Source organism: Trichechus manatus, unplaced genomic scaffold (assembly GCF_000243295.1).
Source record: "Trichechus manatus latirostris isolate Lorelei unplaced genomic scaffold, TriManLat1.0 scaffold00130, whole genome shotgun sequence".
Lineage (NCBI taxonomy): Eukaryota > Metazoa > Chordata > Mammalia > Sirenia > Trichechidae > Trichechus > Trichechus manatus.
The window spans coordinates 1,601,478-1,673,566 of NW_004444066.1; the positions used below are offsets into that span (position 1 = coordinate 1,601,478).

A 72,089-nucleotide genomic window follows, 5' to 3' on the forward strand; every position below is an offset into this window, starting at 1 on the left:
CCTAATGTACCCAGAAAATCCCTTCTTCGCTGGTGCAGCCTCTGCATATGCCCACACACATTCCAGAACTGTGACTTGATCACACTCCCTCCCAGGGCCCAGCCAAGAGTCTCCTGGGAGCCCTGCCACCCCACTGACAAATCCAGAGCTCCCCCTGGAGAGCGCCCAGGGGTTCACCGCTGAGACAACTCAGCTCCCAGCATGGAGGAATCATAGATGGCTGCTGAGCTATGGTGTCTCCTGACACCACCTCTAGGAGGTAGTTCTCTACTACCCCTGCAACCACACAGCAGACAGGTAACCTTCACCTGGGTGGCCCACTCCCATGAACAGGCCTGGATGGGGGTACAGGTAAGATTGGCCAGAAGCTGTATGTACACCCTGGCTAATCGGCTGTGACCTGCCATCCAGGGTATGGTGACCCCAAGATGCGACCACTTCTTTATGTACTAATGAGTGGTCCTGGCTGGAGCCCTGGGAACACCACAGAGCCTTTAATACCCACCCCTGCCAGGGACTCTGGAAGGTCCACTCACCTCCTCTGGCTGCCTTCTGGGTGCCCTTCACTCCACCCCAGCCTGATCTCCTCTTCCACCCCTGCCTTTTCTTTGCTTCCTTTCCCTCCCAGATCACAGCCTCTGGGCATCCCCCATTCCTCTGGCAATGTGGGCTCCAAGACTGGCATCTAAGAGGGTAGTCTCCAGCCCCATGGAGCTGGGCTTGGGGCCCTGGCCAGGAAGCTGGAGGGCACATAGCCTCTCTGTCCGTTCACATCTACAAGACTCCATTCCGGGTTCCCCTTCTTGTCCTGGGCCTCCAGGACAGTCACCGGCTGGCCTGCCTGCAGACTCACTTCATGGCTGCTTCTGGCCACAAAGGGGTACACTGCCACCACCTGAAACACAAGGGGAACAACACTGAGATGGCCAGGCCAGCAGACAGACAAACCCAACCTGGAGATGTTTGTCCCATTCCCCCTACCTGACTCTGGTCCCCACTGCTGGCCATGCATCGCCTCCCAAGTTCATCCACTGTGCTACAGACAAGGACTACTTCTGCTACTGCTGTGGCTCATACTGACTATGTGGCAGGACTGTTCTAGCACTTGACCTGGTTTGGGTTTTTACAACAATGCTGTAATTCTACTTGCCCCATTTTTTCATATAAAGGAATTGAGACTCAGAGAAGTCAAGGAACTGACCCAAAATCACACAGCAGAACTAGAACGTGAACCTAGGCCTGTCTGACCTCAGGATGAGGGCCCCTGATCCTTTGGTGCCATCTCAGTGAGCAGAGAACTCACACCCTTTCCCTCCGCAGATCTAAGGATTCCACTTGCCCAGGCCAGTTTCTCAGCTTGGAGGAGAGATGGGGGTTGGGTGACTTGGTTACTATTTAGGGAAAGGCATTGAACTGGAGAAAAAAATAGGAACCGGGACATTTATTAGGCTAATATAGAACCTCTCTGGGCCTCAGTTTCATCATCTGCAAAATGGAAGCAATGATATTCTCCCTCCGGCTAGTTGTAGGAATTGAATGAATGAATGAAAGCATGTGGAGGGCTTCACATAGTGCCTGGTACATAGTAAGGGCTCAGTAAATGCAGGCTGCTTTTATTATTTTTATTATTTACCATTATTACTACTAGCGAAGCCTCAGGAACAATAAGGATCGAGGAGGAGTTAGGAAGGCCCCATGAACAAAGAGGAGGCAGCTGTTGTGTTTGGGTAAATGGACAGCTGTGCCAAGGTGAGAGGAGAAGGCACAGGAGTTTCTGCCACACCCCCGGGTGATGCTGCAGCTCACGGGACCCCAGGGCACTGCACCACTGTCTGAAGGCGGGCCCCAGCTCTCTCCCTTAGTTCTGTATCTTCCCTGCTCCCGCTGATGGGCAAAGGCAGGACAGAGCAGCATGTACACCAGCCCCCACAGCACCCAGAGCGGGCAGCAGAGAGGCGACCTGGCTCTTCCTTCCCATGTGAGCCCCTGATGGGGGCTCCCAGAGACACCCCCACATTGGCTGGCGCTGGGTGGCAGGGGCAACCTAATTCCCTTCCCCAGAGAGGCTGGGGCTAGGGCTAGGGCTGGGGCTGGGTGAGGTGGCCATGACTTCTGGGGGAATCTTGTGTGTCTCTGCCGAAAGGGTGGGAATGACCAGCAGGACACTGCCCTGAGAACCTTTCAGGGGTGTGGCACATGCTGGCCAGGGCTTCTGCTGGCATCCATGCAGACCCCAATGGCAGCACGTTCCAGGCTTCTCAGCTACCCGGCCTGAGGCATCCCACAGCAGCCAGTCCTCACCGCCTCTGGCTCCCTATCTGGGTCATTTCTATTGCTCATCCATCACCTCTGAAGCTCCTCCTTTACTGCTGTTCATATGATGGCAGTCTCCATTTATTGAGGTTTACAATATGTCCAGCCCGGCTCTAATATCTCATCCAAGCCCCACACTCTCCACTGAGTGTCTTCCCCGCTCAAGGACCCCATTCCTGCAATGCCAAACCCTTAATGGCTTCCCATCCCTTTTTTTTTAACTGAGATATAATTCACAGACGAAGAAATTCACCCTTTATACAATTCAGTGGTTTTTAGTATGTTCACAAGGTTGTGCAACTATCACTACTATTTAGTTCCAGACCGTTTTCATCATCCCAAAAGGAAACCCCATACCCATTAATAGTCGCTCCCCATTCCCTCCTCCCCCAGACCCTGGCAACCACTAATCTCCTTTCTGTTTCAATGCATTTGTCCACTCGAGACATTCCATATAAATGGTTTGTGACTGGCTTTTTTCACTTAACATAATGTTGTCAAGTTTCATCCATGTTGTAGCATTTATCAGTACTTCATCCCTTTTAATGGCCAAATAATATTACATCCAAGTCCCAGGGTGGTGCAAACCGTTAACATGCTTAGCTGCTAACTGAAGGGCTAGAGGTTCAAGTTCACCCAAAGGTTCCTTGGAAGAAAATCCTGGCAATCTACTTCCAAAAAATCAGCCATTGAAAATCCTACAGAGCACAGTTCTGTTCTGACATACATGGGATCACCATGAGTCAGGGTCAACTTGATGGCAACTGGTTTTTCAATATTCCATTGTGTAGATAAACCAGATTTTGTTGATCCGTTCACTTGTTGATGGACATTTTGGTTGTTTCCACTTTGGGGCTATTATGAATAGCGCTGCTATGAACAATGTGTACAAGTTTCCCTTGTGGGCCTGGCCTCGCCTCCTCTCCAGCAGCATCCTGCTCCACGCTGCCCCTTGCCCTTCCCCAGCCAAACCAGCTTCCGTCAGTTCCTCACACAGCCCTTGTCTTTCCTGCCACTGGGCCTTCACATGTGCTGTGCATACTCTCTGGAAAACTCTTCCCGTCTTTATACCAGCACAGCGCCTTCACCAAATTAATTCCTATGCACTGGTTGTATCTGAGAAACAGAAATATTCTTCTTAGAAAAACCACTCATGAACCTCTCCTACACTTGGGCTGTAGCACTTATTATTGCTATGACTTGACAATTATTCATGTGATTATTTGATTAATCACTGTGTTCCCCCATGCCCAGAATTAAAAATTTGAGGAAGGCAAGGACTATGATTTACTTTTTCTCATCATTATGTCACTCAAAGCACACTGCCTGGCCAATACTGAATGAATGAATAAACAAAGGAATCCCACTTGCCCTGCTGGTTAGGGGAGGCTGCTCGAGGGCCTAGCTCTTTACTGTTGGTGCAACAGGGGAAACTACATTGAAATCTACACCAAGATCCATTTCTCTTGGTCTCACCCCTGGTCAAGGAGCCCTGGTAGTGCAATGGTTAAGCACTCAGCTGCTAACCAAAAAGTCAGCAGTTCGAACCTACCAGCACCCCCACAGAAGAAAAGATCTGGCAATTTGCTTCTATAAAGACTGTTGTTGCTATGTGCTGCCAAGTTGGTTCTGACTCATAGCGACCGTACAGGACAGAGTAGAACTGCCCTATAGCATTCCAGGGAGTGGCTGGTGGATTCGAACTGCCAATCTTTTGGTTAGCAGCCCAGCTCTTAACCACTGCACCACCAGGGCTCCCTCATAAAGATTACAGCCTTGGAAACCCTATGGCGCAGTTCTACTCCACTCTGTAGGGTCGCTATGAGTCGGAATCGACTCGATGGCACACACCACCACCACCACTCCCCTGGTCAGGACACTGGTCCTCCAGATAGGAGGACGGTCCACCTGACAGAGGAAGAAAACCAAAGCCCCAGTACAAGGAGCCATGGGAGTCACACTCCACCCCCTGCCAGACTCACCTGGGTCATGTTTGGGACAGAGGCAACTGGGGTCAGGGTAGGCTCTGGCGTTAGATGTCGGGAATCCTTGCATGGCCCTGCCTGCCTCCTGAGCTCCTCTCCACTGGGGGCGACATGGTACAGCTCCAGTTTCCCGGCCGGAACGTACCCCCGATGTCCTAAGGGACATGCAGAACGTCATTCTGTTGTAAGCCATCTTCTCCATCCCTTTTAGTGGTAGAGGCAGTTAATGGATGCACATATCACCAACACAGCTTCTCAGTACTAAAGAGGAGCAGGAAAGGTCCTCTAGGAACCTCACAAACCATCCCCCTTCCCAGCACTTACTGTTTCTGGTTTCTGCTTGTGCACCCCCAGTGACAGGGGGCTCGTTCCCCACAAAGGCAGTCCGCTCCATTCTGAACAGTTCTGACAGAGACAGACGGCTCTTGCTTAGACTAATGTGAAATCTGCTTTCCTGGTGCTGGCGCCACTGGCCTCCACGCTCCTCTAGTGGTCACTCAGAGCAAGGCCTTTCCTCTCCCTGGGACAACCTTGCTCTTCTCCTAGTGCCCCCCGATTCTATTGCAGCAACTACTAGTGTTGTTCTGGTTGCTATCCTTATGAATCGTTATCTGAGAGCTTGCTAGGTGCAGGGACCGGCATTTAAGTATCTAGTCTTCATATCAACTCTTGAGGGTAGTATTGTTATCTCCATTTTATGGTTAAGCCAAGAGGTGAGAGAGGCCCCGAACCTTCCTCAAGATCGTGCAGTTAGTACAGCTATAGGACTGGGATTCAAACCCAGTCTCTTGACCCCAGAGGCCTAGCCTTGAATCCCCATTCCACTATTTCCCCAACTTGACTCATGAGCATTCCCTTTGTGATTTCTGACTGATTTGTACTGTTTAATTTTTAATGGGCCCACTTCTAAAAATTTAGTCCTGTACTATTCAATCATATGAATAAAATTATGGGTTTGTGGACTGGTTATGTATTTTTTCTAAAACACATTAAGATACCTAAGTAACAATTGTAATAAAAATTGTCTATAGGGGGGAAATGAGTCCCTGAGTAGTGCAAAGGAGCCCCTGAGTGGCACAGTTAAGCCCTGGGCTACTACCAAAAGGTTGACGGTTCAAACCCACTCTCCTCTAGAAACACCTTAGAAGAAAGGCCTGGCAATCTGCTTCTGAAAGGTCACAGCCAGGAAAACCCTATGGAGGGCAGTTCTGCTCTGAAACACATAGGGTCACCATGAGTCAGAAACGACTCAGTAACAACTGGTTTGGTTTTTGGTTTGGGTGGTGCAAATGGTTAACATGCTTGCTGCTAACCAAAAGGTCAGAGGTTAGAGTCCACCCAAAGGTACCTCAGAAGAAAGGTCTAGTGATCTACTTCCAAAAAATCAGTCATTGAAAACTCTATGGAGCACAGTTCTACTCTGATTCACATGGGGTCACCACAAATCGGAGCTGACAACAGAAAGTGGCTTGGTTTTTGGTTTATAGGAGGAAAAACTGTCTATGGATCCTCTAACAATAATCCTGTGTAACACTCATTTTGTGGGTCACATGCCCCACTTTGGAAAACATTCCGCTAGGCCTCACAACCATCTCCTCCTGGGGTTCATGGTGCCCCCTTGCCTCCAGGTCTGCCACACTGGTGTACCCACACCTGAGCAGCAGCACACTCCAAGAGCATGACCAGTGTACAAGGGCAGGATAATCACCTCCCTCATTCTGGATATCAGACTTCTATTAATGTAGCCACCACCCAAAACTCCCTTCTCTGTACATATCTCCTCCATCTTTCAGGGTGATGTTGAATTTCTCTCCTTCTATGTCTCTTCATAACAGTCTGTGAGGTCTCCAAAGCAGGGTGCTCATCTTACTTGCACAGAGCCCAACACACAGTAGGTGCTTGATAATGAATGCTGCAGTAAAAGACTGAGTCCTCCCCATGTCCTCCCACTGGCTTCTGTTGGGTGGTTTCCCAGAGCGAAAGGAAGGGCCCACCAGGTCCCACACGTACCCCCAGTGTCCACCAGCCAGCGGCAGCTGTTGCCTTTAGTGTCCTTGTTTTGAAGGAGGGCCACAATTTGGCCCCGAGGCAGTGTCAGGTCCAGAGTCCCAGCCCCGCTGATGCTGCTTGTGACCTGGAACAGCCTCCTGGGGCCATACTTGCTAAGGAGGGCCTGCACCTGGTGTTCAGCCCCTGGAAGTAGTGGCTGGGGAGGGGAAGGAGAGAGACAGACACAAATGCTCAGGTTAGCATGTCAAAGCCAGCACCGATGTTTGCCCACATACTGAGAACTAGGAGTCCTGGGCCCAGTCCTACCTCTGCAGTTGATGGGCTGTGTGACCCCGAGCAAGGGCCCATCCTGACTAGAGCAACAGTTCCCTCGCTAGTAGATGGTTAGATCAGATGAGAAATACATGCTCTTAGTATCTGTTATAAGTAGCCCTGGTGGTGCAATGGTTAAGCACTCAGCTGCTAACTGAAAGGTTGGTGGTTTGAACCCACCAGCCACTCTGCAGGAGAAAAGACCTGGTGATCTGCTCCCATAAAGATTACAGCCTAGGAAACCCTATGGGGCAGTTCTATTCTGTCCTATAGGGTCGCTATGAGTCGGAATAGACTCAACAGCATGCACCAAAAGGTGTGCATCATGGTTGTATCCTTTCGCCATCCTTATTCAATCTGTATGCTGAACAAATACTCCAAGAAGCTGGACTATATGAAGAAGAACGTGGCATCAGGATTGGAGGATGAGTCATTAACAACCTGCGATATGCAAATGATACAACCTTGCTTGCTGAAAGCAAACAGGATTTGAAGCACTTACTGATGAAGATCTAAGGCTACGGCCTTCAGTATGGATTACACCTCAACATAAAGAAAACAAAAATTCTCACAACCGGATCAATAAACTGGCAACAACGGGCTCAAACACAGCAACAATTGAGAGGACAGTGCAGGACCAGGTCGTGTTTCGTTCTGTTGTACACAGGGTTGCTATGAGGTGGAGCCAACTTGACTGCTCCTAACAACAAGGTGTTGAATGTGGGGTGTTAGGCAAAGGTGGCCTTCAGGGACATCCGGGCAGGGACTCTGAAATTTCCCCCATCCCAAGGTGGACACCAAGGCAGGATCAAGAACCAAGAGAGATTGATGTCTCTAAATAGGCCCTTAAACAGAAGCGCAGAGACTGTTGGGGAAGGTTTTGTTCAGAACTGTGGTGTTAGCCTGAGTATAAAGGCCAGTGGAGAACAAACATTTGCCTTTTTTCTCAAGTCTGGCAGGCCCCTACCTGTGCAGAGAACAGCAGTGCCCCCTGGAGGAACCCCAGAGGAAGCATGTGAAGATATCATCAGGGCTGCTCCTGTCCTGAGTGGCCACCTCACTTCTGCTGGGTTCTGCGTTGTTGTTATTGTGAGGTGCCATCGAGTCTATTTCAACTCCTAGTGACTCCATATGACAGAGTACAACTGCCCCATAGGGTTTCCTTGGCTGTAATCTTCACGAGAGCAGACTGCCAGGTCTTTTCTCCCATGAAGCCACTGAGTGCGTTCAAACTGCCAACTTTCAGTTAGTAGCTGGGAGCTTAACCATTAGCGCCACCAGGGTTCTGTACGCATAGCCAGATCGGTCAGGAATTTAGAGGAGGTGTGTGGTGTGGGGGAAGGGGTTAGCAGCAGTGGGGTGTACGTCTCTTCCCACCAATTTTCAACCCACCTGCAAAACACACTGGCATTATGGATGATGTCATTTGTTTCTTCTTGTTTCTCTGTTTTCTAATTGTCTATAATAAGCATAGATTCCTTTTAAAATGAGATGTTACTTTGGTTTGTTTAAGAAAGAGAAAGAAGGTTCTCGGGCTGCATTTGAGTGGCTGTGCTGTTCTTTATTTTCTGCACCCTCCTCTTTCCCCAAATCGCAGGGCACATGACACACCTCTGATAAGACCTCTGCTAGGCAACAGTGATCACTGTGGGGTGGGAGGCGGGTACAACTGTGGACCAAAAAGGAGTCAGCCTCTCCTGCTTGGAGTGGACACTGGTCCCTGATAGTCTTTGACGATCTCAGCACTCTGGCCAGGTGCGAGGGCCACCTTTCTCCTTGTGTCTCGTCTCTCCTTCCCTTTCACCCTTTTGGGGAATCTTGGGCTGTCTCCTGACCCTTCACTTCACACATGTGGGTCATATCTCCCAGATTCCTCAAATCCAGGTTATAGCATACTCTGGAAACCCCTTCTCTCTACAGCTACTTCAGTTACTTTTAAAACATATACTACCTTGGTGCACTCTTCAAGTGGACTGAAGATACTTTTTTCTCATATTTTAGAGAAAAATACTAAAAAATAGTATTTGGCCAGCTAAAGCTTTTTAAACCACAATACAGTTGAAATACTGTCCTTTGCAATTTAAAAATACTGTAGCAAAAAAAAAAAAGACTTCTTTTTCAATCTTTTTATTTATCTTAAATGCTGATATCTGAAGCAGGCTCAGTTAGAAGATGGTGAGGAAAGAGGATAAAAATTGATGAAAAACTGGTGAAGTTCCAGGTTGGGGATGTTAACGTCACCTGCCCTTTATTACAATGTTGCTTGATATAAAAATGTTTGTTTTTTCTTATTCTTGACACAAGAGCTCTGTTCTATTCTTACACTTACTGGCTATGAAGAGTATATATGTATGAGGGTATGGATCCCCAACCACCCCTCCATACTCCCAGCTCATAGTGAGAAATGAGAGAAGGAAAGAGAAAAATAAATATTTCCATGGTGTTATAGACTGAATTGTGTACTCTCCCCCCCAAAATATATGTTGGAATCCTAATCTCTGTACTGTGGATGTAATCCTATTTGGGAATAGGGTTTTCTTTGTTATGTTAATGAGGCCATTATCAGTGTAGGGCGTGTGTTAAGCCAATCACTTCTGAGATATAAAAGAGCAGGTTAGGCACAGAAGCAAGCAAGTACAGATGGGGGAAGACAGATGCCATGCCACATGAAGATCACCAAGGAACCCAGGAAAAGAAGATGAAAGGAGATTAGGACCTTCCCCAAGAGCCCACAGAGAAAGAAAGCCTTCCTCTACAGCTGGTGCCCTGAATTTAGACTTCTAGGCTCCTAAACTGTGAGAAAATAAAATTTCTGTTCATTACAGCCATTTGTGGTATTTCTGTTACAGCAGCACTAGGAAACTAAGACAAATGGCTAACAGGAAACGTTGGAAAAAGAAAGGGGAAAGCGAAGAAGGGATTGAGCCTCACCCCGCTGGCAGTAAAGGATTGAGCAGCCTTTTGGGGGCAGACACTTACTTGTATGGTGGGAGGTGGCAGCACTTTCTGGAAGTTGTCTTTGAAGGAGTGAAGCTGGTTACCGGTCTGGTTTAGCACGTCTTCCACAAGCTTCCTGAAGTCGGGCTCAGAGACATGGCGGTGGGGCAGCTGGGTGGGGGACAGACGTTGTCAACAGAGTATTCTTTGGGAGGGAGGCGATGAAAACCCTGGCAGCACACATACTAGCCCCAAGTGTGTTAAAAAGCCCTTTGTTGTCATGGTCACCTATTGTTTTTGCCTGCCTACTGCCCCACTTTCCTTCAAGAAACTGTCCCTTGACTCCGACAGATACTTGTACATGAATATTCATCACAGCATTATTTGCAACAGCCAAAAAGTGGAAACAACTTAAATGTCCATCAACAGATGAATGGACAAACAAAATGTGGCGTATACATACAATGGACTATTCCTCAGCCATGAAGAGAAAAGTCCTGATACAAGCTATACCATAGATGAACCTTGAAAACATTACGCTGAGTGAATTAAGTCAGTCACAAAAGGACAAATATTGTATGATCCTTCTTACGTGAAATATCTAGAATAGACAAGTGTTGTTACAGATTGAATAGTGTCTTCTCAAAATGTCTGTCAGCTTGGTTAGGCCATGATTTCCAGTATTGGGTGATTGTCCACCATTTTGTGATCTGATGTGATTTTCCTGTGTTGTAAATCCTAATCGCTGCCTGTGGTTGATGAGGCAATATTAGGTTATGTTAAAGAGGATTAGGGTGGGATGCAACCCCCTTACTCAGGTCACAGCCCTGATCTGATGTAATGGGAGTTACCCTGGGGGTGTGGCCTGCATCACCTTTTATCTTACAAGAGATAAAAAGAGAGAGAAGGGAGCAGAGAGATAGGGACCTCCTACCACCAAGGATGAAGAGACAAAAGCAGAGCGTGTCCTTTGGACCCAGGATCCCTGTGCTGAGAAGCTCCTAGACGAGGGTAAGATTGACGACAAAGACCTTTCCGTAGAGCCAACAGAGAAAGAAGTCTTCCCCTGGAGCTGGCACCCTGAATTCAGACTCCTCGCCTTCTAGACTGTGAGAGAATATATTTCTTTTTGCTAAAGCCATCCACCTGTGATATTTCTGTTATATAGTGGCACTAGATAACTAAGACAAGTGTATAGAGATCAAAGTTGATTAGTGGTTACCAGGGACAGGAGGGAGGGAGAAAGGGAGAGTCATTGTCTAGGAAGTAGTATCAGTCAATGGTGATGGAAAATCTAGCAATGAATATGGGTAATGGTTGCTCATCATTATCAATGTAATTAATGTCACTGAACTGTACATGAAAAAATGTTGAATTGGCAGATTTTAGGTTATATATATTTTTACTACCACAATTTTTAAAAAAAAGAAAAGAAAGTGCCCTCTGTGGGGACCTACGGGGGTCCTCTATGGTGGTGTCCCGCAGGAGCTCTAGCCACAGGACAGTGGTCATGGAATCCCTTCCTCCTGTCCACAGTGGTTGGTCCAGGCATAGACAACGGACCCGAGCAAGGCCAGTCGGAATCCTCCCATCAGATTTAGTATATAAAGGCTGAGAACGAGAGGGTCACTCTTCCTTTGGATGATGAGTCGTGAAGGTAAGTGCTTGGAGCTGTCAGTAGCCATCTCTCCCACCATGTGGGAAGAAAGCCTGCCTGAGAATAAAGTGAACCCAGAGAGGCAGACAGAGCCAGGAGACGGAGTGGAAGTCCGAGCCCTGACAACATGTACTGAATGTAGCTGTGCTGGAGGCTTGATCCCCTCTGGGTCTCCCAGTCAATAAATTCTTCATGCTTAAGCTGCTGTGGTTTGGGTTTCTGTTACCTGTAACCCACAGAGTTCTGACTAATGCTCCGTCCTGAGACCCTGACTCTGTTAATCTCCTGCATTCTCATCAGGCAACCTAGGTGCAAGCAAGACCCCACAGCTAACAGAGACGTGTCCTCTGCTTGTTACCAAATTCATTGGTTTGTCACCAGACTCAAAAGCTCGGGTTGTGACATCTAGCCTTTCTACCCCCAGTATGCAGACAGGTTGGGTTTTCTACCATGGAGACCCTTCCCAGGCTCCATGGAGACTTGCACAGGTGAATGGACATGGGACACAGATGAGGCAGGCTGGCATCAATCCCTGACAGGCCCCAACGTCCAAACAGAGAATGGCGTCTGAATTCCCTCATTTTCTGCTTTTGTAAAGCTGACTTCCCCCTACTGGCATCCCATAACACCCCTCAAGCCCTACACATCCCAGCCTAAATACAAGCAGTCTGGCAGCCCTAGAGAGAAAACTAGAGGACCGAAGGACAGTGAAAAGATCATCTAATTAGATTTACCCTCCTACCTTCCAGAAAGATGCTGTCAGCTGCTGTCAAGTCGATTCCAACTTATGGCAACCCCATGTGTGCAGAGTAGAACTGCTCCGTAGGGCTTTCAAGGCTGTGAACTTTTGGAAGCAGATCACCAGGTCTGTCTTCCAAAGCACCTTGCATTGGGTTCAAATGGCCAACCTTTTAGCTAGTAGCTGAGTGCTTAACCGTTTGTACCACCCAGGGACTCCTCGGCAAAGATAAATGCTCCTTTTTGCAGGATGGTTCAGGTCTAATTCAATTCAAAGAGTGTCTGAGACAGAACTCTGTACTAAGTGCTGTTGAAGGCCAAGAAGAGGAAAGGCCACAGTGCCAGCCCTCCTCAAGGAGCAGAAACTCCTTCATCAGTCAGCCGAGCAGAAGGCAGGCTCTGGTAAGTGCTTAGAAGGATATTGTAAGGGCTGCTGTATTGAAGACAGGCAGATGGACTCGCCCTTTGGGGAGGGGAATTCTGAGGGCCTCATGGAGACTCAGTCATCTATCAGATACTTGGAGAGCTCCTGCTCTGCACTAGGCACTGTGAAAGGCGGGGGTAGGGGGGGACGCTGGAGAGGGACGTTCCAAGCAGAGGGAGGACCTGTGTGAAGGGAACGTGGGTACACTCAGACTGATTGTGCTGCAGGGAAGGGGCTGCAGCCTAGAGTGGGACTCCAGGGTGGGAAGATAGGGGATAAACTTTAGAGGAACGTTCATGCAAAAACTGGACAGGGAAGCTGAGACAGTTAAGAGGCAGCATGAAGCACAGGAAATAGATACAGGTGCCCTCTGGGGTGCGGTATGAAGAGTATTTAAATTGTTCCTAAGATCAGACCCGTAGGTCACTCAGCTCTGATGGTGGAATCAGAGCAAGAGAGGGAGAGAGAAAGATCTGGAAGCAGTCGGGTAGTCTTTCCTAGCTCAACCTCCATCCTCCGAATTCCAGAATCAAAGTTTGTGCTTGGAGGTTTGTCCAAGCCTCTGCAACCTACCATGCTTTCAGTCGGCAGCTCCCCTTAGAGCCACGGGCTGTGAGCACTGTGATTTGGAGTCCACACCCTGGAGTTGAACCGCCAGGGCTCAAATCTTACTATTAGCTGTGTGGCCTTGGGCAAGCTACTTAACCTCTCTGTGCCCTGGCTTCTGTATTGTTGAAATGAAGATAATAATAATAATGCCTACTTTGCAAGCCTGTGCTGAGGATTAAATGAGATAATGCATGGAAGGTACTCCAAACAGGTACAGAGGAAGCACTCACGAGGGGCTGGCTGTTAAAGTAGGAACAGTAGCAGGCTGTGACATTCCTGACTGTGTACAAGGGACCTTCTGTCTCCGTTACCAACTTCTATACACCCCAGAGATTGGCCCCAGGTCTGCTATTGTCCCACCTTCTCTGCTTCTGGGAACAGTCTGGAGCCCCAGTGCTATCCTTGCTTTATGGTCTGACTCCATTAATGAAGGGAGAATATGCATGAGAGAGATCCAGAAGGTCCCCGCTCCCTCCTTCTCAGCACCTGACGGCCTGTTGGAAGGCCTGAACTTGCTCCACTGCAGCCCCTGCAAACAGCTGGCAGAAGAGGCTGCAAGGTCTTGACTGACCATCAGCCAAAGGCGCCCCAGTACAAGAGGCCTTACCTGGGCCAAGCTGCACTCTGCCCTCTGCAGCACTTGCTTTGCAAAGTCCTGCTGTAGAGCCACGAACGTGCGCAGGATCTGGCCCAGCCACCGCAGTGTTAGCTGGTTAAACTGTGGGAGCTCAGCCACTAGCAGGGAGTTGAGCGCCTGGTATGTGTGCCGGGCCGCCTCCTCCTCGTAAGACACACTGCCCACTTCCAACAGCTTCTCTTCCACCCTCTCAAAGTCCAGCAGTTTGTCCAAACGTTTCTTGATCAGGTTCCGAGGGCCAGCAAGTACTCTGGCCAGGCTGCACAGTGGCCGCCATACCAGGCCTTCCAGCCGCTGCTTCTGTGGGGAGACGTGAGCTTGGGAGCCTTGAAAGGAGTAGGCAGGAGGTGGGGGCTGGGAGAAAGGGCTATGGAGGCAGGCAGGACCGGGTTCCAGTTCCACCCTCACCAACTAACTCTGACCTTTAGCATGTTATCTAACCTCTCTATGCCTCTTATCTTTGCCTCTGAAAAATGAGAACAATGCACATAAAATAAGCTTAGTAGAGTGCCTGGCACAGAGTGGGCATTCAATACATGCCAATTCTTAGTGTCATTATTGTGCAAAGAGTATAGAATGGTGGTCAACAGCATAGTCTTTGGGGCTCAGATCCCAGCATGCCATTGACCATCAGTATAGTCTGGGAGGTGACCCCCTCTGGGCCTCAAGCCTTCATCTGAGGAATGGGGCTATTAATAGTGTCTACCCCACAAGTCATGTTGTGAGGACTAAATGAGCTAAAGAGTATAAAGGGCTTAGCACAGTGTCTAGCAGACAGTGAGACTCAATAAAGGTTAAAACGAGCGGCCATCGAGTCGATTCTGACTCATGGTGACCCTTTATGTGTCAGAGTAGAACTGTGCTCCATAGGGTTTTCAATGGCTGATTTTTCAGAAGTAGATCGCCAGGCCTTTCTTCCAAGGCTCCTCTGGGTGGACTCGAACCTCAATCTTTTGGTTAGCAACCAAGTTCGTTAACCATTTGCGCCACCCAGGGACTCCCAATAAACGTTAGCTGGGGTTATTTTGATCAGCAAAATGCAATAGTAATAATCTCTGCCCTGCCAACTATCCAGGGCAGTTATGGATGTGATAATCAAGTAAGGTACATGCCTTCTAAGTATTATTCCTGTAGGCTCTGCCACCTGCCTAACAAAGAAAGGGGAATAGACATTCCACTTACAAACTCCAGGAAGGCCACAAACTGAAGCTCTCTTTCCAAGTGGCAGTACTGTGCCACAGGCCCGTCGGGGATGTCCAGATTGTATTCGTGCGGCCTGAAGCGGAGGAAAGTCTGGTCTCCGGCAAACGAGAGACATTCAATCACAGCCTGTCGTTACCCATGAATCTCCCCACACCATTCCATCCAAGTGGTTGCCCTGTCTCTCTGTACACCTACAGGGATGCATACGGCCAATTCTATCCTTGCACAACTTGGAAGATTGGAAAGCTCTTCCTTAGACTGAGCCAAAATCTTTCTCCCTATTCCAGACTTCACACATTTGCCTACCACCTTTTTGGTTTCTGATATATCCATATCCCATGTGTTCTATTACTATTTCTCTTTAAATCAACTAACTGTTCCTATTTAAATTTAAAAAATCCCTTTATATATATATGTGTGTGTGTGTTTGTGTGTGTGTGTTTTTGTTATGTGCCATTGAGTCAATTCCAACTCATAGTGACTCTATATGACAGAGTAGAACTGCCCCGTAGAGTTTCCTAGGCTTATGGGAATAGATCACCAGGTCTTTTCTCCCAAGGAGCCAATGGGTGGGTTCAAACCACTGACTTTTCTCTCTCTCTCCCTTCTTCCCTCCCCTCCCCCTCTCTCTCTATATTGTTCAGCCATAAAAAGGAATGAAGTTCTAATACCATAACATGATGTATAAACCTCGCAAACATATGCTAAGTGGAAGAAAAAAAAAGCAAATACAAACTCACTGCCATCGAGTTGATTCCGACTCATAGTGACCCTATAGGACAGAGCAGAACTGCCCCATAGGGTCTCCAAGGCTGTAAATCTTTACGGAAGCAGACTGCCACATCTTTCTCCCATGGAGTGGCTGGTGGGTTTGAACAACCGACTTTTTGGTTAGCAGCCAAGTGCTTTAACCACTGTACCACCAGGGCTCCTTAAGTGAAAGAAGCCAGACACAAAACGACAAATATTGTATAATCCCAAGTATATGAAATATCTAGAACAGGCAAATGCATACAGGCAGAAGTTTATTAGCGGTTACCATGGGCTGCAGAGGGAAGGGCGATGGGGATTTACTGCTTAATGGATACACAGCTTCTGTTTGGGGCGATGAAAAAGTTTTAGAAACAAATAGTGATGACGGTTGCACATCGTGACTATAATTAGTGCCACTGAATTGTACACTTAAAAATGGTTAAAATGGCAAACTTTATGTTACGTATATTTTACCACAATAAAAAATAAAAGGAAATAAGGAATGGAAGTTCTAATGGGGTGGGGGGGCGCACCTTTACGATGACACCACAAAGGGAAAACCAATAATAATCGCCATAAATAAATGTGTAGAAATAATTGCCATAAAAACAAAACAGTGTTATTAAATTCTGCCTGGATATCTTGCCTGCTGAAGACTCCTAGCCTCAGGCAAGACATAGCAGCAAAACAGGCTTTCACTTGACTGGGGCCGAGGATTAAAAAGAGAATAGTCGTCCAAATAGTCGTCCTATCCTGCAAAGCCAGACTTATCACTCTGGCCCTTTTGGTTTAATCTCCCAAAGCCCAATACTGGCACGCCCTGCCATTCTCTTTCATGACCTGGCTCTGAGCACTCCCCTTCTGCTCACGCGCCATAACGGTATCCCAGCTGTCCAGATCCTTCCTCTGGGGGCCCAGGAGGGAGCATGATCAAGCAGGGGGATCTCATCCACATGGAGGAGGGTGGAACGACGACCTCCCTCCTTCTGCACACTCCCATGAATGCCACCCGTTTCCCAAAGATGCCATTGTGGTCTCTGACCAAGCCAGTTTGCACAAATGTACATAGCTGAGAACAAAATCACATAAAGGGAACAGAGTGTTTGGAATGAGTCAGCATCAGTGACAGGAATGAAGGGGAGATTTTGGCACAAGGAAAGTGATGTGCTAGACGGACATGCAAACTGGTGGCTGACTTCAGTCTGTAGAGGTATGTTTCCTTGAGCCTGTATGATATTTAAATTTTAATTTAATTAGTTGTTCATATTTACATATCAGGAGGTTTCACCTAAAAGTCTGGATTTCCAGGTTGTATTTTTTTTTCCTTAACTTTAGAAGAGCCAGCCATACCAGGCCCACATTCCCACAGAGCAACAACTCACCAGAATGCAGTAGTGTCTGCCCCTTTAGATTTATTCATTTGTTCATTCATTCAAATTTCAAATATTATTACGTGTTTAATTCTACTGGAAAAGTCTCATAAGCAGCCTATTGTCTCATACACCTGCACACTTGACTCAATAATATCATCTGCCTGGCCTCTAGGGACCCGAGTTTGTGCCCCGTGCTCTAAGTGCTGGTCTGGCAGGGTCCCTCTGGAGGGATCTGACCACAGTGAATGTCGACACTGTGCAGTTGGAATCTTGACCCCTGAGAGCTCAGTGGTCTAATGTTCTATGGACAAAGGAGCAGTTGCCAGCAGATGACCTCATCTGACTGAATGACCTCATCCATTTGGTTCCTGTAGCTGCTGCCTTTGTCAGTTGGTCTGATGGGCCCCACATGCCTCCTGTCCGGGGAACCCAGACCCCAGACCCCACCCATCATTAACTCTGCAGGTCCTCACCTCCAGGTTACCCAGGTAGGCAGCCACGTTGTTCTTCAGCTCGGTCACACACAGCGACACCCAGTGGAACCTTTCTTCCAAGTCATCAAATTCCTTGTCTTCCGTCTGCAGATGGTCAGTTACACACGTGAGGGTGGAGAAGATCCACAAGAGGGCAGTGTATACCTGACGCCCACATTCTAAGTCTTCACTGGAGACCACCTTTCCACAGACACGCCCACCAGAGCCCCCTCCTTCAGTTAAGAGGCAGGATTTAAAAAAAAAGAAACTGCCATTGAGTTGATTCCAATTCACAGCGACCCTGTAGCAACCCTGTAGGACAGGGTAGAACTGCCCTGTGGGGTTTCCTAGGCTGTAATTTTTACAGAAGCAGACTGCCACGTCTTTCTCCCATGGAATGGCTGGTGGGTTTGAACCACTGACATTTTCGTTGGCAGCTGAGTGCTTTACCACTGTGCCACAAGGCTCCTAGAGGCAGGACAGCTTAGTAGTTTTGCATTCAGACACCTACACATATGGGTCCTGGTTCATTCACTTCCTAGCTGTGTGACCTTGGGCAAGTGTCTTACCCTCTCTAAGCCTCTATTTTCTCAGCTGCAAAATGGGGCTGATAAGAACACCTACTTCATTGTAAGGCTAATAAGAACAACTACTTCATTGTCTGGCTCAGAGTAAGCACTCAATCAACTTGAAATGTTACAGGTAGCTACTGGAGGACAGTTCCTTGCCTAGACCCAGAGACCAGCTCTCCTAGTCTATAAAGAAGCCCCAGAGAAAGAGTAGCACAAGACACAAGGGAGACGCCCTACCTTGGTTCTTCTGAAGCAGGCTGGAGTCCCAGCTCTGCCTCTTCCTGGCTGTGCGAAGTTAGGAAGTCACCTTACTCCCTAAGCCTCAATTTCCACATTTCAAAAGGAGTTTACACCCCCTGCCCTGGTGGTGCAAAGGTTAAGCACTTGGCTGCTAACCAAAAAGTCAGTGGTTTGAACCCACCAGCCGCTCTGTGGGAGAAAGATGTGGCAGTCTGCTTCCGTAAAGATCGCAGCCTTGGAAACCCTATGGGGCAGTTCTACTCTGTCCTACACGGTCGCTTTGAGTCGGAATCGACTCAATGGCAATGGGTTTTTGGACATCCCCCCTGCACAGGGCCCCAAGCCTATACTCACTCTGGGCACGAGCCCCGCCTCCTGCTTCAGCAGCTGGCTCAGCCGGGTGGTCTTCTTGGAGAGAGTGTGTGTGTTGATGCAGGCCAGTCGCTCCCGCAGGGTCCGCTGCTCCACCCTTGTGTACTTGGAGGCTGTGCAACAGAGAAGGAGGAGAGCATGGTGCCCAAAGCCCACCCAGGACAGCAAGCATCCCTGACAAGCTGCCCATGTACCTGCTCCAGCCCTCTGCTCCATCGTGATCACAGCCAATTAGAATGGGAGTACCATAGTAAAAGTAGAGGGCCCGGAGTCCTCAGACCAAGTCTGAGTCCTGGCTGAAGTCCTTCTTGTCTGCTTCACTTTGGCAAGGCACTACATCCTGGGGTTCAGTTTCCTCATCTGTAAAACGAAGCTAGCAACTTTGCAGGGTTGCTGGGAGGATCACACAAGATGATGGGTCTGAATGTACTTTCTGACAGGGGTCCAAGTGAGAGGTGATTTGCCTGAGGTCCCTCAGCCAATGTTAGCCTGGCCAGGCTGGGAACTTTACTTCCCAACTCCTAGCTCAGTGCTTTCAACTCATCTGTCAACCTGGATGGAGAAGCAAGTGGAGGAAATCCAAAGCTACCAGATGTAGTATGGAGTAGTGGTGAAGACCCCAGGCCTGAGTTTGAAACCTGGCTGTCACTTAGCAGCCCTATGGCGTGGAACAAATGATTTAAGCTCTTATTTTACCTGCCTTTGAAATGGGGCTACAGTGTCAACCTCAGAGGGCTGCTGCAAGGAACAAACAAGATAATGAATGAAAAAAACATAGCATAATTAGCCCTTAATAAATGCTAGCTAAATTATCTTTATATATTGTCTGAGTTGTGCAAAAGAGGTTTTCTCTACTTGGGACTGCTTCATTTTCCAAACCATTCTGTTTTAACCTGAGAGGCAGGGTTTCTCCTCTAGAGTGAAGCAGCCTTGTGATTTGGATGGACTTGATCTCACTTGGCTTAAGGCGTGGTTGCTGACTGATGCAAACAAATCCATATAATCCCATTCCCCTGGCCACAATGATTGGTTCAAAGAAGGGCACACAACTCAGGCCTAAGCCAATCAACACATGCATGACATTTTCCTAACCATGGTGACTGGAGAGGATGAACGTATGACTCAAGTATATAGCCCTATCAGAGTGAAGTTCAGACTTAATTCTGATGACTAAGGGGAGAGGGTGTGGTGTGCAGATGTGTCTTGGAACAGAAATAGCTATTTATTATGATGAAGGACGTCAGCTGAAGATGAAGCTGACGCACAGAAAAGATCAGAGCCAAGCGAATTATAGGGAATTACAGGGAAATGGAGTCAGCACTCTGATCAATCCCTACCGAAAGCCCACATTACCTGTGGACTTGTGGTTATACAAGCCACTACATTCCCTTTGTTGGTGAAGCCAGTTTGAGACGAGCTTCTGTAATTGGAAGTATTATCACGGAGGTAGTCCCTAAATGTCCACGTCCTTACCCACTTCCTTGCGCATCTTGTACTCATTGATGTTGGCGTTCACGTCCTGAAGGGCAGAGGTAGCCCTCTGAAGGAGAGGGTAGGCATTGGCCTCAGGGGGTGTGTTCTCCAGGATTTTCTGCAGCAGCAATGGGTACTTGGTGATCCTCTGCAGAGGGGTTACCAGTACGAAATCAAGACCTGAAGATCCGGCTTGCGGCCTGAGGGAGAAGGCTGGTGTTAGCAGGTAAAGCCCACCCTTCGAGGTACAAGGAGCTCTACCATTTAACTCACTGTGTGATCTCAGGCAAGTCACCCTCCCTCTGTGGTCCTCAGTTTCCTCATCTGTAATTTGAGAGAGCTAAATGTCAGATGGAGCCATGGTGGGGCAGTGGTTAAAGAGCTCAGGCTGCTAACCAAAGGGCTGGCAGTTCAAATCCACCAGCTGCTCCTTGGAAACCCTATGGGACAGTTCTACTCTGTCCTGTAGGGTCACTATGAGTTGGAATCGACTCAGTGGCAACTGTTTTTTTTTTTTTTTTTTAATGTTAGATGACTACCTGGGTGGTATAAACATTAAGTGCTCAACCACTAACTGAAAGGTTGGAGGTTCAAGTCCACTGAGAGATACTTCAGAAAGGTCACAGCCATTGAAAACCCTATGGAGCACAGTTCTACTCTGACATACATGATGTTGCTATGAGTCGAAATCAACTCAGTGGCAACTGGTTTTTGTTTCTGTGTTAAGATGTTAGATGGGGGGACACTGGTGGTTCCGTGGTAGAAGTCTTGCTTTCCATGCCGATTCAGGTTTGATTTCTGGCCAGTACACCTCACGTGCAGCCACCACCTCTCTGTCCGTGGAGACTTGTGTGTTGCTATGATGCCGAACAGGTTTCAGTGGAGCTTCAAGGCTAAGGTGGACTAGGAAGAAAAGCCAGGCAATCTACTTCCGATAATCAGCCAATGTAGGTCCAGTGGATCACAGTGTTAACCATTACACTGTGCATGGGGTCACCATGAGTCAGGGGCTGACTGGATAACAGTAACAAAAGATGTGAGATGGATACTGTCAGTTCTCACCTTACCCCTTGTCTGGGCCTTGGTTCCCCATCTATACCAAATCCAGTGGTCGGTTCCTGCCCTCGGTTTATTCAACATCTCAGCAGCAGACACAGCTGACCGCTCTTCTTTCTTGAAACACTTTCTTCTCTTGGCTCCTGAGACACCCTCCATCCTGTTTCCCCTCACACTCTCTAAGCCACTCTCTCAGCTCTCTCTGCTGGCCTCTCTCCAAGGCTGGAGCACCTGGGGCCTCCTCTCCTCCTGTCCCCTTACTCTCCTAGTGACCTCATTTAGTCTCAGGCTTTAAACACATCCTGAACCCAGACTCCACCCTCGGCTTCTGCCCAGAGCTTCAGACTCACATATTCAACTGTGTACTGGCATTTCCACTTGGATACATCCCCCACACAACTCTACACATTGGGCACCCATGCAACATTTCATTTAAACAAGTGGTTCTGATGACTTAAAGAAAAAAAAAAGAAGTTTAAAAAATCACAGAAACTTAATTTTTAGAGATGCATTTAAAGTATTTGGGGACAAAATGTTGTAATATTGGTAATTTCCTTTAAATAGTTTAGCCTAAAAATAGATGAAGCAAACATAACAAAATGCTGAGAGTTGTTACTTTTAGGTGATGAGTATGTGAGTGTTCATTATTCTATTTTTCCATAGGCTTAACATTTTTTATTAAAAAGAGTTAAAAAAAAAAAATCTAATGGTGGTGAGGTCCCTTCCAGGTGCACCATTTGATGCATTGATAACTATTTCTAGTGGCCTTCTTGATGACGCCTGGAATTTGCAGAGCGTTCCCCAAGTCAATGGCATCAGGGAAAAGGCTTCACTAGTCTGTCCTTGATGATGACTAGGAACCCTCAGGTTGGCCTTCCAAGAATCCCACAAGGGTCTGTCAAATGCCCAAGTATGCCTTCTCCAAGAAGACTCACAAATGCTGCTCCAGACCATTCTCTGGCCCCTCTCCTTTAGCCTCTTACTCTTCTTCCTAAGGAAAAATCTCCAGACCAAATGTCCAGGAAAGATCAGCCACGAGGCCAAGAAGAGACATAGCAGGTGGAGCCCCCTCAGGGCTGCAGGGGGTGGGAAGGAAAGGTGAGCAGCAGGATTACCTGGCAAGACCTGACTATGCTGACTCCAACTCATGGTGACCCCATGTGTGTCAGAGTACAGCCATGCCCCACAGGGTTTTCAGTGGCTGATTTTTCAGAAATAGATTGCCAGGTGGTTCTTCCAAGTTCCTCAGGATGGACTCGAACTTCTAACCTTTCGGTTAGCAGCCAAGTGTGCTAACCATTTACACCACCCGGGGGCTCCCCTTAAAAAACTAATGCTCAAGCTCGTGCGCGAACACTCTCTGTCTGTCTATAAACATATAGAAGAACATTTGGAAGGAAAATGTTAACTACTGAAGGAGGGATGGGGAAATAGGAAGTCGAGGGGGGCAGACTTTTTACTTTAATACTTGTGTATTGTTTGGATTTTCTGTTTTTCAGTGAGCATGTATCAATTTTATATTTAAAACAAACAAAAATAGCCATTGAACTGTAAACTTTCACCTAAAACACAATTTAAAAAAAAAAAAAAAAGGCCAGTGAAGAAGAACAGGTTATTTGCCTTCTCCAAACACTGCGGCCTCTGCAGTCATTCTGGAATTGCAGGTGCTTTGCGCAGGATTGATCTGCTTCTGCAGGCGGCCTCTTCTACGTGTTATACCATTGGGGCTGTCCTTCCTAAGGCAGAGTTCCTGCTGGGCGGGGTGCCAAGGCCAAGCCTTTTATCCTTGGCCCTCTGGTGGGTTGCGTTGCCTAAGGGACAAGATAAAGGGAACACTCCACCCACTCACCACCCAAATAAAGGTTGGGAGCAGCATGCACTTTGGAATCACAAAGAATCTAATTGAATGGTGTCTTTTCTCCTAACCTTCAGTCAGCCAAACCCCAAGATCATAAGCACACAAAAGCCAAGATTACTGTTTCAAGAGGGAGGAGCTCAAAAACCAGGCTGACAGGAAGTGTGTCGTTTCTGGAGCAGAGTTAGACCTGAGGTTCCCACCGGGGGGGTTCTGGAAATGCATAGACTAGGAGATGCTACAGGCATCCAGTGGCTAGGAGCCAGGGGTGCTGCGGGTCCTGTGAAGACAGTCCTGCACTATGGAGAACCGTTCCCTGGCTCATGAACCTTTGAATATTCAGAGACTGAACGAATGCCTTAAGATGTGCTGCAATTTCAAGCACCGAGATGTGTTTTTCAGACACGTGAACTCCATCCAGTCACACGTCATGAAGCTGGGAATTATGACCTCATACTCATAAATAAGACCCAGGCCATCTACAAGAATATCACACTTAGCCTCCAGAATGTAATGTTATCCCTACTTCAGTTATGTTATTTCCTTCTTTCTCTTATCACATACAACAAAGTCAGGTTTGTATCATTTTTAAAAAACTCTGTTGCCTTCGAGTCGGTTTCGACTCCTAGCAACCCTATAGGACAGAGCAGAACTGCCCCATTGGGTTTCCAAGGAGTGGCTGATGCATTCAAACTGCCGACCTTTTTGGTGAGCAGCCAAACTCTTAACCACTATGCCACTGGGGCTCCTTGTTATCATTACTAGATGTCATTCTAGGTTACACACATTCTCTGCTTTTTCATTGTTCTGTACTTCTTGTACAGAATGGCTTCTGATTCTTCTTTCCTTGAATTCAAACTTATTCATTGTAAGTAGATGCAAGCATCCGACTGCTTCATGACATCTTCTAGTGCAGTTGTGCCCAAGCACTTGCACACTATAAACTACACTCCTTTTATTTTTCCTTTATAAAAGAATTGGACCATTATATTGATTTTTTTCAGTTATGTACATAAGGTTTGGAAATCCTGGTGGTGTAGTGGTTAAGAGTTTGGCTGCTAACCAAAAGGTCGGCAGTTCGAATCCACCAGGCGCTCCTTGGAAGCCTCATGGGGCAGTTCTACTCTTTCCTGTAGGGTCACTATGAGTCAGAATCAACTCGACAGCAAAGGGTTTGGTTTTTATATAAGGTTTTACATATATACACATATATGTACGTAAGTACATATGTGTGTATTTATACACGTACATACAGATTGAGATCGATCTCAGAATAATACATGTATTTAATATTTGTTATAAAAAGGGGCCATTAAGACCAATAAAGAGTCCCTGGGTGGTGCAAAGGTTAACACACTTGGCTGCTAACAAAAACACTGGTGGTTCGAGTCCACCATAAGGTGCCTCAGAAGAAAGGCCTGGTGATGGGGGGGGACTCAGCCATTGAAAATGCTATGGGATACAGTTCTACTCTGATACACATTGGGTCATCATGAGTCAGGATGGGCTCAAAGGCAGCTGCTTTGTGTTTCGGATTTTAGAGTTCAGAACTGACAAAGCTGAATTTTACCCTTGCTTTTGTTAAAGAATGAGCCCTGGTGGTGCAGTGGTTAAAAGCTTGGCTGCTAAGCAGTTCGAATCCACCAGCTGCTCCTTGGAAACCCTATGGGGCAGTTCCACGCTGTCCTATAGGGTCACTATGAGTCAGAATCATCTCTACAGTAATGGGTTGTTTTTGATTTGTTAAAGAAAATTCCTCACTCTTGAGTGTTCTGGAGCAGGTTTACTGTAACAAATGACTGCTGTTGTTGTTAGGTGTCGAGTTGGTTCTGACTCGTAGCGACCTTGTGCAGAACAGAACAAAACACTGCCTGGTCCTGTGCCATGCCCACAATCATTGCTATGCTTGAGCCCACTGTTGCAGCCACTGTGTCAATCCATCTCATTGAAGGTCTTGTCTTTTTTGCTGACCTTGTATTTTAACAAGCGTGATGTCCTCCAGGGACTGATCCCTCCTGACAACAAGTCCAAAGTATGTAAGACGTAGTCTTGCCATCCTTGCCTCTAAGGAGCATTCTGGTTGTACTTCTTCCAAGACAGATGTGTTCGTTCTTTTGGCGGTCCATGGTATATTCAATATTCTCCGCCAACACCACAACTCAAAGGTATCAACTCTTCTTCGGTCTTCCTTATTCATTGTCCAGTTTTCAAAGGCATATGATGTGATTGAAAACACCATGGCTTGGGTCAGGTGGACCTTAATCTCAAGGTGTCGTCTTTGCTTTTCAACCCTTCAAAGAGGTCTTTTGCAGCAGATTTGCCCCATGCAATGCATCTTTTAATTTCTTGACTGCTGCTTCCATGGGTGTTGACTGCAGAACCAAGTAAAATGAAATCCTTGACAACTTCAATCTTTTCTCCATTTGTCATGAAGTTGCTTATTGGTCCAGTTGTGAGGATTTTTGGTTTCTTTATGTTGAGGTGTAATCCACACGGAAGGCTGTGGTCTTTGATCTTCATCACTAAGTGCCTCAAGTCCTCTTTACTTTCAGCAAGAAAAGTCGTGTTATCTACATAACGGAGGTTATTAATGACTCTTCCTCCAATCCTGATGCCCTGATTTTCTTCATATAGTCCAGCTTCTTGAATTATTTGTTCAGCATACAGATTGAAGAAGTATGGTGAAAGGATACAATCCTGACACATATCTTTCCTGACTTTAAACCATGCAGTATCCCCTTGTTCTGTCCAAACAACGGCCTCTTGATCCATGTACAGGTTCCTCATGAGCACAATTAAGTGTTCTGGAATCCCCATTATTCGTCGTGTTATCCATAGTCTGTTATGATCCACACGGTCAAATGCCTTTGCAGAGTCAATAAAACGCAAGTAAATATCTTTCTGGTATTCTCTGTTTTCAGCCAGGATCCATCCGACATCAGCAATGATATCCCTCATTCCACATCCTCTTCTGAATCCAGCTTGAATTTCTGGCAGTTCCCTGTTGATATACTGCTGCAGCCACTTTTCAATGATCTTCAGCAAAATTTTACTTGCATGTGATATTAATGATATTGTTCGATAATTTCTGCATTTGGTTGGATCATCTTTCTTGGAAATAGGCATAAATATGGATCTCTTCCAGTCAGTTGGCCAGGTAGCTGTCTTCCAAATTTCTTGCCATAGACGAGTGAGCACTTCCAGCGCTGCATCTGTTTGCTGAAACATCTCAACTGATACTCCGTCAGTTCCTGGAGCCTTGTTTTTCGCCAATGCCTTCAGTGCAGCTTGGACTTCTTCTGTCAGTACCATTGGTTCCTGATCATATGCTACCTCTTGAAATGGTTGAACGTCCACCAATTCTTTTTGGTATAATGACTCTGTGTATTCCTTCCATCTTCTTTTGATGCTTCCTGTGTCATTTAATATTTTCCCCATAGAATCCTTCACTGTTGCAATTTGAGGGTTGAATTTTTCTTCAGTTCTTTCAGCTTGGTTTTGTATTTCCAGCTCTTTGCACATGTCATTATAATACTTTACTCTGTCTTCTCTAGTCTCCCTTCGAAATCTTCTGTTCAGTTCTTTTCTTCTTTTTGCTTTAGCTACTCGACGTTCAACAGCAAGTTTCAGAGTCTCTTCTGACGTCCATTTTGGTCTTTTCTTTCTTTCCTGTCTTTTTAATGACCTCTTGCTTTCTTCATGTATGATGATCTACTTAATGATCTACTCTGTTTAAATAACTTTAGAACAGGTGTTTCCCTTCCTTATCTCCTCAACCTTCCTTACTCAGTCCAAGCCTTGTCTCCCTCTCCCCACACCCCTCAGCACCCACCTCTAGTCTCCACCCGCCCTCAGGATTCACGTGGCCTAAGAAAGGAAACATTCTGAACAGAAAAGCACTGATCACAACCTTAGTGGATCACTGGTCCATCCCGGTGTCAATCCCCTTAACTTTCCTTTAAAACCTCCTCCATCTCTGCTTTGGTACAGCTGGACCTCGGACTTAGTTCTGCTAGCCCCCTCCCCCATTACACTGCTCCTTCCCCTTTTCCCTTCCCTTCCCTTCCCACTTCTTTTTGAATAAAAGTCCTCCTTGCCTGTTTTAACATTATCTGGTAAAATTTTCTTCTTTGATGGAACCACCGTGTGTCTCGGAAAATGTAATCCCCGTCTAGCCAAGATAATTCCAATTCCTGGGATTTATTGTCACTTGTGTGCAATGAGTTTATGCCCCCATCAGGTGCCATCATTACTCCCACTTTACACGTAAGGACAGTAGGTGCTGAGATGTGAAACAGCTCTCCCAAGGTGAGTGAGGGGCAGAGCTGGATCCAGAGCCCACAGAAGGCCTGGGCTAGCTGGGAAAGACCAGAGTGCAGAGGACATGACAGACAGCAGCTTCTGTGCCAGCAGCGTCCACAGACACAGTTTCTAAAAAGTCTAAACTAGATGCCAACATATACAAGTTTTCTGGCTTCTCTTGAAAAACCAGAGGATCTGGCCACGCAGACCAGCAATCCCACACGGCAACTGAGGCAGATGGTTTGTAAAAAAGGGCTGCAATGATTCCCCTCCCTGTATCCACATCCTTTTGAATGTGACTTTGGAGGTCCTTCCACCAAAAGGTGAAGTCAATTTCTTCACCCCTTGAGTCTGAGCTGGAGTCCTGGTGACGCAGTGGTTAAGAGCTCAGCTGCTAATCAGAACATCAGCAGTTCGAATCCACCAGCCACTCCTTGGAAACCCTATGGGGCAGTTCTACTCTGTCCTATAGACTGGCTATGAGTTGGAAGCAACTCAGCGGCAATGGGTTTTGGATCTGGGCTGGCTTTACGAGTTGATTTGAGTGACAGCATGCCAGTTCCCAGCTGAGGTCCCCAAAGGTCTTGGCATGCTTCCTCTCTCTCAACCCTTTGACCACCATTGGAACAAGCTATCCTGATGGAAAATGAGAGACCATGTGGCCAGAGCTGAGTCAGTTTATGTGTCCCAGATACATGAGAATCTAGCCAAGATCAGCAAAAGTGATCTGTAGTTGATCTCAGTCACATGAGGGAGCCTAGCCAGGACCAGAAGAATTATTTGGTTGAGCCCAGCTAAATTACTAACATGAAGAAATGTGAGCAAAATAAATGCTTGTTTTAAACCACTATGTTTTGGAGTGGTCTGTTATGCAGCAAAAGCTACTTGATATAGCAACAATCAGCTGAGGGTGGACTGCACGTGCACTCTTCACATAGGATCTGTGCTCTGTGGTTTGCCACAGTCTCCATCAGCCCCTATTGCCCCACATTTGGCACCATGCCTTCCTCATTTCTGTTACTTGTCTGATTCCTGTAGAAATGGGTATAGCGACCCTTGCAAAAGCCTACTATAGTAAGATCCATTAAGGGATGAACCAAAAGGAGAAATGAGTATTTTCTTTGGAGGCAGGACAGGGCACTGGGCTAGGACATGGGTACTCGAAAAAGAGGCTCAGGGGAAAGGAGGAGGATTGAGCGGTAAATAAAGGGTAAGGAAGAGGAAGAGGGGAATTAGTAGGAGGTGCCACGTGGTAGAATCTCATTTTCAAAGACCTAAGTCTACACTGTCTTTCTCTTGGGTGTAAAGGGAATGTACAAGTAAGACAAAAACCACAACCTCTGGTCTTCTTACATTACTATGATTTCTAGAAAATGATCATCTCTCTCCCTTTAGTGGGCTTGTTCTGGGGAAGATATAACTCCTTTTAGAACCAAAAAGCAGCAGAACAAGTCACAGAAGAGGAAACACGAATAACCCTTAAACATACAAAAAGATGCTCAACTTCAATCATAATAAGATAGATGCAAAATGAAACCATTTGGAGACACAATTTTGACCTATTCTAGTGACAAATATCCTAAAGTTTGATAGCTCACTCTGCTGGTGCGGCTATGGGGAAAGAGACACTGTCAAACGTTGCTGGTAGGGATGTAAATTGTTACAACCTTTACAGAGGGAAAGTTTTCAATGTTTATCAAAATAACCAATGCATATTTCCTTTGGCCTAGCAATTCCATTTCTGGAAGCTTACCTTACAGATAATACTTGTACCTGGGTGAAACGGCATATGTTCATAAATAATCACTGTAGCACTATATGTATTAACAAAAGAGTAGAAACAAACCAAATGTCCATTAATGGGGACTAGTTAAATAACCTGTGGAACAGTCACATGGTGGCATAGCATGCAGCTGTTAAAAGGATCATGTATGTATGTATAAGGAGGCCTGATGGCGCAGTGGTTAAGCGCTCTGCTGCTAACCAAAAGGTTGGCGGTTCTAAGTCACCAGCCGCTGTGCAAGAGAAAGATGTGGCAGTCTGCTTCCGTAAAGATTACAGCCTTGGAAACCGTATGGGGCAGTTCTACTCTGTCCTGTAGAGTTGCTATGAGTTTGAATCGACTTGATGGCAACAGGCTTGGTTTGGTATTTTTGGATATATGTATGTATTAAAATGGAAAGACCTCCAAGATATACTGTAAGTGAAGAAACAAAACAAAGAAAAAATCAACAACAACAAGATACAAACTTTCATTAAAAAGGCAAGAAAACAAGGAGTACATGTATTTGCTTGTATATACATAAACGAATCCTGCAAAGATACATAAGAAATTTAAAGTTGTTACCTTACATTTAGGGGTATGAACATAGTAATTGGGTGAATGAAGGAACGAGGTTGGGAAGATTTTTTTACGGTATAATTTTTTTATATTTTTAAGTTTTTAAACCATGTGACTATACTACCTATTCAAAATTTAAATTAAAAAAAATCTTTTTCCCCTACATCTGCCTCCCTGGATCTTCCATCCTCTGGTGCCAGCTCTGGGCTGTCTGATCCTTTTCCATGTGGTGGGATTTCAGCCATCTGGAGAGAAGGCTCCCCAGGTGATACACACCTGTTTCCCTCCACTGTTGCTTGCAACACATGGTTCCCACCACCTCGTTGCCCTTCCCGGTGATAATCATGAGTGCCGTTCACCAAATGTTTCTGCTTTCCCACCTCCTGAACATGTGAGAAGACAGCACTCCCTGGCTTCCTAATGGTTGGATGAAGCCATGTGATTAGTCCTGTCTAATGAAGTAGTGATGGATATCATTTCTGGGCTGAGTACGTAATTACAAGTATAAGACCCTCCAGAGCTCTTTTCCATTTCCACAGTGACTGGCAATATTCCAGACAGTGGCTGATGTCAGGTTGAGCCCTGGAGTAAAGATGATGGAAAGCAGAGCCCCAAGTCAACCTGCAGTGAGCATGGAACATAAGGAAGATAGAAACCTTTGTTGTTTTAAGCTATTGAGAGTTTGGAGTTGTCTCTGCAGCATAACCTGATACAGCTACTAATACTGATATACTCCTAAAGCAAGGTGAGCAGCACTAAGTAGGGGTGAGACTTGAGGTCAATGGTCGTCATTTTACTCACACCACTGCCTCAATGATGCCCTGGATCTCCCGCTGCAGTTCTGGCTCCTTCCGGTACGTCTCCACCAGCTGCAAGGCCTGGTCATAGCTGGTACAGTAGACCTTATAGACTCGCTCCAACTCCTCTTGGAATTCCAGGAATAAGTTACCTGGCAGTGAAAAAATAAGTTACCAATCAAGGGTGAGGAGGGTCCCCATTTTCGCTGGGGCATACCCATCTGTCCCCCTGCTTAGAACAGGGAGGCAATAAGTGCAGCAGGTAAGCACTCCAGCGCTGGAGTCAGACTGCCTGGTTTAACCAGCTGTGTGACCTTGGGCAAGTTACCTTACCTTTCTGAGCCTCAGTTTTCTCATCTGAGTTCCAGAAAGTTGCTGTAAGGGCTAAGTGGCAGGAGATGTAAAGCTCAGGCTGGCACACTGTGAGTGCTTTACAAAGGACAGCTATGATTACAGTACTAATACTGATAATGCTCACAGTTGCACAGTGCTTCACAGTTTATAAAACACACTCACTACCACTAGCCCATCGTACCTTTACAATTACTGTGTGTGGCAAGTACTGCTCAGACCCCTCCCCCTGTTTATCAAGACACACTGTAGCATAGCACCGGTGGTTAAGTGTGGGGGCTTCGGAGCTGGAGAGAGCGAGGGCGAGGCCTCCGGTCCACCCTTTCTCAGTCATGTAACCTGGGGGCAAGTGTCTGACCTCTCTAATCCTCCATTTTCTCATCTACAGAATGAGAATCACAACAGCATTGTTTGTGAGGATTAAGTGAAATAATGCATGTAAAGTACCTGACACAAAATTCATTCATTCACCAAACATCTACCGAGAGTTTATTATTGACTATGTGCCGGGCACTGTTCTAAACCCTGTGAACAAAATCAAGCCCCTGCCTCATGGGGCTTATATTCTAGTGGAGAAGTCAGTAAATAAACAATAGATAGATAGATAAAGATAGATGGTTAAATGGATGGATGGATGGATTGGAACTGAGGTATCAGTATGAACTCATAGTTTTAAATATACATACAGATGGATAGATACAGAAAGAAATACAGATATGCATGTGCACATGTTAGCATACATGCATATATTTCCTAGCTCTGTCAGCTGACAGGGCCTAGGAGCAATGACACCCCAGTAGCAATGAGTACACCTAGCACCTAGAAGTTGGTTTCTAAATAAATACCATTCTCCAAAAATAGGGACAAGGGCTCCTAGAAGAAATGGCTGATTCAAAGGTCAGGGCAGAAAAAATACAAGATGAGCCTGGACCATCTGGCAGTGTTAGAAAGTAAAGAGGTGTTCAAAAATTGATGGGGGCATATTAAAAGGACACAAGAGCCAACTTGACAGTGCTCCCAATTGTAAACACAAGAAAATGAAGAAAGCATTAGATTATAATCCATAGAATAAAGTAAATACCCACGAGTCCATATTGATATAAATACATAATTGAATAAAGAAATGAATGGGGGACAAAGGGCAGCTCTTCCTTTTAGAAGAATTCCAATTAATTAATGTAGAAGGAATAAGAGAAATAGAAAATCACCATGAAAACACCAGTAATAGCTGTTGCAGGCAAGAACCATTGATGGATGCTAAAATCAGCGGGCGAAAGTTTGAGAAGAAACAGGACATTTGTATATCAAAGTTTCCCTCCACAAGACAGTTAGTAATTACAAAGAGAAAAATAATAAATCGACAGTGGAAAACCTAGCAGATATTATCTTAGCTATGTGTTCAAAGACAGCATTACCAAAAAGACAGAAACCGTTGCCATCCACTTGATTCTGACTCACAGTGATCCTATAAGACAGAGTAGAACTGCCTTATAGGGTTTCCAAGAAGCGGCTGGTGGATTCAAACGGCCAGCCTTTTGGTTAGCAGTCGAGCTCTCAACCATTGTGCCACCAGGGCTCCAAGCTAACATTACCATAAGTAAAAAGACACAGAGGCATCATGTGCCTCTGATACGATGTGCTGTGAAGGACACAACATTGATTCTCGCCAAAAAATGCATAACTTCAATTTAATAATGAAAGAAAATCAGAAAAACCCAAATGGAGGGATCTCCTACAAAAATAAATGGCCTGGACTCTTCAGAGTGTTATGGTCACGAAAGACACAGACTGAAGAACTGTCACAGACTGAAGAAGAGTAAGGTCACATGAAGCAACGATTAAGTCCTCGACTGTTAACCAAAAGGTTGGCAGTTCGAACCCACCCAGCAGCTCCTCAGGAGAAAGACCTGGCAATCTGCTCCCATAAAGATTATAGCCTAGGAAATCCTATGGGGCAGTTCTGCTCTGTCCTACAGGGTCATTATGAGTCAAAATCCACTCAACAGCATCTAACAACAACAAGGTCACAAGGTAACAAAATGAAATGTGGAATCCTGGGTTGGACCCTAGAACAGAAAAAGGACATTAATAGGAAAACTGGTAAAATTTGCATAAAGTCAGTAGAGCAGTTAATAGTATGGCACTGATGTTAATTTCCTGGTTTCAATCATTCCACCATGAGTATGTAAGACGTTAAAATTAGGGGAAGCTGGGTAAAGGGTATATGGGAACTTGTATTATTTTTGCAAATTTTCAGTAAGTCTAAAATTATCTCAAAATAAAAGTTTTAAAAAATCAATACTGTATTATTGAACTAGACTAAACTAAGGGAAAGCAAAAACGGAGGGAGTATTAGAAGGCTATCACAAATGTCGAGGCAAGAGCTTCTACCATCTAGGGAGGAAGGGGTGGGGTGAAAAGAAATGTATTAACCACAACAGGACAGGTGGGGAGCCATGGACCACAGGAAGTCCGGCTGACCCTACTGCCTGCTTAAGCCAGGGGCTGGACCTCTGACCTGAACCAGACACCCTTGGGATACATCAGATTGTACCTAGATGGTTCAGCTCTCAGAAAAGAAGACACCCACCGCAAGACTACCACCCCAAGACGAAACCCCTTCCCCAGTGCTGGTCCAGCCAGTCCTCAAAGATAACTCCAGGAGGAGGAGCCCCAGAACCAGGGAGAGCAGGACCAGGAAAGATCACCCAAAAACTGCAGCTAAGGAGAACCCACATGATAGGGAAGACATCAGCCAACTGCAGAGAAGACCCTCCTAGGAGATGGCAAGGGCGTGGCCATGAAATCTAGAGTGGTTCCCACATTCTCCGCAACATGAGTGCATCCTCAGGAATGTGACTGATGCCGAATAAACTATATCCTAACCAGTCTGGCCAGGGACAGGGATGTTTTCAGTAACTGAAGGGTGGAGAAAAGCAAACTCCCAGAGAGCAGAGTTGCCCAAAGAGATAGGAATGCTTGGGGCACCAAAATAAAGGCTCTAGTCCTTCTAGTTGGAGCCCTGGTGGCACAGTGGTTAAAGGGCTTGCCTGCAACCAAAAGGTTAGTGGTTCGAACCCACCAGCCGCTCCAAGGGAGAAAGATGTGGTAATCTGCTTCCATAAAGATTTACAGCCTTGGAAACTCTATAGGGCAGTTCTACTCTGTTCTATATGGTTGCTATGAGTCCGAATCGACTCAACTATGAGTTGGAATTGACTCAACGGTAGTGGGTTTGGTTTTTTGGTTAGTCCTTCTAGAGTCACAGATTAGTAAAGAAGGTACTGCCAACATCAAAAGGACACTCTACCTCTAGCTGGAATTAGTCAGAAAGGAGAGAAAGAGAAGCAAAATGGTTAAGAGCTAGGGCTCTAGGGCTCAAAGCACTCGATTCAAACCCTAGCTCTACCTGGTCAAGCTGTGTGACCTTGAGAAAGTTACTTAACGGATTGGAGCCTCAGGGTTTTTTTGTCTTATTTTGTTTTTTTTTAGTAAATAGGGATAATCATAATAGGTAACAAGTAATGATGTGAGAATGAAAAGGGCTACTCCATGTTAGGTACTTGGTGCCACCATGATTAGCACAGAAGATGGGTACTAATGTCATGCTCATTTTAAAGAGGTAGAAACCGAGGCTCGGAGATGTGAAGTACCTTGTGGGTGGTGGAGCCTTGTCCGTTGTACTCCAAAGCCCCTGCTCTAAACCACTAGACTCTACTGCCCACATACAGCAGTCACCAGCCACATGTGACTACCGAGCACTTGAAATAAGGCACGTCTAAACTGAGAGGTGCTTAAGTGAAAAAGACACATCGGATTTCAAAGACGAAGTACAAAAAAAAAGTAAAATATCTCATAATTAATCATTTTTATACTGATTACACGTTGAAATATTATTTGGAATATATTGGGTTAAATAAAATATATCATTAAAACTTCACCTCCTTCTTTAATTATTTTTAGTGTAGCTACTTGAAAACTTTACATTTGTGGCTCACATAATATTTTTTTCTACGACTTCTTTTTTTTTAATTGTGCTTTAGGTGAAAGTTTACAGAGCAAATTAGTTTCTTACTAAACAATAATACACATATTGTTTTGTGACACTGGTTGCCAACCCTGCGACGTGTCAACACTCTCCCCTTCTTGACCTTGGGCTCCCCATTTCCACTCATCCAGCTTTTCTGTCCCCTCCTGCCTTCTCGTCTTTGCCCCTGGGCTGGTGTGCCTATTTAGTCTCACATACATGGTTGAGCTATGTGTACTATTGTTTGTTTTATGGGCTTGTCCATTCTTTGGCTGAAGGGTAAACCTCAGGAGTGACTTCATTACCGAGTTAAAAAGTTGTCTGGGGGCCATACTCTCATGGTTTCTCCAGTCTCTGTCAGACCAGTAAGTTTGGTCTTTTTTTGTGAGTTAGAATTTTGTTCTACATTTTTCTCCAGCTCTGTCTGGTATCCTCTATTGTGATCCCTGTCAGAACAGTCAGTGGTGGTAGCCGGGCACCATCTAGTTGTGCTGGACTCAGTCTGGTGGAGGCTATGGTAGTTGTGTTCCATTAGTCCTTTGGACTAATCTTTCCCTTGTGTCCTCGGTTTTCCTCATTCTCCCTTGATCCAGACGGGGTGGGACCAGTAGACGTATCTAAGATGGGCACTCAGAAGCTTTTAAGACGCCAGATGCTACTCACCAAAGTAGGATGTAGAACATTTTCCTTATAAACTATGTTATGCCAATTGAGCTAGATGTCCTCCAAGACATGGTCCCCAGCCCTCAGCCCAGTCACATGATATTTCTACTGGACAGTTCTGCACTCGGCCATGGTGCCTTCTGGTGATGTGAGCCTGTGCAGGAACTCCTATGTACATCCAAGTTGTGTTTTGAATCGTTCATAAGGAAAGGGAACTCAACTTGTTTAGGAGAAAACGGTCTGTAAAAGATAGTCTTGCCAGAGGTCCAAAATTGTTTTATTTATTTCTGACCATTTTATTGTGCTTTGCGTGAAAGTTCACAGAGCAAATTAGTTTCCCATTCAACAATTTATATACAAATTGTTCCATGACATCAAAATTATTTCAGAATGCTGTAGCCACCAGGTTAGGAAAAGGGTCTTCATTTTCTAGCAAGGCCTGGGGGGCCGGGAGCGTACAAGGAGAATGGAGAGAGAGCTGGCAGGAGCCAGAGCAGCCCCAACTTGGCACATAGTTGCCCCAACGAGAAGAAAAGCCATGTGGGTTCTTGTGCCTCCTTTCTGGCTAACCACAAGGGGCAGAGAATGAGGAGGCCATTTTCTGTAGACTCTCTAAAGGCTAGGGAATAACAGGGTTGCCAGGTTTCGGGGAAAGAAATACAGGACTCCCAGTTAAGTTTGAATTTCAGATAAATGATGGATCATTTTTAGTATAAGTATGCCCCCAATGTTGCATATGATATACTAACACTAAAAAATGATTCGTTGTTTATCTGAAATTCAAATTTAATTAGACCTCTTCTATCCTTTCTGGCAACCCTACCAGGGAAGCGGTGAAGGCGGCAACCGCAGATGTCATCAGGTGTGCTCGGGGGACAGCGGCATCTTTACTCTTTGCAGGTCAAGCAGGAAGGCAGAGAGACAAGCAAGGACTCTCAACAAGGAGCCACGTCAAACATTGAACCCATAGCAAATGAAAAGCCTGACTTCTGTTAAATGAAATAAAAGTAGAGTCATGTGGTTGATAAAATGGCAGCAGCAGCTGTGTTGACAACACGTCTTAGACTTGCCTTTACAGAAATTTAAGCCTAGCTTTCCTGTAAATCAGGCCACCTTCGTTGACCAAAGAGATTCTGACCTTGCTTCCACCCTCGTTGACCAATGAAATCCTGATAGCCTTTCAATCGTAAATTGTATAAGTCAATCAGAAATAAGCTTCTTTTGCTTCTGAGTTTTGTTGCTATAAGCCAATCTCTGCTGATAATCAGTGGAGTACTTCTCCACATGTGGTTTGATGCCACCCGATTCTCGAATCTTCTGCCTTAATAAACCTCATCTAATAGATTAATTTTATTATTGACTCAGTTTCTTTTGACACTTCAAGGTCCTCTGACCCTTAGAATGCCTTTAGCCTGAGGTCATTTGAATTTCCACTCAAATAAGTGGTAATTATTAACACAAATAAGAATAAAATAATTAAAGGGTGAGAACATCTACTCAGACACATTTTTAAAATCTTGTTCTTTAATTTTGTATTCATCTATCATTTAGAGGGGAAAGTATCTCATTCGTGTTGCCATTTTAGTAAAGAACTATGTTTTCAAAGGAAAAATAACACATAATACACGGGCTTTAATCTCACTACTCTACTATGTAGAAGCAATTCAGTGTGACAGTTCAGAGCACTGGCCGACTGTCTGGGTTCAAACTCTGGCTCTGCCACTAGAGGCGTGACCTTGAGCAGGTTACTTCCTCTCTCTGAGCCTCAGTCTGCTCAACTGTGAAATGAGAGAACAGTATCTACCTTTAGGGTTGCTGTGAGGATTAAACATATACATGTAGATCAGACCAGTGTCTGGCATTTAGTGAACACTCAGAAAGTGGGTATTTTGTTTGTATATTTGGTTTTTTTTAATACCCATAACGTTTATGTCTAGGTAAGGATGGAAGATTAGTTGTGTAAAGGCCAGAGGGACTTCACTGGCCATTGCACTGGACACCCTAACACCCTTCTCCTCTCTGCCATTGTATTGGGCTAAATAAAATAAACCACTAATTAGAACTTAACATTAGAACACCAGTAATAGTTGCTTAGGGCAAGAACCTGACACCCCCTCACCCTCATCTCCTGACTCCACTGGAAAACCCTTGACCCTGGACATTTTGTCAAGCACCCCCAGGCAGTGGATGGGAAGTGACTGAAAGAGACAGGTGTGAGGTTTACACCCAATCCCTTCTTATGCTCCACCCACCCTCTGTTGATCCTAACCATTCCAGGATAAGGGGACCACCTGTATCTCTCACCCGGATCACCGTAAAGCCCCCAATGGGTCTCTCTGCTTCCACTCTCTCCACTCCCTCACAATCCATTCCCCATGATATCCAAAGAGATCTTGAAAAACATAAGTCAGACCATGTCACTCCCTTGCTCAAAACTATCCAATACTTCTTATCACACTTAGAATAAAATCCAAACTCCTTACCATGGCTTATAAGTCTGCATGGTCTGGTCTGTCTCTTCTATCTTATCCTCTATTACTCCCCTGAATCCACACCAAACAGCTTTCTTTCAGATCTTCTATACTCATCCCTGCCTCAGGGCCTTTGCATAGCTATTCTCTCTCCTCTTCCTCCAGATTTTCTCATGGCTGACTTTTCCCTGACATTTAGGTCTCAGCTCCAATGTCTTCTCCTTAAGAAGTTACTACAACTGTTTCATTTTCTTCAAATTATAAATTACTGCCTAAAATTCTCATGTATCTGTTTATTTTCTATCTCTCTTACTAACTTGTCACCCCAGCACACAGCACAGTGACTGGCAGACTCTGGAATGAATGAATGAATGTAAGAGAGACTCAGACTAAAGACTCAGCTGTGCATGACCATGGGGATGTCTTTCTGGGCCTCAGTCTCTTCATCTATAAAGTGATAAGGTTGGACTAGATATTATTTGCAAGCCCTGCTGGTTCTGACACACTGTGTTTCAAGAATTCCAAAAACAGACTCCCAATGAGCTGCATTTCTCCAGAATTCTGGAGACAGTTCAGCAATGACCACATGCTGAGGACAATCCTTGGGAATCTGAGGCTGACCACTCCCTAGGTCTTTTGCTTACCAATTAGGTGCACTTGTTCCTCTTCTGTGGAGGCCGTCTCCTGCAGGCCATGAAGAAATCTGCTGTTCACCTGGATGATATCATCGATGTTTGAGAACAGGACATCCAGGTCTCCCTGTGGCAGCTGGAAGGAACAAAGAAACCATGGGAGGTCGTTGGGAGTTCCGTGGAGTGATTGGATCTGCAGACACTGCAGAACAGTCCAGACCACTCACACCATCAGGGTCCCATCATGCTTGGAAAGACTTACCGTCCCAATGTAATGTTTGCAACAGATTTTTTAAATTTTACTCATTAGACATTGTCATTACTCTGTAAGAAGAGAGGAAGAGATTGACTACTCAGCATGGAAGGAAAACTGGACTGGGGTTTTATCCTAGGTCTGCTGCCAACAAGCATTTTTCTTTTCTCAGTATCCCCATCTGTCCAATAGCGGCAAGAAGTTGGACTTCTTTCCAGCTCTGAACACTTGGCACCTACCACCATTATGAAGAGATGCATTCTAGGCTCCAGCCCTACTCACTAGGCTATACAACTGTTAAAAAGTTTGCAGGACGTCTATATGCAAGGGCTTGGAAGGATGTCTTGGATGCATGGTCAAGTGCAAAAAGCTAACCACAGAGCAATGTCTAGAGCATGTTCTCATTTTTGTTAAAATAAATGACAACATATATTTAACATCTAGGGAGAGAAATCTTAATCTCTTGAGAGTGAAATAAGAGAAGATTTTTCACCTTGCATGCTATCCACTTTATTATCTCCTTAATTCAAGAAATATTCACTGAAAGTCTGTTATGTATGAGTCAGGGAGATACTGAACTAACAATAGTCCTTGCCTTTGTGGAGCTTATATGCTAGAGGATGCTTGAAATTTTATAGAGAGAGCCTGTATTATTTCTGAAATCAAGAAAAAAATTGTATATATATAAAATAAATAGAAAAAGAGAACCCCATCATAGTGACAACTTCTCTGTCACCATCCCCTAATTGAGACAATTAAAACTGTGGGTCAGTTTAAGCAATCTTTTCTAAACTTGATAAAGGGCTTTTATCCATTATCTCACTTAATTCTCTGAGGTGATTATTCCTGTCCCCATTTAGCAGATGAATAAACTAACGCTCAGGCAATCAAAGGTGTTGTTGAAGGTTGCATGGCCAAAACATGGAATTACAGGTAGTCCCGGACTTTCGACACATTCGAGGAAGACAAACCGCACTTAACGACTGTCGCTTTGGTTTTTTTTTTCGTATCTTATCATTAGTAATATGTACTACATACAACACAACGTTGCAGTGTGTAATTTGCTGATTATCATTCTGGGATGTTCACTCACTGACAAATAAAGATCAGATTTATAAAGATACTGATAATAAAAGGTAATAATAATAATAAAAAAAAAAGGTATTGGACTTACGTCGGAACCGACTTACAATGGAGTAGTCTGGAACTGAAGCCCATCTTAAGTCAGGGACTACCTGTACTGAGGCTTGATCCAGCTCTGTCAGACTTCACACCCACCAGGGCTTCCCCTCCATCAAGCTTACTCCTGGAAAGGCTGTGAAGTCTCAGATGCCAGGACCAAGTCGGCCCCTGTAAAGACCTCTGTCTGTGGCCCCACCCCAGTACCTGCTGCAGGCGGCCCCTGATGTCACAGGTGCAGAGTTGGAGCATGTGCAAGTAGGAGACCTCGGTATCCACGAGCTCCCGGACAGCCAGCCTCTGACGGAGCAGCAATTTGTCCTTAGAGACCCGAACTTCCCCATCCAAACTCTCTGTCCTGGAAGACGACTCATCAGCTCCTCCATCAGCCATGTCAGCAGGTTCTAGGAGAGCCAAAAACATCCCAACTCACTTTCGGGAGCTCTGTTAGGACACGCTGTCTCTAATCAAAGACAATGACTCATCAAAGGCCCTAAAAACATCCTTAGCTGCGTATAGAGTCAGGATGAACCGTTGATGAGGGTTTGCAGGCAGTTGAAAAATATTAAAAGGTAGAAAACAGCTCAGATAATTGTTGATATTTCAAATTCATTTCCCAGAATTCAGGCAATGATCTTGCCTGGCTTTTCTGTTATTTTTCCCCATCTCTTGGCCCAGATTTCTTCATCTGTCTCTCCCAGTGATTCCCTCCTCTCCACTCCCACGGTCACTGCCCTCATTCAGGCTGTACTACCCATCACCTGGGCTATTTCAACAGCCTCCCAGGCCATCTTTCCAAATCCAAATCCCTCTCCCTCCTGCCACCCTCCGCTCCCATTTGTCCTGGACATTCCTCCAGCTTAAATTTCCTGAAACAAGGCTTATGAGCATGTTACTCCCTGCTGTGTGACATTTAAGAGCTCCCTGCTCCAACCTCATTTTCCCCTACACAGACACTGTACTCCAGTGAGAGTGAGGAGCTTTTCTCCATACCTGCATCCTCATTTCCTGCCTCCCTCCTTTTGTACCTGCTGCGCCCCCTCCCGTGTCCCTATCCTTCAATATTCAGCTTCTCTAAGGTCTTTCTCCTGATCCTCCCAGACAGATGTACTTTTCTTCTCTGAAACTCCCACAACCCCTTCATCTCTAAATGTAAAAAGTATAAAGGGCAGTGTTGTGGATAAGATGACCTGAAAAACCTTCCTACTACAAAACACCTAGAAATGCTAGATCAGCTATAAATAAACTTTCTTTTAACTGCATGGCAGAGCTTGCAAGAGAGTAAAGGAAATCACCAGGATCTAAAAATAAAAAGGGAACTGAAAGCCAGAGCAAGGCAGCTGAGCCGACCCGGCAGTGGCCCAAAGTGGAGAGTATGGGCAGAGACGAGGGCATTGCCAAGTTGTCCAAAACTGAGAAATTAACACAAAAAGGAGTCCTGAACTAATGCACGCTGGGTGTCCACAGAACAAATAAAATGTCTCCAGAGGGACACCTCCTTAATCTAGGTCAAACAATATTCCAACAGATAACCTTCTCCTGAAGATAAGTTTAAAACCCAAAATTACAAAATACATGAGAAGAATTTCACTGTAAGTGAATATTATGGATTGAATTGTGCCCCCTAAAATATATGTTGAAATCCTACTCCCTATACCTGTGGATGTTATCTAATCTAATGTAATGTAATCACCTCTCATAATGCAATCTATTGGAATGTAATCAATCAGTGGAGGTTATACCAGTGTTGGGTGGATCCTAAACCTAATCACTTATGAGTTATATAAAGAGCAGCAAAGACTCAGAGAAGCAAGCACACATGGGGGGAAGACAGATGCCATGTGAGGATAGCCAAGGACCAAGGAATATCTGGGGCTACTGACAAAGAACATGGTCAAAACCCTGATTTGGACTTTTAGCCTCCAGAACTGTCAGGAAATAAATTTCTGTTCTTTAAAGCCACACATTTGTGGTATTTCTGTTATAGCAGCACTAGGTAACTAAGACAGTGAGCATCAGTAGAAACAAACGGCAGGATCAGACCCTAAGAACATCAGATAATCAAACCATGCTGTTTCTTTCAATTGATAGATTTTAAAATATTTTTTGAGATACTGTTTTAGGAATACAATTGATTTTTGAATATTGATCTCCAGTAAAATTGAGCAACTCTCACTTTTTCTTACATTTAGTGTTTAATTTATATCAAAACTATAAAAAACAAAAAAACAAACACACTGCCATCAAGTCGATTCCAACTCATAGCGACCCTATAGGACAGAGTAGAACTGCCCCATACGGTTTCCAAGGCTATAATCTTTACGGAAGCAGATTGCCACATCTTTCTCCAGTGGAGCGGCAGGGGTGTTTGAACCACTGACCCTTTGGTTAGCAGTCGAGTGTTTAACTACCGTGCTACCAGGGCTCCATCAAAGCTATACAACCTATAATTTAAAGTGATGGAGAGTTCTACATCTGTTATGAAAAAGAGACAGATAATTCTACAATGTTTATTATAAAAAACAGCCCGTCCTTTTTCCTTTCCTTCCTGCCACGGCCACTACCAGGTAATTCCTTCAATCATTTTTTAGTTGATTATTTTAGTATTTACCCTCATGTCTTTAAGCAGCATGGATGTGTCACTCACTACTTCTTGAGTTTTCAACTCAAGCTTTGTTCTTTGATTTTTCACTGTGAAGATGAGGATTTAGCTCTTTTTTATTACACCTCCACCACACGTGTATACCCTGTCCATTATCCTATCCTCGTGATATAGCTATATACAATATTAATTAGATCATTTACATTATTATATCTGTGTAAATTTTATTTATAACTGAATCATGCAGTAAACTGATTACTTTCATCTTTTCTGCACAATTTTTTGTTATGAAAATTGTTATAACAATGATTTTGTGTTTGTTTGTTGGTTTCTTAGTTTTCAATGTATTATGTATATAATTATCCCTAATTAAATACCAGATTCTCTACCAAATGAATAAATGCTCTCTCTCAACATTCTAGTACCTTCTGAAGTGCTCTAGTCCAGATGTTTGCCCTCTGCCTGGAGCCAGCAGTCAATCATAGGATTCTCCTTCACCTCTTCCAGGGATTCTCTTGGACCCTCTCTCATGTTAGATCTCCAGTTTCCTGTATCCCACATCTTCCTCTTTCTTGACTTACTACTTTGTTTTGGTGGAGCACATTCTCCAATAGTTTCCTAAGAATGGGAACATATGAGGTAAACTTTAAGGTCTGCAATTTCTCCTCCACGTGGTTAGGTGTAGATTTCTTTTCTATTTATCCTGCTTGGGACTTCTTGGATCTAAGAATTCATATCTTTTATAAATTCTGGGCAAGTCTTAGTCTTATCTCTTCAAATATTGTCTCTATCTTACTCTCTTTATTATGGCCTCCTGGGGCTCATATTAGATACATGGATCTTCTTATTTCCATAACAACTTGGACGGCTCTTGAGAGAATTATGTTGAATAGGGGAAAAAAGCCATTCTCAGAAGGTTATATACTATACGATTCCATTTATATAACATTCTTGAAATAACAAAATTATATCGATGGAGAACAGATGAGTGGCTTCCAGGGGCTAGGGAATGGTATTGTTGGGGCAGGGGTAATTGTGGCTATAAGCACAAAGGAGATCTTTGTGGTAAAGGGATAGCTCTCTATCTCGAGTGAGGTGGTGGTTACAGAAACCTACACATGTGATACAATCATATACTTTAGACCAATGTCAGTTTCCTGGTTTTGATATAAGATGTAACCACTGGCGAACATGGACATCGACTAAGGGTAATAGGTACACAACTTGACTAAAGTAGCTGTACACCAGAAAAGAAAAGGGGGGTGTGAAATGGCAAATAAAGCATTTAATATAATTTTACAATTACAACAGCAGCCAAAAAAAAAAAAAAAAGGCTGCGCCTATTGATACTACTTAGGTATAACTAAACACTTAGTTTTCTTGGTTTGAAAGTTTAGGGTAATGGCGTCGGGGGTCTATAAGGTCAGTTGTTCTGCAGTTATTTTTATAGTTTCTGTTAGTTCGATGAGTAGCATCTGGGATCTTAAAAGCTTTTGAGTGGCCACCCAAAATACAACAGTTGATGAATTGATCTCTATTAGCCTGCAACAGCAGAGGAAGAAGGAGACTCAGGAATCACAGGAGATGGACTGCAGGTTTAATTGTCTCCATGAACTACTACCTCCTCTGCCATGAGACCAGAAGAAATGGATGGTTCCTGGTTACCATTACTAAATGTATTGATCAAGGACCCAACAGATGGATCCTGATCAAAAGGAGGAAAATCAGAGACAAGAACTTCAAATTCATAAGGAAACCAGACTTACTGAATCCATTGAGAATGGGGAGACCCTTGAATCTATTGCCCAGAAATACTCTTCAAACCCTGACCTGAAACTATCCCATGAAGCCATCGTTAAACTAAACCATACAGCTCAATTAATAAAGAATGGTTGCCTTGAACACCACATGCTTATAAAGATCTATATGAACTCAAACTAACAATAGTTAATCTAAAGCATAGCTGAGAACTTTAAGGGGCAGAGTCTAAATTAATGTGATGTAACAATATGAGTAGAGATACTTGGATCCAGCCCAAGGGATTGAGGAGGCTAGCGAATCCAAATCTGCAGATCAAGTGGCAGGTGACAGACTTCTGCAGGCTTATGTCCCAGGAACTGGGAGGTCAGGTGATGAGTGTAAGGTAGAGAGAACTAGCTTTGCCAGAACATCCATTTATATGCTGGAAGTAGGTCATGTCCCCAAAGACACTCCCCTTTCAACTGACTGGCTGATCACATCAGATCACATCATGGAAAGTGATTGTATTACATTACGGAAGAGTAACCAGCCCAGTATCTGCCAAACTACTGAGAATCAAAGCATAGCCAAGCTGACATATAACATTAACCATAACAGGGGGTGGGGAGAGGCAGTGATTGGACAGTCATATGAACTAAAAACTGTCAAAATCACCAACTTTAAAGAGTGTTGATCAGTGGCAACCTCTCGACTCTACCCTGTTTTATTAATGATGTCTATTGGCTCAGTGGTTAAGAGCTACAGCTGCTAACCAAAAGGTCTGCAGTTCAAATCCACCAGCTGCTCCTTGGAAACTCTATAAGGCAGCTTCACTCTGTCCTATAGGGTCGCTATGAGTCGGAATCAACTCAAGAGCAGTGGGTTATTAATTCTTTTGGAGCCCTGGTGGCGCAGTGGTTAAGAGCTCAGCTACTAATTCTTTTGGTGCTTTCCATCTCTAAGGCAACCAAGTGTAACCCACCACCACCCTTCTACTGGACTAGTGCAACAACCTACTTGCTAACTGAGTGCACAGCAACCAAACTGGACTGGTCTTTTTTAAAAAAAACTTTATTTATTGAGGTAAAATTTACACAACATAAAATTAACCATTTTAAAGTGTATAATTCAGTGGCATTTGGTACATTCATAATGTTGTACAACCATCACGTCTATCTAGTTCCAGGACATTTTCATCACCCCAAAAAGAAATCCTTTACCTATGAAGCAACAGGTGTGCTTTTCGTTGTGTGTGTGTGTAGTAGATAAAACAAAACATTTGTCATTTCCACCATTTTTACGTGTATAATTCAGTGACATTAACTACATTCACCATGTTGTAGAACCACCATCATTATCGCTTTCCACATTTTTTTATCACCCTTAACAGAAACTCAACCAAAATCAAACTTGTTGCCATCTAGTTGATTCTAACTCATAGCAACCCGATAGGACAGAGTAGACCTGCTAAGGCTGAAAATCTTTATGGAAGCAGACTGCCACATCTTTTGCACGCGGAGTGGTTGGTGGGTTCAAACCACCAACCTTTTGGTTAGCAACGAAGAGCTTTAACCACTGTACCACCAGGGCCCCTTAACAGAAACTCAGTACCCTTTTAAAAATACTCCCATAGCTCCCTCTCACCTGTCCCTGTTGTTGTTCTTAGTTGTCGTCAAGTCAGTTCCAACTCATAGCCAGCCACCCTATGTACAACAGAATGAAACATTGCTCTGTCTGGCACCATCCTCACAATCATTGCCATGTTTGAGCCCACTGTTGGAGCCACTGTGTCAATCCATCTCCTTGAGGGTTTTCCTCTTTTTCGCTATACTGTGTCAATCCATCTCATCAAGGGTCTTCCTCTTTTTCGCTGACCCTCTACTTTACCAAGCATGCTGTCCTTCTCCAGGGACTGGTCCCTCCAGATAACATGTCCAAAGTATGTGAGACGAAGTCTCGTCATCCTCGCTTCTAAGGAGCATTCTGGCTGTACTTCTTCCAAGACAGAGTTGTTTGTTTTTCTGACAGGTCATGGTATATTCAAAATCCTTTGCCAACACCAAAATTAAAGGCATCAATTCGTCTTTGATCTTCCTTATTCATCGTCCAACTTTCACATGCACATGAGGTGATTGAAAATACCATGGCTTGAGTCAGGCACACTTTAGTCCAAAGTGACATCTTTGCTTTTTAACACTGTAAAGAGGTCTTTTGCAGAAAGTTTGCCCAGTGCAATGTGTCGTTTGATTTCCTGACTGCTGCTTCCATGGGTGTTGATTGTGGATCCAAGTAAAATGAAATCCTTGACAACTTTAATATTTTCTTCATTTATCATGGTGTTGCTTATTGGTCCAGTTGTGAGCATTTTTGTTTTCTTTATGTTGAGGTGTAATCCATACAGAAGGCTGCAGTATTTGATCTTCATCAGTAAGTGCTTCAGGTCCTCTTCACTTTCAGTAAGCAAGGTTGTGTCATCTGCATATCGCAGGTCGTTAGTGGGTCTTCCTCCAATCCTGATGCCGAGTTCTTCTTCATAGAGCCCAGCTTCTCTAACTATTTGCTCAGCATACAGATTGAGTAAGTGTGGTGAAAGGATACAACCCTGATGCACATCTTTCCTGATTTTAAACCACGCAGTAGCCCCTTGCTCTCTTTGAACAACTGCTTCTTGGTCTATGTACAGGTTCCACATGAGCACAATTAAACGTTTTGGAATTCCCATTTTTCGCAATGTTATCCATAATTTGTTATGATCCACACAGCTGAATGCCTCTGCATAGTCAATAAAACACAGGTAAACATCTTTCTGGTATTCTCTGCTTTCAGCCAAGATCCATCTGACATCAGCAATGATATCCCTCGTTCCATGTCCTCCTCTGAATCTGGCTTGAATTTCTGGCAGTTCCCTGTCAATGTACTGCTGCAACCATTTTTGAATGATCTTCAGCAAAATTTTACTTGTGTGTGATATTAATGATACTGTTTGATAATTTCTGCATTCGGTTGGATCACCTTTCTTTGAAATGGGCACAAATATAGATCTCTTCCAGTCAGTTGGCCAGGTAGCTGTCTTCCAAATTTCTTGGTGTAGACAAGTGAGTGTTCCAGCATTGCGTCCTTTTGTTGAAACATCTTAATTGGTATTCCATCAATTCCTGGAGCCTTGTTTTTCACCAATGCCTTCAGTGCAGCTTGGACTTCTTCCTTCAGTACCATTGGTTCTTAATCATATGCTACCTCCTGAAATTGTTGAATATCAACCAATTCTTTTTGGTACAGTGACTCTGTGTATTCCTTTTATCTTCTTTTGATGCTTCCAGTGTCATTCAATATTTTGTCCATAGAATCCTTCAATGTTGCAACTCAAGGCTTGAATTTTTTCTTCAGTTCTTTCAGCTTGAGAAATGCTGAGTGTGTTCTTCCTTTTCGGTTTTCTAACTCCAGGTCTTTGCACGTTTCATTACAATACTTTACTTTGTCTTCTCAAGCCCCCTTTGAAATCTTCTGTTCAGCTCTTTGACTTTATCATTTCCTCTATTTACTTTAGCTACTCTACATCAAGAGCAAGTTTCAGAGTCTCTTCTGACATCTAATTTGGTCTTTTTTTTTTTTTTCTGTCTTTTAAATGACGTTTTGCTTTCTTCGTGTATGATGTCCTTGATGTCATCCCACAGCTCATCTGGTCTTTGGTCATTAGTGTTCAATGCCTCAAATCTATTCCTGAGATGGTCTCTAATTCCAGGTGGGATATACTGAAAGTCATAGTTTGGCTCTCGTGGACTTGTTCTGATTTTCTTCAGCTTCAACTTGAACTTGCATATGAGCAATTGATGGTCTGTTCCGCAGTAGGGCCCTGGCCTTGTTCTGACTGATGATATTGAGCTTCTCCATCATCTCTTTCCACAGATGTAGATGATTTGATTCCTGTGTATTCCATCTGGCGAGGTAGATGTGTATAGTCACCGTTTATGTTGTTGAAAACAGGTATTTCCAAGGAATAGACCTCTGATCTTGCAAAATTCTATCATATGGTCTCCAGCGTCATTTCTATTACCAAGGCCGTATTTTCCAGTTACTGATCCTTCTTTGTTTTCAACTTTCACATTCCAATCACCAGTGATTGTCAATGTACTTTTTAAATTATCAGTAAACTTTGGTCTATGTGCCTTAGTTATCCGGTGCCACTGTAACACAAATACCACACGTGGTGGTTTTAAAGAACAGAAATTTATTTTTCACAGTTTTGGAGGCTAGAAGTCCAAATCAGGGTCTGGGCTGTGTCAATTCCTTCCTTGTGGGTAGCCTGGGTATTCCCTGGTTGTATCTGTCTTCCCCAGTACGTGCTTGTTTCTGTGTCAAATCTGGTCTTTTTATAATTCACAAGTGACTAGGTATTAGGACACACCCTACATTGATACGGCTCCATTAACATAAAAAAGGAAACTCTGTTCCCAAATGGGATCACATCCACAGACACAGAGGTTAGGATTCCAACATATATTTTGGGGGGATACAATTCAATCCATAACACTATGCATTTGCTTATTCTGGATATTTCACATAAGTGGGATTATACAATACTTGTCCTTTTGTTTTTAACTTACTTCATTTAAGGAGCCCTGATAGTACAGCGGTTAAGTGCTCAGCTGCTAACCAAAAGGTTGGCAGTTCACACCCACCAGTCACTCAGCAGGAGAAAAATGTGGCAGTCTGCTTCTGTAAAGATGACAGCCTTGGAAATCCTATGGGGCAGTTCTACTTTATCCTATGGCATTGCTATGAGTCGGAATCAACTCAATGGCAATGGGTTTATTTCATTCAGCAAAACGTTTTCAAGATTCTTCCATGTTATAGCACATATCAGAACTTCATTTCTCTTTATGGCTGAATAATATTCCATTGTATGTGTATACCAACCACATTTCATTCACCTGTTGATGGACCCTTGGGTTATTCCCACCTTTTGACTATTGTGAATACTGCTGCAATGAACATTGGTCTACAAGTATCTGTTTGAGTCCCTGCTTTCAATTCTTTTGGGTATATACTTAGAAATGGAGTTGCTGGGTCAAATAGTAATTCCGTGTTTAATTTTTTGAGGAACTGCCATATTGTTTTTCACAGCAAGAGCACCATTTTACAATCCCACCAGCAATTGATGAGGGTTCCAATTTCTCCAAATTCTCGCCAACACTTGCTATTTTCCATTTTTCTGATAACAGCCTTCCTAGTGGGGGTAAAGTGGTATCTCATTACATAGTCTTTTAAAAACACAGAATTGATCACTTTATTTCTCTGTTTACAACTCAGACAAGTCTTCCCTGACTCCCATTCCCTTTACAAAGGGTCTCTTCTCCCCTCACCCATAATTATTTTTTCAATTTATTTTATTATTTACCGGTTCCGTAATCGAGTGTAAGCTCCATGAAGGCAAGGATCATGTCTCTTTTATTCATCAATGCATTACTAGTGTCTACTTTAGATCTGGCACATAGTGGGTGCTCAGTTCATTAAATTAACAAGTGAGTGATGTGGATGAACACTGACAGACTAAAGATCAAATTGCCAATGACACTGTTGTAAATGGAGCTAGACTAATATGATCACATAAAACTCTTGGGTGTTTCTTGAAAGCCACCAGAAAGTTTTAGGTGGGGTAAGGGGTAGCTACTCCCCGACAACCTCAGTTCCAGGTTATAATGAAAGCAAGTCTGACCAAATTCTGCTGCACAAATAGTCATTTCTTAAACTCGTTAGCAAACAGGCACAACACAATTCATACAACTGGTTCTGTAAGCTTGATGAAGTCTCAGCTCTCTGTCCTTGTAGGAGCTCTAACCACAGTAGGCATGAAAGTCACACTTGAGGTAGATGTGACAATATTCTAGAAGCAGCACCCTGTACCCTAATAGACGGCACCAGGCAACCAGAATGCTTAGAACTAATGGCAGCTCTACAAGACTATTCCTAAGGTATCAGCTATAGCATTTGCTAGATTCTTATATTCTGTTCATGCAAGGATCAAGATTATCTCCAAACTATTTTTGCTCATCTAGGAGCCCTGATGGTGCAACGGTTAAGTGCTCGGCTGCTAACCGAAAGGTCGGCTGTTCGAACCCACCAGTGATTCTACGAGATAAAGTTGTGGCACTCTGCTTCTGTGAAGATTACAGCCTTGGAAACCCTATAGGGCAGTTCTACTCTGTCTTATAGGGTCACTATGAGTTGGAATCGACTCGATGGCAGTGGGTTAGCCTGGGGAATGTTGTTTAAGCCAACATATGCATTCATATAAATTTATATCACGCTGTCTATGCTCAAGTATTTTAAAGTAAATTATAGACGACATAATAGACAGAAAGCTGTTTTGAGAAATAGCAGAGAGACTGAATGGCAATGTCAGGATCCTAGATGCTTGACAGAATTCTTACGTCTAAGCAGCCATAGCTCTTAACCACTGTGCCACCAGGGCTCCACGATCAAACTTAACAGGGACAAAGTCCTGTGCTCAAGGGGGACACTATGGAAAAAAACATTGGCTCTGACTCTGAACTTTCTCCCTGTGTGTCCTTAGGTAAGTCACTTGATCTTGACAGGCCTTAGTTTCTTCATATTTAAAATGACCTCATAATGGATAAGGAACTTTTTAGCTCTGGCATTCTCTAAAGCTGTGATTCTGCTGAGTCAGCACTGAGATTTGGCTGCCAAAAAAGTTCTAACAATCTTAGAAAACATCCTTTTTCTTTTTTGTATGTGTGTGTTTTAGGAGCCCTGGCGGCACAGTGGTTAAGCTCTCCGCTGCTAACTGCAAGGTCAGTGGTTCCAATCTACCAGCCCCTCCACAGGAGAAAGATGTGGCAGCCTTAGAAACCCTACAGGGCAGTTGTACTCTGCCCTGTAGGGTCGCTATGGGTATGAATCGACTTGACGGCAATGGGTGGGTGCGTGTTTTAATAACTTATTGAGGTTTAACTGACATACAATAAACTGCATATATTGAAATTGCTCAATTTGACAACTTGTGGCATATGTATAAGCTTTATTTCTTTATTTTTAATCCGCTTAAATTACAATGGGGTAAAGAATTTAACTGTACCCAAAGAATCTGGTCTTTGGCTTTGGTTTCCTGAGAGACAACCTCTAAAAACCTCAGAATTTCCCCAGTCATGGAAATGTCTTTGATGAGGCTTCCAAACCACATCCCAGTGTTTATGCTGATGATCTGCCTCTTGAGCAGGGGGCTGGCCAGGCCAGAAAGAACTCTGAGTAATGTCAGCTGATCGTTGGGGGGGCGGGGGGGGAGAGTATGATTCAATCAATTATGCCTACTTAATGTGGCCCCAATAAAGGCTCTGGACACAGAAGCTCCATCGGCTTCCTGGTTGGTGAAAGACATTGAAGCACATGGGAGGGCAGTACGTCCCTTTCTGGGACATGGAAGCTCCATGTTGAGAACCCGCCCAGACTTCACCCTATGCATCTCTTCAATTGTATCCTTTCTGTAATAATAAAACTGCAATAGTAAGTATAGCGCTTTCCTGAGTTCTATGACTCATTCGAGCAAACTGACAAACTCAAAGGTGTCTCAGGAAAAGACAACTTTCAGTGCAGTCAGCGGAAGAGAGGCATAATATGCTGACCACGCTATCTAATTTTAATCTGGATTTCTAGACTAACAGCTATGTTTTTTGAGAAAAACATGTTTTTGCTGGGTGGTCAAAACCAGAATGTGAAACCATATGCCCCGAGGGCTCTTAACCAAGTGACCATCTGCACCCTCAACATAAACGTACTCAGGAAGAATGTTGCCTGGGTGCTGTTGCCAACAGATATTTTTGCAAGATAGACAAAGAAAATACATGTAAGCATCTTGTGACCATGATCTAAGCATCCTGTGAAACTATCTGTAATCATTAACTGTACTATTAATAATCAGTAACCAGAGTCTGATTATTACAATATTCTTTGATTTTCCTGTAATTGCCCTTCCTACAGTTTGCTTCTTTTTACCCCATAAGAATACTTGTATAACAAAACTGCCCCAGGACTACCTGGTTCCATTTTCAATGGGCTACATAGCTCCCCAATTGTAACTGTTTTAAACCCTTAGTAAACCTCTCTGTTTTAACCTGAAACACCTTTCAAGTTTTGCTCTACAACAAAGGGATAGTAGGAGCCAGCAGGTCAGAAGTGGGTGGATCTGAGCACAGCCAGTATCCTGAAGGGGTAGTGGGAAACCCCCAAATTTGTAGCCAGCAGGTCAAGAAGTGAGAGTAGGGAGCACTGGGGACTCCCAAGCTCACAGCTGCCATCTGAGGTCTTGGGCAGATCTGGCAGTCTAGAGGACTATGCCCTTTCAGCTGCGAGGTCCGACCTAGCTCCAGGCAGTTAGGGTCGGAGGAGGAAGTACTGCGTGTGCAGCTGGTGTCAGAACAGAAGTAGAACAGAGAGGAACAGACTTGATGATAGGTTGATATTGGATGTGACGGACCCTTACAGTTTAGTGTCAGAAAAGTGGAAATAGATTTGATTTTTCACACAATTACAAAAGAGGGTTTTTCTCACTACAGAAATGTAAAAAAAAAGAGTTTACAGGATCCCACCACACAACCCCTACCCAACACACACGCAGAGTTTATGGTGCTGCTAATCAAAAGGTCAGTGATACGAACCCACTAGCTGCTCTGCCAAGGGAAAGATGTGGCAGTCTGCTGCCATAAAGATTACAGCCTGGGAAACCCTGTGGGGCAGTTCTACTCTGCCCTATAGGGTCACGAGTTTGTTTTGGTTTTATGGTGCACAAAAATGACCAGGAGCTCTTACTAAGCATGCAGATTCTTGGTCCCACTCTTAAACATTCTGATTCAGTAAGTCAGGGGTTGGCCATGTTAACAAGCCCCTAGGAGATTCTGATGCAAGCAGTTTGTAGATAAGTTCCTTGAGAAATTCTGCTCTTAACTTTGTTCTGTTGAGGAATGGTCGAAAGAATGAAGGCTGTAGGTCTGGAGGGAAAAACATATGGAAGGAGTGTACTGGCTGCCTTCAAATAAGGAAGAGGCTTTGCCTGAGGACAGCAAGTCTATTTGCTCTATGGTGTCACGTGGGGCTCCCAAAGTTTGGAATTGTAAGGTCAAATTAGGAAAAAACTCTCTAACAGATCTATTATAAAACAAAATCTTGCCACAGAGCCAGGAAGGGGAGGAACTTGCCCAACGTCACCATACTTGCAGACAGGACTCTACTGGTTTGAGAAACAGCTGGTTGGGGGTTAGGTAGCAAAAGGGCACGAGACATCCCAGACACACACACACACACATACTTGCTCACCTGAATGGAAAACGCCCCTTTATACATACATGGAAAGAATGTAACCCACTAGACAGGTGGTGTCTTAACCCAAATTAAATAGCAGCTATTTGCTGTTAAGCCGGATTTCCCTGGCTCTGTTTACAAGGTCCAAAAAGGTAGAGAAAGGAGACAACATAGTACTTTTTAAGAGCAGTTCTTTTTATAGATAAATGGGCCTGCTCATTACCCTGTTCTGACAATTTTGGATCCATAGATTTAAAGTTCTTAGGCCTGTCAATAAACAAACAATAGGCTTTGAACAGTCAAGACTGACAAATGCCATTTTGCTTCAGTTACAACACCCAAAGACAGACATCCTTCCCTCATTAGCTAAATAAAAAGCCATTGATCTGATCTAGAGTGGAATCAACCAAGGCCCTGTTTACCATAGCAATCGCTGATCCAAGAAGGATGTGAGCCAACTGCAGCAACCCCCCTACCCTAGCAGAAACTCAGTTGAGCCACCATTGTTGGGCAAGACTGGGTGTTGTCCAGGTCTCACTTTATGTCCTCCTCTTTCCTCTCATTTCAAAACAAACTTTAGAGGTGCTGGCTCCATTTGAAAGTGGCAAGTGAGGCCCAATCAACACTTCTTGTTAGAATGCCTGGTAGTCTGCTAGATTCCACATTCAGCAATTGACCTGGGTTAAATATTGAGTGTGATGCGTTACTGCACCCTATTTAGGTTACTATCACAAAGGTATGTGCTGTAGTTTGTAAGTTATAATACTGTTGACTTTATATTTACATGGCGATATATATATCTATTTTTAATTTGCTTTATTTTATTTGAGAGACTGGTCATCACCCTTTCCTAATTGGCACAGCTGTGATTCACTGGGTTAGGTACATTAACATTTCTATTAAGTGTCTACTATGTGCCTGGCACTGGGCTTTACATAAATTCTTATTTAACTCTTGACAATATCCTGAAGGACAAGGCAGACAATCTTATCTCCATTTTATAAATAAGAACTGGACCTTGGAGAGGTTAAATGACTAAGATTGCCCAGCTAACAAGGGTAGTGTTAAGACACCATCTGTACTCCTAGCGGGTACTTCATCAGCTACCTCCCATTAAAGGAGCAAATAAAGTGCTCTAACCGGCCCAGCCTGAGCGCCAGCATCTAGTCATCCCTTACAGCAGGAACTCTTTCTAATATGAAACTGCACAAGATTTTGTGTGAACCACTCCGTGGGGAGTGGACCCAGATTGCTAAGGGGTCGGTGACCCCTAGAAGGTTAGGAACCCATGCCTGGCAGCCAGGCTGTCAGCTTCTCCATTCCCCTTTAAGTTTCTGGGCTCACAGTATAAGAAGTACTGTAAAGAGAGCCTGCTGTTCTGGCTTTTCTAGTCCCAGGTTGGCACTAATTTTCTAAGGGCCCTTAGCAGAGTCACTTCACTTTATGGGCCACAGATTTCTGTCCTCTTTTCCCCTGACCTTGGCCGTCTATTCATAATTACGTTTTTCTTGGCAAGGATTCTTTACCATTCTTTGTAATTTTCTATTGTTTTAATGCATGTATGTTTATTAAAAGTCACCCCAAATCCCATAGGAAAGCAAGCACGAATAAATAAACAAATACAGAGAATAATCTTTTTCTTTTTTTTTTTTAGGTCAGCTAACCTACTTGGGCCTCAGTTTCCCACCTGTAAAACGACTCGGTTGGGTCACACGATCAGGTTGTTTGCATTCCCATAAGGCTCAAAACACAAAGCTAACCACCAAGCAGCCTGGAACCCGGGAGTCGTCGCTCCCGCGCTCGCCGTAGACTGCCTTCCTCTCCCCCACCTCCCTGTTCTGATCCAACTAAGCAGCTGTTTCCTGCACCCCTCCCTGGCCTCTCCAGCTTGGGCCAGGACCCAGCTGGCCTGGCTGACTCACCGCGTGCGCAAGGTGCCGGCGCTCACGCACGGAGATCTGCCGCCCGGGTGACAGCGCAGCCAGGGCAGGAGGGGCGCGCAGCCAGGGCAGGAGGGGCGCCCAGCCCCCAGCTCCCGGGACCTGCGCCGCGCTCGGGGCCTCCGCGCGGCTCCTGGCAACGGTGCCAACCGAGGGCGCGGACCGCGGCTCTGCCCACGCCGCTGCGTGCGTGCGCCGGGAGGGGGCGACCCGGCCTTCTCCCTTTGTTAATTGTCTTTCTAGAACCAGGTTGTTTTCCAGTCGCTTCTCCCGGAGTCAACCCCGGCCGGAGTGGCTGGGAGGCCGCAGCACCAACCGGGCCCTGCCTGGCTGCCCGCTCGAAGCTTTGCAGGCCGGGTTTTAGCGCCCCGCCCCGGGACCCACCCACCCGCGCCTTCTGATTAAGCTGCCTTCTCTTTGCCAGGACTCGACACCCCGAAAACACGGACCAGCACTTAGGCCACCCAGCGGGAATGTTGTCCCCTGTATCACTGTAGATCGATGCTTCCCACTGAATCACCAAACTTTAGGCCTAGGCTTTGATTTAATTATGAGTGTCCGCAGCCCTGGACCCCTAGGTTCTTATCTCCACTCTCCTGGGGGCTCCCTGAGCAACCTCAGACAAATCTGCCAGTGCCCCTGTCCCCCGCTCTTCTTTGCTATGACAGGAGGGTGTTCATCCATACTCTCGCTCTGCTGTGAGCAAGATACCACTCTAGGCACTGAGGATTCAGCAGTCTATGCCACAAATTCCCGAACCTCTCTTGTGGCTACTGTTGTAGACGTTAAACACATGATTAACTGTAAGTTGGATAATTGTTATGAAAAGTAGGAGAACTTTCATATCAGGGCAACCAAGCCTTGTTTGCAGGGTCAGGAATAGACTAGATTAATTCTAAATCTTCCCCCTCCCCTTACATTTATTATTTTCTCATTATTGTTGTTATTGTATGGTGCAGTTGAGTCAATATTGGACTCATAGTGATCCCATGTGGCAGAGTAGAACTGCCCCATAGAGTTTTCTGGGTTGGACTCTTTACCAGAGCAGATCGCCAGGTCTTTCTCCCACAGAGCTGGGGGTAGGTCCCAACTGTCAACGTTTCTGTTAGCTGCCAAGGACTTAACCATTGAACCACCAGGGCTCCTTATTCCCATTATTAGGGCTTATTAGTAGTAGCAGTATTAATGGAGTCTCTGAGTAGTGCCAACAGTTAACATGCTTGACTGCTAACCCAAAAGGTTGGAGGTTTAAGTCCACTCAGAGGGGCCTCGTAAGAAAGGCCTGGCAATCTACTTCTGAAAAATCAGCCATTTAAAAACCCTATGGAGTCTTAAAAGCTAGCAAGCGGCCATCTGAGATGTATAATTGGTCCCAACCACCAGGAGTAAAGGAGAATGAAGAACACCAAAGACACAAGGAAAGTATTAGCCCAAGAGACAGAAAGGGCCACGTAAACCAGAGAGTGCATCATCTTGAGACCAGAAGAACTAGATGGTGCCCGGCTACCACCAATGACCACCCTGACAGGGAACACAACAGGGAGTCCCTGATGGAGCAGGAGAAAGGTGGGATACAGAACTCAAATTCTAGTAAAAAGACCAGACTTAATGGTCTGACTGAGACTGGAGGAACCCCGGAAAGCATGGCCCCTGGACTCTCTGTCAACCCAGGACTAAAACAATTCCCGAGGCCAACTCTTCAGACAAAGATTGGACTGGACTGTGAGACATAAAATGACACTTGTGAAGAGTGTGCTTCTTAGCTCAAGTAGATACATGAGGCTAAATGGGCAGCTTCTGTCCGGAGGTGAGACGAGAAGGCAGAGAGGGTCAGGAGCTGGTTGATTGGACATGGGAAATCAGGGGCAGAAAGAAAGAGTGTGCTGTCACAGTACAGGGATAACAATTATGGTCACATAACAATGTATGTATAAATTTTTGTATAAGAAACTAACTTGAAATGTAAACTTTCACTTAAACTACAACAATAAACAAAAAAAAAAGAGTCTGAAATCCAACAACAAAAAAAACCCTATGGAGCACAGATCTACTCTGACATACATGGGGTCACCATGCATCACAATCAACTCTACAGCAACTAACAACAGCAGCAGTAGTAGTACTGCTTACTGTGTGCTAGGTACTATACTAAACATTTTACTTGTATTGTCTCATTCACAACCTCTCTAAGACATAGGTATGATTATTATTATTTCAGAGTAAGAAACTAAGGCTAGAGAGATGGAGTAACTTGCCCACAGTCGCTCAGCTACTACTTGACAAAACCAGTATTCAAATCGAGACTGTCTGAGGCCTCAGGGTGCTTAATCACTACTCTATACCTATAATGGAACCCCTGGTGGCATAGTGATTAAGAGCTATGGCTGCTAACCAAAAGGTTGGCAGTTCAAATCCACCAGGCGCTCTTTGGATACTGTATGGGGCAGTTCAACTCCGTCCTATCGGGTTGCTATGAGTCGGAATCGACTCGATGGCAATGGTATACCTATAAAAATATGGGGACCAGAACGGTGTCGTGTCTTGAATGTAACAGAAGAGAGGCAGGACTAAGGTGTTTCTGACCCAAGCCATATTTTCAACCGTCTTATATGCTTGTGAAAGCTGAACAATGTATGTGAAAGCTGGACAATTAATAAGAAAGACTGAAGAAGAATTGATGACGTTAAGTTACGGCACTGGTGAAAAATACTGAATATACCATGGACTGCCAGAAAAACACATGTATCTGTCTTGGAAGAAGCACAGCCAGAAAGCTCTTCAGAAGCAAGGATGGCAAGACGTTGTCTCACGTACTTTGGACATGTTATCAGGAGAGACCAGTCCCTGGAGAAGGACATCATGCTCGGTAAGGTGGTTGCAACAACGGGCTCGCATAGCAACGATCGTGATGATGGTGCAGGACCGGGCAGTATTTCGTTCTGTTGTTCATAGGGTTGCTATGAGTCAGAACCAACTCAATGGCACCTAACAACAACAACAACAAAGTGTATGTGTTTGTCCAGGTTTCCTCCACCCCGGGTGTGTGGAATCATGTTCTTTCCCCGTTTTACTTTACACTATGTCTTACTCTGCTCGTACTGCTGTAGCAGAAATACCACAAATAGGTGGCTTTAACTCAGAAGAAAGGCTTGGCAATCTACTTCCAAATGGTCACAGCCTTGAAAATCATATGGATCCATTTCTACTCTGCAACACACGGGGTTGCCATGTCTTGGAATTAACTCGATGGCAGTAAGTTTTTGGTTTTGAATGGTTTAAAGGACAGAGATTTATTTTCTCACAGTTCAAGAGGCTGGAGGTCGTTCTTGGTCTTTTTCAACTTCTAGTAGCCTGCAATCCTCGGAGTTCCTGGACTTGTAATTTGATCTGCCTCCCTTGTGGTCATATAGCATCTGTCTTCCCCTTCATCTGCATGGGTCTCTATGTCTGTGCTGTTCTTTACAAAACTCACAAGTGATTAGGTGTAGGATCCACCCTACACCGGTATGACCTCAACTGATTGACTTAACTGATTAATTATATTACATTAGATTGCATTGAGGAAAGTGATTATATTACATTACATTACATTAATTACATCCACGAGTGTAAAATCTGTTGCCTTCAGAGTTAATTCTGACTTGTGCTGACCTCATGTGTTACAGAGTAGAAATGCTCCATAGGTTTTCTTGGCTGTAATCTTTAGGAAAGGAGATTGTGAGGCCTTTCTCTTGCGGCACTGCTGGGTAAGTTCAAACCACCAATGTCTTTTTTTTTTTTTTAATTGTGCTTTAAGTGAAAGTTTACAATTCAAGTTAGCTTCTCATACAAAAATTTATACACACATTGTTATGTGACTAGTTACTCTCCCTATACTGTGACAGCACACTCCTCCTTTCTACCCCGGATTTCCCGTGTCCATTCAACCAGCTCCTGACCCTCTCTGCCTTCTCATCTCGCCTCTGGACAGGAGATGCCCATTTAGTCTCATGCATGTACTTGAGCTAAGAAGCACACTCTTCACGAGTATCATTTTATGTACCATAGTCCAGTCTAATCCTTGTCTGAAGAGTTGGCCTTGGGAATGGGTTTAGTTTTGGGCTAACAGAGAGCCTGGGGGCCATGCCTTCCGGGGTCCCGCCAGTCTAAGTCAAACCATTAAGTCTGGTCTTTTTACTAGAATTTGAGTTCTGCACCCTACTTTTCTCCTGCCCCATCAGGGACTCTCTGTTGTGTTCCCTGTCAGGGCTGTCATTGGTGGTAGCCGGGCACCATCTAGTTCTTCTGGTCTCAGGCTGATGAGGTCTCTGATTTATGTGGCCCTTTCTGTCTCTTGGGCTAATATTTTCCTTGTGTCTTTGGTGTTCTTCATTCTCCTTTGCTCCAGGTGGGCTGGGACCAATTAATGCATCTAAGATGCCCGCTCACTAGCTTTTAAGATCTCAGATGCCACTCACCAAAGTGGGATGCAGAACATTTTCTTAATAAGCTTTGTTATGCCAATTGACCTAGATGTCCCCTGAAATCATGGTTCCCAGACCCGCACCCCTGCTACTCTGTCCGTTGAAATGTTTGGTTATATTCAGGTAACTTCTTAGCTTTGGTTTAGTCCAGTTGTGCTGACTTCCTCTGTAGTGTGTGCTGTCCTTCCCTGCACCTAAGATGATTCTTGTCTACTGTCTAGTTAGTGAATAACCCTCACCCTCCCTCCTCACCCTTGTAACTGTCAAAGAATGTTTTCTTCTGTGTTTAAACCTTTTCTTGAGTTCTTTTTATAGTGGTCTTACAATATTTGTCCTTCTGTGACTGACTAAATTCACTCAGCATAATGCCCTCCAGATTCCTCCATGTTATAAGATGTTTCACGGCTTTGTGGTTCTTTACCATTGCGTAGTATTCCATTGTGTGAATATGCCATAATTTGTTTATCCATTCATCCGTTGATGGGCACCTAGGTTGTTTCCATCTTTTTGCTATCGTGAACAGTGCTGCAGTGAACATGGGTGTGCATACATCTATTCGTGTGACAGCTCTTATTTCTGTAGGATATATTCCAAGGAGCATACACTGTTGGTGGGAATGTAAAAAACAACCACTTTGGAAATTGATTTGGCACTTCCTTAAAATTTGTTTGTCCATCTCGTTAAAAAATGCCGTTGGAATTTGGATCGGGATTGCATTGTATCTGTAGATCACTTTGGGTAGAATTGACATTTTCTCAATGTTGAGTCTTCCTATCCATGAGCAAGGTATGTTTTTCCACTTATGCAGGTCTCTTTTGGTTTCTTGCAGTAGTGTCTTGTAGTTTTCATGGTATAGGTCTTTTACATCTCTGGTTAGATTTATTCCTAAGTATTTTTTCTTCTTGGGGGCTATTGTAAATGGTACTGATTTGGTGATTTCCTCTTCTAAGTTCTCTTTGTTGGTGTAGAGGAATCCAACTGATTTTTGTATGTTTATCTTGTATCCTGAAACTTTGCTGAAATCTTCTATTAGTTCCAGTAGTTTTCCTGTGGATGTTTTGAGGTCAAACCACCAATCCTTAGGTTAGCAGCCAATTACAAACTGCTTGCATCACCCAGGGACCTTCCACAGGTATAAGGGTAGGAATTCCAAAACATATTTTGCTATTGCTTTTGTGTGCCCTCAATTTGATCAAACTCATAGCGACCCTATAGGACAGAGTAGAGCTGCCCCATAGGGTTTCCTTGGCTTTAGTCTTTATGGGAAAAGATCTCCTGGTCTTTTCTCCCACAGAGTGACCAGTGGGTTGAAACTGCTGACCTTTTGGTTAGCAGCCGAGCACTTTAACCATTGTGCCACAAAGGCTCCTTAAAACATATTTTAGGGGGATGCAATTCAACCCATAACACACTAATGTGTGGCCTTCTGCCTTGTTTGTATTGAGTATTTTGTTTTCAGATACAAGTGTCAATACCCTGGGTGATTGCTGCACTTATAGGGGTACTAGATTTAATGGGGCACTCTCTCCTCTGAAGAAGTCTTTGTTTGGTAATTTAAGAAGGAGATAAGCTGGATAATATTTTTATTTGAAACTAATGTTTCTTTGATTCTATGTTAGGGCTCTGGATTATCTTAAATTAAATTTCTGATACACTGGCATTAATTCTTCCATCTCTCATCCTAGACACAAATATTTTGATGAGTAGCAATCTAGTTATCAACTTTAGAATAAGCATTTTTTTCTCAATCCTCTGGAGAGCTGCTTGTTTGTTTTTGACTGGAACCCCTAACAAAGGAATCCAATTGTATTTTGGAATTGATTTCTAGGACATTTGCAAAAAAAAAAGGAAATCATTAATGTCCCCAGTGACACTAATCCAAAGATAAAAACTGTTCCCCTTCTTTTAACTTCAACAGAGTGATCAATTTTTTAAATTTAATCTGTTTTTGAAAATAAAATATATTCACCTGGTTCAAAATTTGAAAGTGTACAAGCCATGATTACGGCTTATTGATCTTTGGACTCTCTCAGTCCTTGGCACAATGCCTCGGAGGTAGGTGCAGAGTAACTGTTTGTTTAATGGGTGTATTAATGAGTGTGAATGAAGAAGTTGTGGGAGGCAGAGACAAAGATGGTTTAGGGTGGTACAGCCGACATTTGAAAGCCACAAGACAAGAGCTCCTTTCCCTGATATTTTTTTTGTTTTTTTTTTGCTTGAAGTACCTGGACCTTAAAGGGATTTCTGACAAAACTACCAAACCAGTTGCAAAATTGACCATGACTTTATCCTTGGTTGGTTTTATCCAGAGATCTATACCAAAAAAAAGTAGCATCAGACTCTTTTGGGTTGAGCTTGACCTAAAGACTATGCACTAAGCCAGAGTCCTAGGGTACAAGTAACAAAAGCTGATTGTAGTTAACTGAAGCAGAAAAGGAATTTATTGAAAGAATATTGGGAAGCTCAGACAATCCATGGAAAGCCTAAAGAACCAGACTAGAAAAACAGGCAGGCACCAAAGGACGCCAGGTGGCCAGACCCACAGAGAAAACCAAGACATAGGAAGGACAATGGCAATGCTGCTGACCCTGCCACTTGGGCTCTGGCCCTGGGGACTGGATGGCACAGCTGAGCCAGCTGCCACCGCTGCCAGCAGATACTGAATGCCACCACTACCAGATGAATTCTACACATTCTTTGCTTCTCTTCATTTCTATCTGCAGAACCACAATCCAGGAGGGACAATCTGATCAGCCAAGCTTGGGACCCAAGCAGTCAGCAATCAAGGAGGCCTTTTGACCCCCATGGGTGAGATGCAGGCCCTGCTTCAGGACACAATGGCCTGTTTCTTAGACTTATAAAGGCAGCCGAGGATGTGCAACCAGGAAAATGATAAATATCCACTATGCAGTCATCTTCTAGCAATTTGTAGGCCAAAACTGGAAAGAATTCAGTATATTTATAAAGTGCTTAACACATCACCTGAGCTCAACTCCCAAAACCAGAAAAGTGGCTTTTATATTTATTATGCAGTCTTCTAAAATTTCAGCTAAGATGCTGGTGGTTGAACAACATGATGAACAGTATTAACGTCACTGATACCTATCTTTTCTTTCAACTTTGTGATATCTACCACTTTAATTTCTACAGTAATAATAAAAATAGATGTCTCTTATGGAGTGCTTGATACATGCCAGAAATTTTTCATAAATTATTTCTAATCCTGACAATCACCCCAGATGATAGATAGTATTTGCGTTTTACAGATAGGGAGACTGAGGCTCAGCGAGATTAAATAACATATCCAAGATTACGTAGCTCACAGGGAACTGGGGTTTGAAGCCAGGTCTGCTACTTCACCATGTGAATGCTTGCTCCAAAGATTACCCAACATCATTTTTTTTTTTAATGTCTTCTAAGTCTGGAATATAAATCTTGCAAATTATTTCCTCTATCTTCTAAGATATTAAATTTTCAGAAAGACAGGTAAAAAATTATTAGTTATTGTGTCTTTAGCAGAACTGCACTTTTCTCAGATAATAGGATAGTTTAGTATCCTCATTACTAATGTATAACAACTTTTATAACAAGAATGTCTGCTTATTGGGCCCATATTACAAGACAGGCACTCTTTTAGGCAGCTGTAGAAGACAAGTGAAGGAGTCCTGGTGGCACAGTGATTAAGCGCTCAGCTGCTAACGGAAAGGTTCAAACTCACTAGCCACTCCACAGGAGAAAGATGTGGCAATCTGCTTCCATAAAGATTTACAGCCTTGGTGAGTGAATTTAGTCAGTCACAAAAGGACAAATATTGCATAAGACCACTATTATAAGAACTCAAGAAAAGGTTTAAACACAGAAGAAAACATTCTTTGATGGTTACGAGGGTGAGGAGGGAAGGGGAGGATTATTTACTAACTAGACAGTAGATAAGAATTATCTTATGTGAAGGGAAGGACAGCACTCACTACAGGGAAAGTCAGCACAACTGAACTAAACCAAAGCTGGGAAGTTACCTGAATACATTCAAACACTTTGAGGGATGGAGTAGCAGGGGTAAGGGTCTGGGGACCATGCTTTCAGGGGACATCTAGATCAATTGGCATAACATAGCTTATTAAGAAAGTGTTCTGCATCCTACTTTGGTGAGTGGCGTCTGGGGTCTTAAAAGCTTGCAAGCAGCCATCTAAGATGCATCAATTGGTCCAAACCATCTGGAGTAAAGGTGAATGAAGAACACCAATGACACAAGGAAAGTAGTAGCCCAAGAGACAGAGAGGGCCACATAAACCAGGACCTCATCAGCCTGAGACCAGAAGAACTAGATGGTGCCCAGCTACCACCAATGACAGCCCTGACAGGGAACACAGCAGAGAGTCCTGGATGGAGCAGGAGAAAGGTGGGGTGCAGAACTCAAATTTTAGTAAGAAGACCAGACTTAATGGTCTGACTGAGACTTGAGGTACCCCGGAAAGCATGGCCCCTGGATTCTCTGTCAGCCCAGAACTAAAACCATTTCCGAGACCAACTCTTCAGACAGAGATTGGACTGGACTGTGGGACATGGAGTGATACTCGTGAGGAGTGTGCCTCTTAGCTCAAGTGGATACAGGAGACTAAACGGGCAGCTTCTGTCCGAGGGTGAGATGGGAAGGCAGAGAAGGTTAGGAGCTGGTTGAATGGACATGGGGAATCAGGGGTAGAAAGGGGAAGTGTGCTGTCACAGTACGGGGAGAGCAGTTAGAGTCACATAACAGTGTATGTATAAATTTTTGTATGGGGAAAAATAAAAAAAGATTTACAGCCTTGGAAACCCTGTGGGGGAAGTTTTACTCTGTCCTATAAGGTCGCTATGAGTCAGAATCAACTTGAAGGCAGACGGGCTTGGTTTTAGACGATAAGTATTATCTTCGTTTTACAAATGAGAAACCCGAGATTTAAAGAGATTCAAAATGTCCCTAGGTGGCGAAAATGGTTTGCACTAGACTACTGTTGCAGAGTAATGACATGAAATCTGCTTAAAATCAAAATAAGAGATTTACTGAAAGCAAAAAGACAACTCGAGCTGGGGACATATTAGATCTCACAATGTGAACACCAACACTCTGGGGAACCAAAGTTACAAAAGCACAATTATAGAGTTAAACCAAGAACTTGGGCACAGTATTGTGGCTGGTGAGCGAGCAATTAGAGAAGTTGGCGAGACATCTCAAAGTGGGGACTTTTGCTAGGATTAGTCTACAGAGTATATGTGTATAGAGGGAATTGGATACAGTGCATAATTGCAGAGTTAACTGCTGACTGGGGGGTTTCGCAGGGTGGTCACAAGGTGATTACAGAATAGATTTTCCAAAAACAGATCATTAAAATAACTAACTTAAGGCAAACGTTTCCCAAGGACAAAGGGTTCCGATAACCATTTGAGCAATGATTCCCCAGGGAGCATTCTGCCAACATTCTCTTAGCTTAACTACAGAGAAAGACACTTCTTCAGCTGCACGATTAAGTCTGTACAAAGGTTAACTGTTACTAGGGTAAAAGCAGAAGTAACAAAATGGAGTCGGGCCCAAGCCTAAGCCAGCACCTTCAGATACACCGGCCACCTCAATTTTAAAAGCCCTTGCATACTACTAACCTAAAGGTTGGTGGTTCAAATTCAGAGGCACCATGGAAGAAAGGCCTGACCATATGCTGCCATTAAGATTACAGCCAAGAAAAACCTATGGAGCAGTTCTACTCTGTAACACATGGGGTCGCCAGGAGTCAAAATCAGCTCTATGGCGATTTAGAGACTGGCCAGTGGCCTCACTGCTAGAAGTAGCAGAGCTGGAACTGGAACCTAGGCAGCATGATTCCAAAGCCTGCATTCCTTCCAGTATGTCATACCCCTCTGGGCCAGTTTTACAATTTGAATGAAAAAATACAATTAGTATCTCTTCTGTTTTGGGATTTTTTTCTTTTTTTTTTCCCCCCTCTCTTCCTTGCTACCAACAGCTTCCTTCCAGGTTCCTGGCTCTTCCCAGGTATAAGCCTTCTTCACAGACAGAACTGCCCTCTCTTCCGTTCTAGGAAGACTTCCTTGGTTTTCTGACTCTGTCTTCCCACAGGTGAGACCACAGCTTGCCTACATAGACTCAGTCCTGAGCTCTGGAGCAGTCCTCTTCCTCATCTGTGAAAATATATGGAAACTTACCTTTGAAGTTCAGGGGTTCTCTATCAAGTCTACTTTCCTATAACTCCTACACTGAATATGTGCCCCAGTTCTAGCAATTGGCTTTAGTCCATTACTACCGTGATATTTTTAGCCAAGTTTGGGCGAACTTGCTTTGCTTTGACCTTACCCCTTGTAGTTGTCAGTACTCCTTTGGTTGCAGTGACAGAAATCCAGCTCATCCAGAAACTACAATGCCCTGTACAAGAAAAGACCATCTCTGCCTGTGTGTCTTTCCAAAAAGCTGACTTTTTTTGGAAAGGAAATCCTTCCAAAAAGCTCCCCAGCTGACTTTTCCTCCTATCTTATTGACCAGAATAGCACCACATGTCCATACATAAACCAATCACTGACTGGCTTGATGAAGTAGATTAGTGGTTGCCTGGGGTTGGGATGGAAATAGGGGTTAAATGCAAATCTGTTCAGGGTGATGGAACTGTTCTAAAACTGGATAAAGATGATGGTCACACAGTTCTGTAAATTTACTAAAAGTCATTGAATTATACACTTAAAATGGATGAATTCTATGGCACGCAATCTATACCTCAATACGGTTGTCTAAAAAAGAGAGAGAAAGAAAGAATTAGAGGAAGGAGAGGAAAACATATCTATGCTTGGAGATGTATTTTCTCTGAAACAGTATATGCTAAATTCAATTCTGACTGTTTTCGGATTCCACATGTTATAGAATCTGATTTGGACTGTCATATACACATCCCAGCACAATATTTATGATATTTCTAAGGGAATGTCAGTAGAGTTGACAACTCTGTTAAATGTAGTCAAGTTAAGTAGAGAAAGAAAAAAAAAACAAAGATATGTTGCAACTATACTTTTGCCATTGTATAGTAAAATGACAATCAGGCTAAACACTGAGTTCCAAGGAGCTGCTTTTCAAGGGATTCATGAAAGAATGATACAAAATAAAATACTTTCTAGACCACTGTCTTTACTTGTATTTAAATAAATAAATAAATAACTCTGGCTGAGACTGCTAGTTGTCGCTCAAAATCCATTCTTCTTTTATTTTTCACAACAATAAACCAGTTACTGTTGATTCTATTCCGTCTCACGGTGACCCCACGTGTGTCAGCATAGAACTGTGCTCCGTAGGATTTTCAATGGCTGATTTTTTTGGAAGTAGATCACTAGGCCTTTCTTCTGAGACTCCTCTGGGTGGAGTCGAACCTCTAACCTATTGGTTAGCAGCCAAGTGTGTTAACTGTTTGCACCACACTTTCATAATAATAAAGCCATTGCCATCAAGTGAGTTCCAACTTACACGACCCTATAGGACAGGGTAGAACTGCCCCATAGGATTTTCAAGGAGCAGCTGGTGGATTCGAACTGTTGACCTTTTGGTTAGCCACCAAATACTTAATCACTGCGCCACCGTAATAACAGGTGCCCCAAATTTTAGTTGGATTCATAGCCATTCACAGTAAAGAAGACATTTGCTTTGCTTTGACCTTACCCCTTATAGTTGTCAGTACTCATTTGGTTGCAGTGACAGAAATCCAACTTATCCAGAAACTAGAAGCTGGGTGTAGCTATGTGACTAAGTTCTGGCCAATGGATGTGAGCAGAAGTGAGGTGTGCAGCTTCTGGGCTGTGCCCTTCAAAGGAAGGCATCATCAGTCCTGTTAATATGAGCCATTATATCAGGTCTGTAGTAGTTTTAATTTGCATATCCCTGATGACTTGTGGGGTCAAGTACTTTTTCATGTGTTTATTGACCATTCATATACCTTCCCGGGTGAATTGTCTGTTCCAGTGTTTTACTCCTTTCTAAAGACTGGCTTGTCTATTTATTCTAGTGTTGAATCAAGAGGGCATGGGAAGAGAATACAGGAGCCAGAAGGACACAGGAGTCAGCTTGAAGGGGCTTCTAGTTGCCAAATCTGAGATAATTTAATTGTCAAAATAAATAATGATGGCAGATTATAACCCATTGAGTAAAATAATAACCCATGAGTCCATACTGATACAAGTAATCAGATGGAGAAGAAATAAATGGAGAAGAATGGGAAACTCTTTCTTACAGTAAAATTCCAACTAATAACTACAGAAGAAAGGATGTATCTAGAGACACCTCAGTGGTCGCTACAGTGAGTTTGATGTGGAACAGAATATTTATATACAGTCTTAAAATATCTCGCTGCAAATTACTTATTAATTACAAAGGGGGAAATGGTAGCTTTGCAGTGGAGTAATCTTGCCATACCACCTTAACCAAAAGATAAAAGCTAACATCACCAGTACTGAGACGAACTGGCTTCATATGATTCCTGATATGAAGCAGAGGAAAGGACACAATATTACTTCAAATGCATTCCTTCCAACATGCATAATCTAAATCTTATCAAGTGGAAACATAAGGCAAACTCATATTGAAGGACATTTTATAAAAAACTGGCCTGTAGTTGTCAAAAATGTCAGGGTGAAAAAACACAAAGAAATATTAAACAGTCCAGATTGAAAAACACTAAAAAGATAAGAAATAATGCAATGTTTGATCCTGAATTGGATCCTGAACTTGGACAAAATAGCTATGAAAGACATGATTGGGACAATTGATGAAATTTGAATATGGACTGTGGATTAGATAATAGAACCAAAGTTAAATTTTCTAATTTTGATAATCGCACTATGGCTATGAAAGAGTCCTGGTGGTGCAGTGGTTAAGCGCTTGGCTGCTAACTGAGAGGTTAGAAGCCACCAGGCGCTCCATGGGAGAAAGATGTGGCAGTCTGCTTCTGCAGAGATTACAGCCTTGGAAACCCTAAAGGACAGTTCTACTCTGTTCTATAGGGTCACTATGAGTCAGAATTGACTCAACAGCAGTAGGTCTGTTTTCTTGGTTTACTATAGTTATAAAGAGAATATCCTTGTTCTTAAGAAATACACACTGATGTGTTTCAGAGTAAAGGAACATGAAAAAATCCAGTTGTCGACTTTCTTCCAAGATGCCACTGTAGGTGGACTCGAACCTCCAACCTGAGCACATTAACCATTTGCATTACCCAAGGACTCCAAAGGAACATGAAGTATATATAATCATAAATGTAAGGAGATATAGATCTCAATGAGACAATGATCCTGTTAAATTGATAGAGAAACCTACAAGAATCAACTAGTGAATAAATTGGTCCTTGCCATGTATTGGAAGGGCAGTGGACTTCAAAATTCATGTCTTGGCTCCTCTACTTTCTATCTGTGGGACTTTGGACAAGTTAACTAGCCTAGACTTAGTTTCTTCATCTGTGTGAAGTGGGCATAAAATCTTTACCTACCTCACAAGGCTGATGGGCAACTAATGAAATCATCTATGAGAAAGAATTTTGTAAATATTAGAATGTTGCAAAATGGGGATAATAATAATACCCTTCACACAGGGTTATTGTGAAGGTTCAATGAATTTATACTAATTCTGAGACCATAGACAAAATAGTTTCATACTCTGTAAGTACGACCAGATCTTGCAATAAGATATCCTCACCAAATCAAGATCACCATGTTGTTGTCAGTTGCTGTTGAGTTAGCTCTGACCCCTGGTCACCCCATGTACAACAAGATGAAACGTTGCCCAGTCCTGCACCATGTTCACAATCATTGCTCTGCTCAAGTCCACTGTTCCCACCACTGTGTATTTTGAGTGCCTTCCAATCTAGGGGGCTCATCTTTCAGTACTATATTGGACAATATTCTGTTGTGATCCATAGGGTTTACACTGATTAATTTTCAGAAGTAGATCACCAGGCCTTTCTTCCTAGTCAGTCTTAGTCTGGAAGTTCTGCGGAAACCTGTCCACAGTGGGTGATCCTTCCGGTATTTAAAATACCAGTCGCATAGCTTCCAGTATCATAGCAACACGCAAGCCATGACAGTACAACAAACTGACAGATGGGTGGGAGAAGATCACCGTAAAGGACCCTATTTGGTCAATATTGTAGTCTCAGTCTAGACTGTAAACTTCATAAGGGCAGAAGGTATCTCTCTTTCGCTCTTAATTGCCATCCCAGCACAGAGTACAGTGACTGGTCCAAAGTGGTACTCCATAAATAAGTCCAGTGCTCTGCTGCCAATCGTGGCCTCTGGAGATGCATAATGGCTACCCTCCCAGGTAGCTACCTAAAAGGTTAACTGTATTCCAATTTCTCTTGGTAGCCAGTATGTTTTCATTCATAAATGTATGTGGTATAGTGGCTAGAGCACTGGCCTGGGAGTCTGGAAAACTGGCTCAGCCATGACTTTGACTCTGCCTTTGTGTCTATGCCTGTCATTCTTTCAGTCAACAAATATTTACTGAATACATGTCAGACAATATGCTAGTGCTGTGGATACGATGCAGATACAACTATAAATAGGACTTGCTCTCTGTTCTCGTAGCTCAGGGTCTACTGGGAAAGAAAAACCAGTCAACAGTGATTATAATACAGTGTGATAGCACTGTACTTGAAGGAGAGGGTGCTTTGTTGAGTACATAAAAGGCCCATTTCACTTGTCCTGCCTTTGTGCCCTGATTTTGTCCCTTTCATTTACCTTCTTCTAAAAGCACCACAGGTTTGCTCAGGCTCCTGACACTTGCCCAGCCCCTCAAATGTTATTGGAACTTCCTGGCCCCAGCCCCTTCCTGGCCATTTAACACTTAAATGCTCGGATCCAACCAGGTAATTCTCCAGACTGTCCATGATGCTAGGCCACTGAAGGCTAGCTGGAGTAACAATGAATGATCATATCCATTAGATGGCAGCATTGTACAAAAAAAATAAGTATAAATATCAAAAGTTATTATTACCTTAGCATGGGAAAATCAATCAGGGTAGATGCCGTGAAAAAGCTCAGTATCTTCAGGCTGATTAGAAGAAAGGTTCTGAGGCTCTTAAAATAGCCTAGAAAATTTTGCTTGTTTCCTGTGACACATCTAGAAGCCTGTCTTAGTTATCTAGTGCTGCTATAACAGAAATACCACAAGTGATAGCTTTAACAAAGAGAAATTTATTCTCTCACAGTCCAACAGGCTAGATGTCCGAATTCAGATTGTCATCTCCAGGGGAAGTCTTCCTCTCTCTGTCGGCTCTGGAGCAAGGTCCTTGTCATCAGTCTCCCCAAGGAAGGAAGATTTTCTCAGTGCAGGGACTCCAGGTCCAACGGACGTGCTACTCCTGGCTCTTGTTTCTTGGTGGCACGAGGTCCCCCAGTCTCTCTGCTTGCTTCTTTCTTTTATATTTCAAAAGAGATTGACTTAAAACAAAACCTAATCTTGTAGATTGAGTCCTGCCTTATTAACATAACTGCCTCTAATCCTGCCTCATTAACATCACAGAGGTAGGATTTACAACACAAGGAAAATCACGTCAGATGACAAAACGGTGGACAATTACACAACACTGGGAATCATGGCCTAGCCAAGATGTGGCACATTTTGTGGGGGGACACAATTCAATCCATGACAAAGCCTTTGGTGATGACCTTGTCAAAATTATCCCTGTCTGCATAAAGAGATCCGTAGTGGTAGTGTCACAAGTTGTTACTTTTTTTTGTTTTTGGCTTTGGACAATAATTGTGAAGTTCCTATTTCAGCTAACAACATGTCTCCTTCCACCAGGAAGGTTAGAGAAAGTCACCTTTGGTTTGAATTGCCTAATAATAACAGCAGCAGGGTATATTTATATGAGGTTATGGATTTAAACAAAGTGCTTTTACATATCCTATTTCAACTAGGCAGAAGCTGTGGCAACTAATGACAAAGTGTGGGACAAGAATATACAGGCTAAGAGGGATGATAGAATTGAAATTCTAAGCAACAAAAGA

General features: G+C 44.0%; 1 protein-coding gene across 1 annotated transcript; it reads right to left on the bottom strand.

The window, feature by feature from the left end:
- Positions 1-649: 649 nt before the first annotated feature.
- ARHGEF37 (Rho guanine nucleotide exchange factor 37) lies at positions 650-40,431 on the bottom strand. Its single transcript, XM_004384907.2, has 12 exons — positions 40,216-40,431; positions 38,589-38,712; positions 30,437-30,584; positions 20,082-20,281; positions 18,591-18,721; positions 17,425-17,529; positions 14,805-14,915; positions 13,593-13,922; positions 9,600-9,728; positions 6,309-6,504; positions 4,296-4,453; positions 650-895 (listed from the first exon to the last, which is right to left on the bottom strand). The coding sequence occupies exons 1-12, from the start codon at positions 40,429-40,431 to the stop codon at positions 686-688; spliced, it is 2,058 nt and encodes a 685-aa protein (XP_004384964.2). The 3' UTR covers positions 650-685.
- Positions 40,432-72,089: the final 31,658 nt, after the last annotated feature.

What these genes read in the sequence shown, in the direction of transcription:
- ARHGEF37 (XM_004384907.2), bottom strand. Translation starts at nt 40,431, where the DNA reads ATGTTTTTGGCTCTCCTAGAACCTGCTGACATGGCTGATGGAGGAGCT. An exon ending in TCAGGGGCCGCCTGCAGCAG is followed by an intron (nt 38,713 to 40,215) that starts GTACTGGGGTGG and finishes TGTTCCTTCCAG; the next exon opens with CTGCCACAGGGAGACCTGGA. An exon ending in CAGAGTGCAGCTTGGCCCAG is followed by an intron (nt 9,729 to 13,592) that starts GTAAGGCCTCTT and finishes TCCCCCACCCAG; the next exon opens with CTGCCCCACCGCCATGTCTC.